Raw genomic sequence first — 72,089 nt, 5'->3', positions numbered from 1 at the left:
TCTGTTGGTCAACCAAGGGCTAAATCGGTCGACCAACTGGGTGTTTAGGTCACTGTTGGTCGACCGATCTTTTCCTTCGGTCGACTGATCTTTCACGTTTTCAGATTGCGCATGCTTCAGTGTTTCGAGCATAACTTTTAGTAGAAAACTCCGATTGACGAACCGTTTGAAGGGTTGTAAACTAAACTTGATAGGATTATTTTTGGTATATAATTAAACCCATTTGGATAATATTTGGTCATTCCATTATTGTGAGCTTTGAAGGGCTTGATTCTCCCTTCTGATTGTTGCGGGAATGAAGCTAGGTTCCTAAGTTCTTGTTAGAGTTTGTTGTGGATGAGAGTTGAGCCTGTGAATCCCTTTATTTTTAGTATAATTCTAGTTCTTTCTTATGCATGTAAAGGCTTGAGATATGCATTGGGGGTTCCATATGGCTTGAGTGCTTGTCACACGACCATGCTATTTATTTGCTAGTTGTTAAGCATGAGCATTTGCATTTGGCATGTGATTTACTAGTTGGGCGAGGCTTGGCGGGATGCTTTGCTTATGGGGGCTTTGTATCCTGTTCAGTCTACTACGCCACCCTTATGTGCTGCATTTGCATGAGTCTTGACGCCGATTTTGAGATACAGCTGTACGGTGTTGGGCTTTCCCGGACCGAGTAAGACGCCTCGGCGTGCCTAGTTTTTATTTAAGGACGCCTCAGCGTGCCTAGCTTTTTATTTTGGACGCTTATGCGTGCCAGAGAGTGTGGTCGCTCCCACTCGAGCGAGCTTTAGCTCGTAGTTCAGAGACAGTTTGCCTTCAAGGCAGTGGCAGGTTTGTATCAGGACTTGGGTGCCAGTGCATTCCTTATTTGGGGCCCAAGATCCAGTATGTGAGCATTGTTACTTTTCAGTTGATACTTGCTTCAGTTTATGAGCATACATGACATGTTATGCATGATTTTTAGTTTGTTATGTACTTAAGAGGCAAGTGTATTCTTAGTGCCTATTCTTGTGCCTTCCTTTCTTATGAGCTTGCTGAGTCATTTGGACTCACCTTGTTTCTCTTCATTCCAGGTAAAGGCAAGGACCTGGTCATGGGCGAGTCTAGCGGTTCCTGACTTATGGGTTAGACGGTGTACAAGGCCATGCAGACCTAGTAGTTGTTAGCCTGGGAGTTTCTTTTTGTTCATTTTGTCGTTTTCGGTCTATGGTTTTCTTCAGTTTATTTGGGTCTGTATGTATTGTATTTATTTTTGTGGTCGATGTGCCAGTGAAGTATGTTATGCATGCCTGGGCTATGTAAGCCTAGAGATCAGTTGTTGTATAGCAGATTGAGGTTTTGATATGCATGCCAGAATGTCAAGTTTCTTTTCTCAGTTTTCTTTTGATATTTATTAGCGGCATGCATGACAGGTCCTTTGAGATCAGGTTGCCTCTATTTCAGTAGGGCACCCGCTCTGGTTCTTTGGGGACCTAGGTGGGGGCCTTACATTGGGAGTTTTGCTTTCTCCTGAATTCTACTTTGTTTTTTTACTTTCATGCCGAAGTGAGTTTTGCTTTTTATTCTATTTTTTTCCTTTTTTTATAATATGAGAATGATCAGAAAAATTTAGAGAATAAAATCACTTTGGTAATTGATAAGTCATTTGATGCTATTCAACCTATTACTACTAATGAGGTATGAACCATCTTATTAAACTTTAATTTAATTATTATTTTGACTAAAGATAAATGTATCAATTCACATATTAATTTATATTTTGTTGCCCTTAGCTTTTAAGCAGTAGAGAAGCACTTATTAAATGGGCTAAGAAAGTTGGGAAATAAAATGGAATTGTTATTGTGATAAAAAGCTTTGAATGTGGTGGTCCTGGGAGAAAATCTAGAGTTCGTCTTACTTGTGAACGGAGTGAGAAGTATAAACCATCAAAAAAAAGAGAAGAAGCAATAAGAGAATTAAAACATAAGTTCACAAGTTCAAAAAAGTGTGGTTGTTCATTTAAGTTACTTGGCGTGAAATTTTTAAATGAGCAGTAGAAGTTGAACTTGTGGGTCATTTATATGCAGGATGACTTACAAAGAAAGAGAAAGAAATCTTGAAAACAATATCTAAAAATCTTTTGAAGCCCAAAAATATTTTGATGTCCCTAAATGCAGAGGATGAGAAAAACATAACTAATCAAAAGTATATATAATGCACACCAAAGATACAGACTTGTAGAGAAAGGTGATTGATCACAAATGTAACAGTTGATGAAGAAATTAGGGGGATGTAATTATGTGGAGTGGCGTAGAAGCAATTGATCAATAGATTGTATTATAGACTTATTTTGGTCTCATTCGATGGTTATATAGTTATTAAAAGTCTTCTCACATGTGTTAATAATGAATTATACATACAAAACTAATAGATACAAGTATTCACTGATTGAGATCGTTGGTGTGACATCGACTAAGATCACTTTTTCTGTTGCATTTTCATTCATAGATCATGAATATAAGGATAACTACACATGGGTAATGGAGAAATTAAAAAGTTTGATGACTCTTAATACATTTCTAGGAGTAGTTGTCAATGACAGAGAATTGGGATTTGATGAATGCAATACATTAAGTGTTTTCAACCACAACCACTTTGTTGTGTAGGTGGCATATATCAAAAATGTGCTCACCAACTGTAAGAAGTTAATTGATAGGAATAAGACATGGGAGAAGTTTATATTAAATTGGAACCTTGTTGTTTTTGCCTTGACTAAGAATGAGTATGAACGTCGTCTTCATGACTTAACAATTGGGTACCATGTATATGAGAATGTACTTGATTATGTGAGAAAGATATGGTTGAATGATTATAAGGAAAAATTTGTTACAGCATGGACAAATAGAATAATGCATTTTGGCAATGTTACTACTAACATGTAGTCTTTATGAAACTCAAATTCCATATATCCTTACTTGTTTTTATTGTAATATCTTCAATCAATCTAATATATCAACATGTTTTCATTCAAGGGCTGAGAGTGCGCATACGAAGCTGAAGTGACATCTTGGATCATCTCAAGGTGACTTTGAGTTATCATGGACAATTATCAATTCTCTCATTAAGTTGTAACATACAAAGAGAAAGGGGTTTTTTGAGAAAAACTTAACGTAGGTGAACATAACTTCAAGCTAGATATTTTTAAAGAATTGCGAGGTGTTATATCTAGAAGTACAGTGAATATGGTGTTAAAACAATCACAACTAGCTAAGAAAATTGGGGTAAATAAGGTAGCATGTGGATGTGTGATCAAAAGTACACATGGTTTGCCTTGTGCACATAAAATTGTAGAGTTCATGATGCAAGGACGAGCAATTCCTTTGTCAGTTGTGCATTCTCATTGGACAAAGTTACATTTAGTGCAAACTACTTCTGATGATGTGTCATCCCAACTCACCATTGATCCGAAGATGGAGAGCATATATAACAAGTTTTATTGAGAACCTGAAGCATGTTGATAAGTGTCTTTTATACACTTATTTTGGTTTATAAACTTAGCATTTATACATTCAATAAGCATGATTTCTACTTGATTTGGTTTTATATATGCTTATGTAGATGTGGAGCATGTGTTAAAGCGAATATGGAGCAAAAAGAATGATTTTGGCATATGATGGGAGTGAAATAAAGCTTAGAGGCATGGTCGGGTACCGAATTAAAAGAAAGCAAAAGAGTATCGAGAAAAAAATGGAAGATGATAAAGAAAGAAGCAAAAGAAGAAGGGTAGCGGGCTTATAGTGACATGCATACCGCTGTAAGACCGCTGTAAGATTTAGTTGCTGGAGCTCACGGTCCTACAGCGGAATGCATACCGCTGTAAGACCGCTTTAGGTTTTGCTTTCTGGAGCTCACGGGTCTGTAGCAACAAGCATACCGCGGTAGGACTGCGGTAAGGTTCAAAGCTTCGTTTTAAGCCCGTTTCAATCCAAATAAAAGAGAGATGGACTCCTTCAAGGTGTAGGACTTTGATAACCTAAAGAGAACTATATAAAGGCTCATTTAAGAAAGATTAAGTATTATTGGGAGGAAGGAGAAGACGGCAAGTCGAGGCAAAAAGAGGAGATTTTCTTGAAGATTTTCGGTTTTTGGTTTTATTTTTCTGTTCTTTCTTCTTTACAACATCATGAACTCTGTTTTTATTACTCTTTCGTTGTTTGAAACTATGTTAGGCTAAGTACTTTATGGCTAGGGTGATTGATGAAACCTAGTTCAATAATGGTTTAATTAAAAGTATTTGGGTTTTATTTTATTCTTGCCTTTTGAGTTGATCGTTTGTTATGCACTAATTCCATTTTAATGCTTGGCCGCCCTTAAAATGTGTTTGTGATTTATATTGCTTTTGAGAGATTCAATATAAATTAACACTTTATAATAAACGATATAAGGTTCAATAATAGGTAGAGATGCCGTTATGCCTTATGAAATCTTATTTTGATGATCATTGTGGATAAATGCATGCTTGTATATTTGCAGATTAATTAGAGATAATTAATCTCATATGTGAGCATAGATTTGATTGACCATCGAGAGAGGCTTTTGATTAACTTAGGATCATTGATTTTCATCTCAAAGCAAGATTATGAAACCCGATTACTGAAAGATTTAACCATTTATAGAACTACGATGGATTCATGAACCCTAGTGCATTAGATTTCTATATGTAAAACCTAAAGAGTTATTTTGTGTTTTCCTTTTGGTGAGTTAGTTTTAACTTATATAAAACTTCCATTGAGTATTATTTTGATTGTGTGTGACTTATTAAAGTTAATAGTGGTTAAAGTAGGGATTAAAAGCTAATTTTCGTGGGAACGATACTTGATTCATCATTATATTACTTGTTGAGATTTCGTTCACTTGCGGGAAAGAAAAAGGTGAACAAGTTTTTGGCGCCATTGCCGGGGATTGGTTATTTTGATTACTACTTTAATTAAGATTAGCTTTAATACTTGTGTTGCTTCCTTTAATTTTTGACCCTGAACTATTTCAGTTTTTGCTGTGTTAGGATTGAAATAGTGCATGCGGCATTCAGAACGTCTTGATCTTGTTGAGTTTGATCCGGAGATTGAACAAACCTTTCATCAAAGACGTCGTGAACAAAGAGCAAAAAGGGAACAACAACAAAGCATAATGGACGACAACGAAAATCAGCTTGTTCAAATAGAGCGTACTGTTGAGATTAATGAGAGAGATATCTTGATGGGGGATTTCATGATGCCTCCAGTTGTTGAGAACTGGTCAAGCATAGTCTATCCTCCATATGGGCACGATAACTTCCAGTTGAGGCCGGATGTGATAAATTTGTTCTATTGAAGGCGCTATTGAAGGCATTCGAAGGACGCTCAATCAGAAGCCTCACCTAGAGGAATTGTTTAAGGCATCTACTTTTGGCCAGTTTGTCTATGGAGTAGAAGGACTAAAATGGAGCATTCAGTTAGTCCACAGACTACTGTTAAGGCTGTTGAAGCAGACAGACAAGGAAGGATCCTTGTACTTCAGACTCAGAGGTTAGGATATAAAATTTAGGAAGGTGGAGTTTTCTCTAATAACAAGGTTGAAGTTTGGCAACAGCGAAGAGGAAAATCATATTAAACGGGCCTCCGAAATTGTTTGCCAAGTTTTTCCCCAAATGCAACCTAAAGATGGGGGTTCCAGGGTCTAGGTCACTTCAGGTGTTTCTACAGGATATTGTTAGCGGAAAGGTGAAATGTTCTGATGACGAATTCTTATCTATATGATATCTGATGATGATGTGAGAAATCAATTCCAAGTCTTTTCACACAAAGGTGGATATCAAATATTTTCACCTAGCCTCTCATTGGGATGAGTTGAACCGGTTCCTTTAGGCAAACGACTCCTTTATCACTACCACAGAGAGTGCCAGAAAAGATATATTGAATGGGTTCAATCAGCAACATGACAAAAAGAAGAAATATTCCATTTCAGGTTTCTCACTTACCTTACAGGTATAATTTTATATATATATGATTTTATATGTTAATATATAGAGATTTAACATCGATGTGGACTTACCGATACGAATGTGGATGTCGGTAATACCATATTGAGCTAATAACTAATATGTCTGTTATTAACCGATATGTCTACTATTAAACATTATGCTTAATATATATCAGTGGAGCATCGATATGGACTAACCAATGCGAATGTGGATATTAGTTATACCATATCAGTAATTAGATGATTCTTTTAACTGACATATCTTTTATTAGCCGATATGTCTAATTTAAAATATTATGCTTAATATATATCAGTGGAGCACCAACGTGGACTAACCGATACGAAAGTGGATATCGGTAATTGACCGATTGTTTTAACCAACATGTCTTTTATTAACTGATATGTATAATTTATATCGGTTTGCTTACTCAATTACAGATATTTTTGTTTGAGGTCATGCCATATTTGGTTTACCACCGAATTGTTCAAAGAATAGAAGAAGAAGGCTCTTTAGCTCCAAGAATAAAGAAATGGAGACTTTTTCATCCTCAGATCTCCCAAGAACAAATTACAGAGGAGGGCATTTTTAATAAGGATGTTATCCATATTATGCCAATAGAAGAGGAGTGGAGTGTAGAAGAATGGGGAGAAGGAGGATGTAGAGGAGAATATGGAAGAGATGAAGGATGGGGATGAGAGGAGGAAGGATTGGGAGGAGGATAGGAAGGATGTTTCGTTAGAAGTAATAAGTGTCATAGATCCTGTTAGGGAGGCATATAAAAGGAGACCTACGCACAAGGGGCAGAAAAGAAAAATGCTCATTGAATCAATATTGAAGCCCCCTACTAAAACTGAGGACAAAGGACCACGTACATACACCTCTAGGCTTCACACGCTGAGCCCCCTAGAAATAAGTGCTCCAACTGGTAAGATTTGGGAGGCTTTCCAAAATTTTCTCAAAAAGCCAAGTAGTAGGATAATAATTGTTGTAAAAACACGTTTTTCAATGAATAATGACTTTTTTGAGACCTTCACCACATTGGACAAGTGGCTCCAATATGAGGTAAGTAATTTTCTAATTGTATCAGTTTTGTTGCATAGTAATTCTCTAATTGGTATTTATATATTGGTATTCATATATCGGTGTATGACCGATATATGTAACCAATAGTTGTATTGGTAATTATATATCGGTTATGAAACCTTTATCGACATTCATATATCGGTTTATTATTGATATATGTAATTGATAGTTGTAAGATTTTATTGCATCAGTTTTCGATGTCGATTACGAGCATATATTTATAACCGATAGGTAGTTATGGCATTTTGTTTAAATCCTTGAAACACATGGACGCCTACGTGTACATGCTTAACAAAAGAATAAAGGAATCAGAGACATACAATAAGGAGTTATCATTGGTTGATACAACATTTGTTGTAAATTATACAACAATCAATATATCTCAAAATCTTTATGTGGAATTTACTATTTATTTTGGAAATTAATCCTTAATCAATTTGACTGCACACAACAAACCTTGAAATGTGATTGGGAATTGTATAAGGCAGGCAAATGGAAGATTTGGAATGACCACGATATCCCAATAGTACTTTTTTGGGCTGAGACAAGTTGCTCCAACCTATTTTTGAACGCAGATAACCTGCTCTCCCCTACAACATCGATAATAATCATTGGGTTCTGTTTAGGGTTGATATGGGCTCTCAACGTGTTCATGTTTACTCCTCTATCAAACCCATTAGTTATGAAAATAAGTTTCAATATATGGTAGACGTGATTCCAAAACTTCTAAATAAAATGCGGATACTTCGATTTGAAACCTAGATTTATTGTAAAGGATAAATGGGAATTAAAGGTTGAGGACGCTCCGCAGCAAACTAGGTAAGCAACATTTATTTTATTATTATTAGTTGGAGTTGTTTTGATTGTGATGCCTATTAATTTTTGTAACTTGCTTACAATTGACAGGGGTGGTGATTGTGGGATTTTTGTTCTGAAGTGGATAGAATTAATGGCCCACAAAAAACCAATTATAGAAATGACCCAATCAAAAGCTTCACAATTCAGAATTCGAATGGCTTGGGAGCTTTACGAGTTTGCAGTATTGGATGCAAATGATTTTGTAACCAAGATTGCAGACAAATCCAAGAAGAGAAAGACAAATTGAACAATAGTTTTGTAGTTCTTTGTAAATTTACGTTCTTTGCACATAATATGTTCACGTAGGCCTATGATTTACTTTGTACATAGTTGTAATTCTTCGTACATAATGTGTACACGTAAGCAGAATAGTTACAATGATAGTTGTCATTCTTTTTACATAGTTGTAATATAATTGTAAATTTACATTATTGTAATAAACATTTAAATTTACAATCATTTATACATGCATTTAGATTCTTGTAATATGATTGGAGCATGTATCAATATTAGATACACTGATATTGGTCATGTAACTGAAGTAGGTAAACCGATATCGATCGATGACCGATGAAACATAATCGATATCCTTTACATTCGTTTTCATCGGTTTACATACGTCGATTACATGACCATATATATGAACCGATATCCTAATACAAAGATAATTCGAGTTAAAAATATTGGTCGATGACCGATGCAACAGAACCGATACCATTTGCATTCATTTTCATCGATTTGCATACGTCGGTTACATGACCGATATATATGAATCGATATCCTAATACAAAGATACTTCGGGTTACCTACGTCAGTTACATAATTCGTTTTCATCTGTTTACATAACCTATATTGGTTTTGTAAGTATAAATTAAACTTATGTTCATTGTTATATTAGGTTCTTAAAATTGGTTGTGTTAGGACATGGATGTGTCGGTTAATATATATCGGTATACAAGGACCTAAACCGATACAACATTACCGATTGTTCAGATTCCATATACATTGTTGTTACCATCGGTTTACATACATCGTGATGATAATCGATATGTCCAAACCGATATCATTCCCCAAACAATTTCTTTGAATACTGCAATGATACACGTTCCATTGTTGTTACCATCTTTGAACATATATTTAAATATTTATTACAACATTGTCAAAAGCAGCAAAAATATGGGTTCAATACAAGAATTTATGTCAGACATGTTCCACTCTTGCACCTTTTCTATTGCCTTCTTTTTCTTCATCTAAAGTTATTGGATTTGAACAAGTTTGGCGATTGTGGCCAATTTGACCAGAATGACCACATTTTACCCTCATATTCTCTTCACCGGCTAAGGGAATTCGACATGTCTTGCGTTTTCCACATTTGCGTCTAGTTGTTGGAGGTAGTAATTTAATAGATTCACTTTCATCCGACATGATCCAATCGGCTTGATTACCCATCAGTATAATCGGATCGGCATAGGCACACAACAGAGCCTCTATTTGGTAGTATGCAGACAACAAAGTGTATGGGTCAATATTACGTAAATGTGCAGTAGCCAAGGCATGTCCACATGGCAATTTTTTGAAATCAAACACCCGACATATGCAAGTTTTCGCCTTCAAGTCTACTATGTCACCGAAGTTACCATCTTTGACATTGAATCTATACATATCAATCGGTTCTGGCTGCCAATATTGGGATAATGCCAATCTTTTGGCTATTTCTCCTTTCAACACAAGAGGTGAGATGTCCACCTATCTTACTAGCGTGACCTCATTTCTCATAAAATCATTGTTGAAACATATTCCTAATAAAATCCATCAAATATTGAATCGATAATTTATGTGCATCCGCCAAAGCTGTATTAAGGCATTTTACAATGTTTGTCATCATTATATCAAACCGCTTCTCATCCAAATAGGCACGTGCCCAACGACTAAAGCTGACCTCTCTAAGATAGGTCCCGACGGCTGGATCATATCGCTCGAGCTCAATAAATAATTCATGGAAGTCTGATTCTCAATAAGCCTTTGTTGCCTTGTAGAATAGAGTATGCACCTTTTCGTGTTTGAATTTAGCCTTAACGTTCTGGCCCATGTGGTATATATAATGTACGTGTAGTGCATTAGGGAACACCGTCAGTATCGCCTTACTAATCCTTTTATGCCTGTCAGACACAAATACCAAATCAGGTATCTTATGGCCAATTGTCGATCGCAATTTAGTGAAGAACCATTCCCATGAGGCATCATTCTCAGAATCTCTTACTCCCCATGCTATAGGATATACATTGTTGTTACTGTATTTGCATATGGAAACAAACAAACTACCAAGATAATTACCCTTGAGAAAGCAAGTGTCAACTGCAATTACAGGTCGCATTTGGCTACGAAATCCAACAAGGCATGCACTAACTGCCATAAATAGGTACTTGAATCTGCTCTCACTATCACTCTCGAATTCAACAATCATCCCAAGGTTTTTCAACTTCAACATGTACAGATAAGATGGCAGCAACTGGAATGATTCATCCGCACCCCCTGGATCATGTCCAAAGCCTTTTCCCACAATTGTCATGCCTTTGAATAACTTATGTTGACCCTAAATTCCATGCGAAGATCATTGATAATGTTCTTAGGCTTATGAATATGCTTCATATCCTCGTAATAGGGTTTTACATGAGAACCAATTACTCTGCTCTTCGTTTGGCAATGATCAGGCCGTATTATTGAAGAAGAACATTGTTGTTACCAAAAATACAACAATTAAAATTTCTGAAGTGGGGTCCACTCAAGCTCGGTGTCGGGTGAGGAAGTTGCTACAAGAGAAGTTACCTCAAGAGAGTTCGCCGTTAGGATACTCGCCGCAAGGATTTCACCACAAGCTCGGCTATAAGGTTTTTGCCAAAAGGTCTTTCGCCACAAGACTTTGCCATTAGCTCTTTCTCCATAAGGCTTCGCCACTAGCACTTTCACCATAAGGTTTTGCCTTCGCCGCAAGGTCTCGCCATAAGGATTTGGTCTCGCCACAAGGATTTGATCTAGCCGCAAGGATTTGGTCTCGTCGCAACGTCTCACCATAAGGATTTGGACTCACCGCAAGGATTTTGTCCTATTGATACTCAGGAAATGGGTTAAAAGGCTTGGGGGAATCTTCCTCCGCAAAGACCCTCTGATGCCTAAGTCAGTGCCAGATCAAAACAATTATTCACCTAAACAATAAAATGCAGTCAATAGGTCGAAAGTTTACCGAAATCGAAAAGTCCTATTCATTGTCTTGTAGCTAGATATTTATAGGGCACGACTCGAAAAGTCCTGTTCAAGGTTGGCTGGTGTTGACACATGGCGGTTTCTGAATGGGGCCAATTTTAACGAAAGAAGGGGGGTCGATTACCACCAATGGCGCCGCGAGGCCACTCACGACAGGCTGCCGCAAGGCTAGCCCTTGTTGAAAGTAAAGCAAGATCGCTACGGGGCAAGCAGCGTAGTTCAAAAATTTTGAACCTTACCCCGATTCCGACGATTGGATCAATGTCGAAATCAAATCATTCACATACAGATAAAATAAATCTAACCTTTAGATTATCGAGTCGTTCGCGGATTTGAGCCGTCCAAGCGTCCGGCCTCTAACTCGTGATATGCGGCACGGGTCCGTTGGCAAGGAGAGTGGAATAGGAGTGCTAGCTCCTTTTCATTTTCGCGGCTTGTGTATGGACGGAAAAAGAACACCCTCGTTTCGTATTGATGCCAAAAGAAACAGGGAAGAGTGAACGGCAATGCGTTTTTCAACTCTTGAAAAACGACACCAAAAACCCCTTAATTTTGGGCAACCCATAAAGGGATATTTATAAGGAAATATCCTAGGGTTTCTAAAACCCTAATGGATTGGGCTAGCCCATTAATTCTAATTTAATTAGAATCTTAAGTGGGCTTATTCTAGTCCAACTAGAAATATAATTAAATGGTTCAATCCTTTTATAGGTTAAATAAAATATTATAGCCCAAATCTAATTTGGTCCAAATATAATATTTAATATTTGGCCCAAATCTAATTTAGTCCAAATATAATATTTATTTTAATATTTGGCCCAAATCCAATTTCATCCAAATATAATATTTAATTTAATATTTGACCCAAATCTAATTTAGTCCAAATATTAACTTAATCCCAAATATATTTTATTTCCTATTTGCCACTCTAACAAATAGAAAATTATTAAATTAGAAACTCCTTCCTAATTTAATCAATTGTTATTTTAGGAAACTCTTTCCATTATGACGACCTCTCGCCATATCGACGTCATTATGTCTATTTATTCTTTTTCCGTGAGAACCTATGACGGCACAACTTCTTGCCGAAGTGTCCCACTTAACCATACGTCCACTCTCCTGGTTTAAGTTAGGGATCGTGTCTATTGCGTATGACTCATTAGGCTTCCGAATATGTTGGCAATGTGTCGGTACAAACACATAAGACAAGATTGGCCTTTAATAAGGTATCATACCTACCCAATTATTCAGAAGGATTCATAATCTGCGAATAACCTTTCACGAGCATGGTTACCGTGTAATTCGATCCTCTCGTCAATGTATCTTATGTGATCTCAAGTATGGCGATGTGTTGCTTGATAACGATCACATGAGTTTTCTTCGGTCTTCCGGATATCTTCACTTAATTAGAAAGTAAATCAATAACTCCTTATTGATCTCTTTCACCATGGCCATGGATTTAAAGTGAATATCCACCGAAGGCGCCTTAGATACATCATCCTCTATCAAGGGATAGACGAGTCCCATCTTGGTTATACACCCATCTCCATAAGCCTCACGATATACCCAACGATTGCCCACATGCAAATCTAGGCCCATCGAAACGATGTCAAAGCATACCAGTCTTCTTATAAGATGACTATGACAACCTCAGGTCCAAGGATTAGTTACACCCATCTCGTATGATAATACCATCAACATATAACCAAAATGGATTCTCATGGCTAGTCATGTCCAGTGACACGTTCTCCAACATTGGTCACCTATGTACTTGTCTAGGCATCCCCATGCCTATGGGTGTGAGACCTCCATTGCTATCACATAGCAAAAACATAGCACATACAAGTCTTACCGCAATTGTCAATGTCTATTGTTGACATTGCTACGACTTGGGACGTTTAATGATGTCTAGAAACTGTGATGCATCATCTCACATCTTTATAGATTAATCACAGTATACACTATATAGACTTCTATCTAATTTCATTCGGTTATTACAATAATAACAAGAAACTAATTAAATAACTTCTTGTGAATTTGAACAACTCCTTATTCAAATAATAAACATGATTACAATTGTCAGTGTACAACATGCCCAATCTGATTAGGTTTAGAGCACCTACACTAACACTTGTAACCAGCTTGCCACGAGGCTAGCACTCGAGGCCAACCCTGCCGTGAGGCTGGTTCTCGTGGCCAACACCTACTACCCGCAAGGCTGGATTTATCGCGAGGCAACTCACGGCTAGCCTTGCCGCGAGGCTGACCCTCGTGGCTAACTTTCTTCAAAAGGATTTTATTTTATCATTATTCTTTTTTTAAAAAAATCCCTCATTTTTCCTACCAATTTTTCATGGCACAACAATTGCCCCCCCCACTCTTCTATTTTGTCTTTAGACAAAATTGAAGAGTAAAATATCAATCAAGGAGCCGAATCTAGCTTGTGATCATAGCAATGGACTGAATCAAGGGATCCTGATGATCCTACGGACATCAGTGTCAGAACACCTGAAGATCTTATGTCGGCAGGGGTCATAGGCACCAAATTAGCTCTAGGCAACCAAGCCCTCAAGGATAGGTTCCGCTGTGGGATTCCTGCTGGGTGCCTGAGTTTTCCATGTGCTTAGGCGCTGAATCAGTCAAGGAGTCAGGTCTAGCTTGAGAGCATAGCACCTGACTCAATCAAGAGATCTTGGTGAGCCCACAAGCATAGGCTTCAGTGTCTCTAGTGATCCCGGGTCGGATCATAGTGCACTGGCTATTTTGTCCTTCATGTCCGTCTTTCGGGGTTGGTCTCCTTAGGGAATTTGGGTTTAGCCAATAGTCCGGCGCAAGATTCCTGCCTGACATCTGAGTTTGTCAGGAGATCTTGTCGCCAGATCAACCAAGGAGTTGGATCCAACCAAAAAGGCATAGCACCGAACTCAAACGATGGATTTGGGTGAGTCTACGGGCATAGGCATCGGATGTTCTGATGATCGCGAGCCAGCCCGTGGTCATCGACACCAGATTGCAATTAGGTGACTTAACTCCGATAAGCGAAATCATGGCAGAACTTTCATATGGTTGTTCCATTTCTCTTCACGCCTTCCTTGGGCTAGTATACCTCAGGGGATCTGGGTTTGGCCAGTGGTCTGGCGCGAGACTTCTTCCAGACAACTGAGTTTGCCAAGAGACCTAGGTGCCAGATCAACCAAGGAGTAGAGTCTAGCCAAAAAGACATAGCACCAAACTCAAACAAGCGATCTGGGTAAGTCTGCGGGCATAGGCATCAGATGTTTTGGTGATCCCAGGCCAGCTTGTGGTCATCGGAACTAGATTGCCACTAGGCGACTTGACCTTTGGGAGCGAGCTCATGTTAGAGCTATCCTGTGATCGCTTCACCTCTTTTTTGCCTTCTTAAGGCCAGCCTACCTTAGGAAATCTAGGTTTGGCCAATGGTCTAGCACGGGATTCCTACCAGACATCTGTGTTTGCTAGGAGACCTAAGTGCCAGATCAACCAAGGAGTCGAGTCTAGCCAAACTCAAATGAGGGATCTAGGTAAGTCTACGGGCATAGGCATCAGATGTTTTGGTGATCCCAAGCCAGCCCATGGTCATCGGCACTAGATTGTAACTAGGTGACTTAACTCCGACAGGTAGAATCATGACAGAACTTTCATATGGTTGTTCCATCTCTCTTCATGCCTTCCTTGGGCCAGTCTACCTCAGGGGATCTGGGTTTAGCCAGTAGTCTGGCGAGAGATTTCTTCCAGACATCCGAGTTTGCCGGGAGACCTAGGCGCCAGATCAACCAAGGAGTTGGGTTTAGCCAAAAAGGTATAGCACCGAACTCAAACAAGGGATCTGGGTGAGTCTGCGAGCATATGCATTAGATGTTCTGGTGATCCCGGGCCAACTCATGGTCATCAACACCAGATTGCCACTAGGCGACTTGACCTTCGGGAGCAAGCTCATGTTAGAGTTGTCATATGATCACTTCACCTCTTTTCTGCCTTCTTAAGGCCAACCTACCTTAGGGAATCTGGGTTTGGTCAGTGGTCCAGCGTGGGATTCTTACCAGACATCTGAGTTTTCCAGGAGACTTAGGCACCAAATTAACCAAAGAGTTGGGTCTAACCAAAAAAGCATAGCATCGAACTCAAACAAGGGATCTGGGTGAGTCTGGGGACACAGGCATCGGATGTTTTGGTGATCCCGGGCCAGCTCGTGGTCATCGGTACCAGATTGCCACTAGGTGACTTGACCTTCGAGAGCGGGTTGTGCTTCATCCACCGTACTTGCATCACATTCTATGACACATACAAATAATCTGGGCCCATGGAGATTTTACGTGGTTCGGCTTATAGTTTTGCCTACTCCACGGGAATACAGAGGGTATATTCTTTTATTTATTATGGGATATTATTATAATAGAAAATTAAAGATAATCCCAACCCCTAGCCAGATCGAGTAACACTTCTGATGATAGGCCCGACTCTTGTGTCTCGTGCTTCGTCCCCTGCCCTAGAGTTAATGACCGGTGAAGCTGGGAAGTACCTCTTGAGGTGCACGGTGTTCCAATTTTTTCCTATCGCCTTGCCTTGTAACATCTATAGTATGCACATGTTGGGGCCCAACATCTTCTGAATTCTGTGGGGTCCTTCACAATTCGGAATGGGTTTCTCTTCCTCTTTTATTACCTTCCGCTGTATCCAAAATTTTCATTTGGATGATAAACTGTTCTACTCTGTCAAATAATTCAGTTATGAAATTCGGCTCGAAAAAAGCCAGGGATCTTTTAAGCGGGGCGTATGTAGTTCCGTTAAGTAGGGCTGACGCCGCCAATCCGACTGGAAAAACCCTTACTTCCTGTGTCACGGCTTTGAATCGCTTGATATATTGCCTTAGGGGTTTATTCGACTTCTGCTGTAAGCTCATCAGATATATAACACTCTTCTTCTTTAGGAGATAGACAAAGAATGCATTCAAGAATTCTTTATTCAACTGTTCGAATGATCGTATATATCCTGCTGGTAATTTAGTGAACCACTGCTGAATCTGTCCTGCCAAGGAAAGCGGGAAAGCCCTGCCACCTAGTGACCTCATTCCAATCGTGTAACACGACCACTGCGACAAAGTGTTGTAGGTGCTTCTCTGGGTCCTCCCTTCCTGAGTATACCGATAGTTGCGGCAATTTGAACCTTGGTTGCACTGGTTGCCTTTGAAGTTCCTCAAATAGAGGAAACCCCTTCGGGGGAGCTTCTTTTGGCACCATTATTACCCGTTTCTGCTCTAGCACCTCTTCTATGAGGCGTTTGATGTCAGACGCCCTGAGTGTTTCTTGTTGTGCTTCATTTTTGCAAAGAGATTGGTCATAAGAAACACTTGAGTAGGTGTTTTCTGCTGTCTCTTTATACATAGGAGCTTTCCTTGCCCTCTTGTCACGTCTCTTTCTCTAGTCTGTTATTTCTTAGACTTGGTTATTCGGCCCTAGAGTTCTGATTCCTATCCCCTGCCATCTAGTCCTTGGAGGGTTATCTTGGGATCTCCGGTGTTCTCCCCCCGTAATAGTTTGTCCCATGTGGGGAATGTATATGTCTGGCATTAGTTTATGCAGCAAAATAGTGATTCCCTATAGTCTTCTCATATTCTCCTCACTATTCATCCTGAGCTCATCATTCTGGTGTTTTAGCTCCTTGAAATCCTTCTACAATTGTTCATAATCTGAGAGCAGGACTATGGATGGAGTTATCCCAATGGGTCTCGGAAGTATTGAAGTTACCACGAGGTTTCTATTCAGAATTGAAGACTGCCCAAAGAAGTGTTGTTCCTGACTAGTGGGCGCTGCATGTGGGACTTGTTTCCCTCGCCCTGTCTCATGTCTACTCAATCCAACGTGTACTTCTCCCTGTTCTGAACGCTCCATGCCTCCCAATCTGGCGATCTGGTCGCCTTCGAGTATAGGAAAGTTCCCTGAACGCACTTCGTTGTCAGGGTGATCTTCTGAAAATTTTGGTACTGTAGGGTGTACTTAATTGGGCCTTCTTGTGGCTCACGTCCTGGTACGAGCGCTTCTTTGGGTAGGGTTAGGTAGGTTTGCCGAACCGGTTGATCTTGTCCCTCTCGGCATCTTGTGTTAAGATTAGCTTTTTGTTGCGTTTCCCACAGACAATGCCAAATTGTTGTTGCCAAAAATACAACAATTAAAATTTGTGAAGTGGGGTCCACTTGAGTTCGATGTTGGGTGAGGTTAGGTTGCCGCAAGAGAATTTGCCTCAAGAGAGTTCGCCATTAGGATGCCCGTAGCAAGGATTTCGTTGCTAAGATGCTCACCATAAGGATTTCGTCACAAGCTTATTTGCCACAAGGTTTTCACCACAAGGCTTCGCCACTAGTACTTTCGCCACAAGGTTTTTACCACAAGGTTTTACCTTCGCCACTAGGTCTCATCGTAAGGATTTGGTCTTGTTGATGCTCAAAAAATGATTAGAAGGCTCGCGAGAATTTTCCCCTACGAAGACCCTCCGATGCATAAGTCAATGTCGGATCAAAACAACTATTCACCCAAAATAATAAAATGCAGTCAATAGGTCGAAAGTTTACCGAAATCGAAAAGTCTTGTTCATTGTCTTATAGCTGGGTATTTATAGGGTATGACTCGAAAAGTCTTGTTCAAGGTTGGTTGGTGTTGACAAATGGCAATTTTTAAACGAGGCCAATTTTAACGAAATAAGGAGGGTCAATTACCACGAATGGCGTCACGAGGCCGCTGGCAGCAAGCTACCGCGAGGCTGGCCTTCACAGCCAGCCTGCCGTGAGGTTGGCACTCATGGCAGGCTTCCGCAAGGCTGGCCTTTGTGGCCAGCATTGTCGTAAGGGCTAGCTGCAAAGGCCTCGCAGTAGCCTATCGCGAGATTGGTTCTCACGGCCAGCACCTGCTGGTTGCGAGGCTAGCCCTCGTGACTAACTTTCTTCAAAAGGATTTTATTTTATTATTATCATTTAAAAAAAACCCCCCCCTCATTTTTCCTACAAATTTTTCATGGCACAACAAACATTAATGAATATTTACATATTTTCTAACTACCCAACCAAGAGAAGTGCCAAGCATTATTACACTTCATGTACAATATTTTCGTAGTTGACTTTATCACCTTGTATTCATAATTCTGTTTCAATACCAACAAACTCATCCTTTGATGCAATTCAGTTTTTGACGCAAAAAATTGGTTTAACTCAACTTCTGACACCTCGGATGATGTTTCCGAACTAACCCTTGATAATCTTGAATATGGGAGAAATGTAAGATGTTCAGCACCATCACCAACTTCTACATCGATATAGACCAATTTTTTAGCATCAATACTAGGGAAAACTTCTTCAGACCCTGCTATTGCATCATCATAATTAAAAACATCTTCAAACCCTTGTTTATCATCATCCCAATTAACATCTTTAACACCATGTCCAGCATCATCACAATTGACATCTTCAAAACCATTTCCATTCACATGATCATCACAATTAACATCTTCGTGCAGACCAGCCGTAGTCATGTTCCTTCTGGCCTCATTGTCCGACCATATTGGACTATCGCTGCCCAACTGTATCATCGAAGAATAACTGCATCCTTGATTCTCTACAACCTCTTCATTATTTATAACACCAAAATTTGACTGTGTACTTAGTTGTAATTTGTCCACAAAATCAACACACAATGAGCTTCTGAATTCTATCCGAGAGTATTCGACTATAAAGCACTCAACATCTATATCACTTTGAATCTCTATTGGAGGTGTAGATAGATCTAGCATCTTAAACTTGTACTTCAGCACAACCGACTTCTCAGCAAAACTAAAATTGAACCTTCTATATACGGAACTTACCAATTGCTCGAATATGCAATCTAGCTCCACACGTATTATACAATAACATTTATCGGTCACGTACTTATATTCGTCTTTATCAACATTATATTCCTACTGACCTCCATACATCACATATACAAATATAGGTCTATGAGTTGCCATTCCTGTAAATTAGAAAAAAAAACATATCGGTTCTGTAAGTAAAAAAAGTTATCGGTTGTTTAAGGTTATATTGGTTTCATAATATCGTTCGCACAAGTGTTTGTCTGTTACTATATATCAGTTTACATAAAATTAAAACCGATACAAGTATACCGATATAGCATTTGTTATAAGATGTATGTTAATTACTATATATCGGTTTACATTAAATTAAAATCAATACACGTATACCGATATAAGATGTCGGTACATACATCCATATCCTTATATATCTTTTCACAACCGATATGTGAACTGAACCAACATAAAACATTTTTGGGGATGCTTTTGGTTTGAACCTATATCGGTTGACATATATCGATATCTAACCGGTATATCAACCGATATATGTTCAAACCAGTAAAATGCATACCTTTCACTCAACCAAGCTTTAGAATATAGAACCAGAGCGACGTTCATTTGCATACTCATTACATAGTCATTCAAAAAATCATATCGAAGAAGGTAAAAGATTTTGAAATCACTCAAAGGGAATACCAATCGTCTTTGGCTAAAGGTTTTCAAAGATAAGAAAACGAAGACATGCCTGAATGGTTAATGAAGGTGACGACTGATAAATAAACAACAATTCTAGATGCAGAGAATAGAGGACGAGCGAGAGAGATGTTGTGGTCGACGGGCGATTGGGGGGATGTGCGTGCGAGAGGAAGACGAAAGGATCCTAGAACCAATTTAAAGTGAAGGTATTTTTATCTATTTAACTCTCAAAAGTCATAATTTTACAAAGAATTTTTAAAAGTCCTATTTTTGCAAAGTTTTTTAGTGAGAGTCTTTTTTTGGCAAATATCTTCAGCGGAAGTCCTATTTTTGCAATTTTCCCTGGCCAATCTTGGAAATGTCCAGTGTTTCTTCATTCCCTGCACCGCACCGCACCGGACCGAGCAGATGGTTGTGGCGTCCATTTGTTCCAGAACTTTTCACAAATCCCTCTCCTTCAGCTCCAGCTTCGCTCGGAAGCTCTCTCCCTCTGCTTCTCGCCTCCAGGTTCGTTCAATCATGGCTGACTCTGCGTTCAAGAAGGTTCAGATTCAGAGAGACGACACTGTGAGTTTCTACGCTCCCCCAAACCCCTTTCTATTGGGGTTCCGTTTTTCCTCGATTTGTGTTTTTCTTGACGTGCATTCATGACATGATTTGTGTAAGTTTGTCTTCTCAGAGTATGAGTGTGAAAACTCAATCTGGTGAGTATTCAAGCTAAATTTTACTGAAATTCTTAGTTGTGATACAAATTAAGAAGAGATAACACAGATATTTCGTATTTTCGGTGTGATTGTTATTAAACAATGTGAAAAGATATATGGTTGGAAACATGGGTAAAAAGGGACAGAATTTGGAGGAATTGAAATCAGAGTTAATTATGTTTTCGGTTGAGTCAAATAATTTAAAGAAAATTAATAGATCAATGTCCTGAATTTTCATCTCTGTATTTGATTGCCCATGAAAGAAGGCATAAGTAATTTTATTTCTCTTTCATTTTCTTATTCTTTGACAATTCCCCAATTTCAAACATGGAAATAAATAATTTCATTTTCCTTTCTCTAGAAACAGTCCCGTTTCAGATATAGCATCGGTAGGCTGGTAGTTAAGGGAGGATGTTAATTTCAGTTTTTGGGTAATAAAGCCGCATTTTTGAAAGATCCAGTAAGTCCTGTGGACAAGGTTTCTCAAACTTTTGTCTCTCTCGTTTTCTTTTTATGTCAAGTTCAGTTTGTTGTTTGGATGTCTGGATTCAATTGTGTTGAAAAATGATTTAAGATGAAATTATTTTTATGACAAGTTTATGGTTCTGAACGAGCATGAACTTATTTCATGTGTCAATCATGTGATGGCATATTTGAGTGGGTTCTAATCCCTTATGGTGAAACTTGAATATTAATTTTTTGTTCATATTGTTTATACTTCCATGGTTTAAAATAAATTAAACCAGGCATTTGATGCATACGTGGTTGGAAAAGAAGATGCTCTTGGGATTGTTGTGCTTCAGGAGTGGTGGGGTGTTGACTTTGAGATTAAGAATCATGCTCTGAAAATTTCTCAATTTGATCCTGGCTATAAAGCTCTCATCCCAGAGTAAGATAGCTTTGCTTGTTTCATATGCTTAACTTTCTGTGTCTGTAACATGGAACTTTGAGGATGCTTTATTGTTGCTTAATGATTTTCACTCACCATTTCAGTTTATATCGGGGAAAAATTGGTCTAGATGTTGCCAAAGCACAACATTTGATGGATGGTCTTGATTGGCAAGGTGCTGTTAAGGATATTCGTGCTTCAGTAAACTGGCTCAAAGAAAATGGTTCAAAAAAGGTACATTATTCTCATTCCTCCATGGCAAAGTGCAAATAACCCAGTCCTTATGAAATGGTTTTTGTGGTGAAAATGCCATAGATCCTTTAATGTGAGAGTGGTGTTTAGACCTCTCAGGTAGCCACTATTTAATTCTATTATTAGTTCCCAGCCTTTATGTATTCCTTATTATATTACTTAATATGTTAGTTATTATATTATTTTAAGATTGATGATAAAATCAAGGCCTGACCTTAACATTTAGCTGGGCAAGAGACTGTGCTCCACATGTTTCATGCACCAGTGATTTTCTAGTTAAAAAATGCAGGAACTGCAGGGGTATAAATGCATTGCTCTTATTATTTCAGTTAAAGAGTTACTTTAGCTCTGTTGATAATTCACCTTCTTGTTGGTTTAACAAAATATACTGGCACCATCAAGTTTAAGTAAAAGCTAGTGTATGGTAGTAGGCCTGGATGGCATTTGTGTTATCCATAAATGATCATGCTAATTTAGATAATACCTTTTCATATAGTCCTTTTTCTAAGTCTCTGTTTATTAGGTAATGGATACATAGCCCTTTTTAAAGCTTTGTTTATAGGTTTTTAATTTAATAGAAGACATGTTGCTCTTCTCTCAATTTGATTAATTTTGCAAGTATAACTTTTTTTATTACTTTTTTTGTGTGTGTTCTCTTATTGGGACATTTGTATTGGATGAGCTTTTTTGGGAACTTGTTTCTCATTAAAATCTTTTCAAAAGGTAATTCAACCACATGTTTTTAGTGATTCCAAAATGCATTATGTAAAGAGGAACATACTCATTTTGAATTTTGTTTCTGAATTGTTGATATTTGTTCTTGAATGACCTCCCTTTGCAACCATCTGTGGATATTTGTGGTTTGAATCTCATCTTGTTTATAGCTAATCTATTTTTTGTTTTTGGATGGTGGAAATAACCTCTTTACAAAAAGCAACTGGGTTGTGTACAAATACAACTTTCCCCCGACCCTTACAAAGCAAAGAACTTCTAGCATTGACTAGATATTCGAATTTGAATAATAAATCTCCCCCACGCTTTTTAGTCTGAATTCCTTTAGTGGTTTCCATGTGATATAACATTTAAAGAAAGGGGTTCCTATTATTTCTTTGGTAATTAACTTTTTATTAAAAAGAATGTTTTTATAAAACATACACCACCATTACATCCATGAGTAGATGAAACTTATATTGAATGCTTAATTTTGTATTATTGGCACTACTAAGGGATTTTTTTGTTTCACAATATTCAATAGGCACCAATCTGTCAGATCCCTAATTTGACAATTGTGAATTCTCTACTTTCAAGAGGAATTGAGATGAGGGAAAGGAGAATGAGGGAGAGAATTCATAAATGAGAGGGAAGAGAAAAGAGAGGGAAACTGATTTCCAATTCATTCATCATGTGGACTTAGGTGTAGATCAGTGCTATTTATACTGATCTATGTCCCAATTCGGGCGCCAAAAGCGGTTAGCCCTTTGTCCACTTGGCCTTACAACTTGACACATGCATGCTGGAACATTTCTCCAGCTATGCCAAGAATCATAGCTTATTTAATAAGGCCAAACAGCCCGTTACACAAGGCTAACAGCCTGCTAACGTAACAATCCCCTTCCCTTAAAGCATTTCTTGTCCTCAAGAAATGTGTAGCAAACCGGCTGAACTGGGAAATTGCTATAGAAAATCTGGAAAATACTCCCACGTATTATTGTCCTCGTGGAATGAGGACCAGTTAACTAGAACTTGGGCGAGAGGGACTCCATGTCTACGAATCACCCTCTTGTCTATGATAGCAGTAGGGACTGCCTCTCCCATCTCGCTTCTGCCCATAGGGGGAAGTGTAGGTAGGGATCTCTGTGCTCCAATGGCCTTCTTGAGAAGGAAAACGTGGAACATGGAGTGAATTTGTGTCTCTTTTGACAGTTGCAACCTGTAGGCCACTGCACATATCTTCTCCACTATAGTGAAGGGCCCATAGTATTTAGGGCTCAGTTTAGATATGGGTTGGTGGCTCAAGGACTTGAGATGTTGTTGACTTAGCTTCAAATAGACATCCTCCCCAACTGAAAATTCTCTCTCACTTCTCTTCCTATCTGCCAATTGCTTCATCCTATTTCGGGTTTTAGCCAATTTCGATTTAACCATCTTGATTGTGTCTTCTCTTTGTTGCAAATAGGCTCTCATAGCAGCCACTATAGACTGTCCCCCCAATGGTTGGTAACAACCTTGGCCTATATCCATAGAGAGCCTCAAAGGGGGAAATTTTGATCGAGTTGTGGAAACTTGAATTATACCACCACTGAGCTACTTCTAGCTTCTAGCCACTTGTGTCACCCTCTTGGTTGTAAAAAGCTGAAGCACCTCAAGTAGGCTTCCAAACATTGATTTACTCTTTCTGACTGACCATTAGTTTCAGGGTGCTATGCAGCAGACATGAGCAACTTAGTACCTAGGAATTTCATCAGTTCTCTCCAAAAGAGGCTGGTGAATATCTTGTCCTTGTCTGAGACTATAGGCTAAGAAATTCCATGCATTTTTACCACGTTATCCATGACTGTTCTAGCCACTTTTTGTGATGTGAATGGGTCAGATAGGCTAATGAAATGACTGAACTTGGAGAATTGGTCAACCACTACCATTATGCAGTCCTTCCCATCTGTCCTTAGAAGTCCTATAAAATCCATGGTTAAATGGGCCCATGCTTGGTTTGGAATGGCTAATGGTTGTAGTAAACCCGGATGAGCCACTGTTTCATGTTTGCATCTCCTACATACATCACATCTCAACACATAATCCCACACATACTTTTTAAGCTGAGGCCAAAAGAATACCTGCTGCACCTTGCGGTAAGTATTTTGAATGCCTGAATGACCTCCTATAGGAGACTCATGTAGTGTTTGTAATATTCTTCTTTTCAACTCCTCACTATCTCCAATCACTAGCCTACCCTTGTACCTTATCACCCCATTGTTAAATGAGTAATCCAGCTTGCTATTGGCATCTAAGCTCAGCTGTTCCAACAACCCCTTGGTCCACTGTCCTTGTTGGTAACTGTTTGTAACCTCTTGGAGCCAATCTGGTACTACTGCTAAGATGGCTTCATTCATCCCTTCCTCTTGGCAGCAAGACAAGGCGTCAGCTGCTGCATTTTCTTTTCCTTTCCTGAATTGTATTACATAATCCATTCCCATGAGTTTGGTCATACCCTTTTTCTGTAATTGAGTATGTAATCTCTATTGCTGTAGGAACTTCAAGCTTTCATAATCCGTTTTGATAATTAACCTCCCTCCTAGGTAGTGTCGCCACTTTTCTACTATCATAAGGACCACCATCAATTCCTTCTCATAGATTTTGAGGCCTTGGTGTATGGGGGTTAGGGATTGGCTCAGGAAAGCTAGTGGTCTGCCCTCTTGTGAAAGGATTGCCGCTGGACTGTCCGATTCGGGCCCAATCTCGGCCCTTTCTCTTAGCCCAATCTTGTCCTTCTCTCTTAGCCCATCTCTTTGCCCATCCCTCATGGCCCCATCTTGGTCCTGTGCCAGCTTACGGCAACATCATTGCAGCTTCTATTAGGTATCCGCGTGCCCGCCTCAGATCCCATCCTCATTAATGGTGGATCTCATCCACATTAATGAGGGTTTCGTCGCCACCATGCCGCCACCTAGGAACCTCCACTGGCACCAGATACTCAGTCCCATCACTTGCAAATGCATGATGCATGCATGCAGGAGGACATCTCCTCCCCTTATATCAACCAGTTCTTTTTAAAGCCAAGGTATATTCTGCCTTCTGATCTACTGATACACTGTCGTTGCTTTACTCTCTTACTCGAGTGTCAGAGTGCTTGCAGGTGCCAGCCGCCCCCTCAGACAGAACCGTCGCCGGAGCCTGCGCCCTGTCGTTGTGACCCCGTCTTCGATCGCTCCCTTTGTTTAGGAAGGAACATTTGGCACCCACCATGGGGCTCGGTAAAACTTACCTACCCCATAATTTCATTAGAGCCTTTCAAGCTGTTAGAGTTATGCCCCACAAGCCAATTATATTTACATGTAATTGATCATATTTTTCATTGTGACTCTTTAACTTTAATCAATTATTATTGCAAGGCATTTATGTTTTTATTTGTCATTGATGGTTGTCATTATTTATTGTAATCCATTCTTGACAAAGTCCATAGATCAAATAGGCTCATGGAATTTGGTTGTGCATTGAGATGACAATCATGAAACATATTCCTTATAAGCCTTGATCTTAAATGTTCCTAGTCATAGAGTTATTAGGATTGGACACTAATAACTCGGATAGACTAGCACATATGATGCATGCTCAATTAGGAGAATGTCTCGTTTCATGGACATTGGTGTGGGGACACTAGTGCATATATGTGGCTGCTTATTATAAGAATAAGTACACTGAACTGACCCGCTACATAATTTCTAATGGTTATTTTAATGTCGAATTGGAATTTCTGTGTTGCAACAGTGCAGATTGATCCTTAGACTTGAGACATCATGGTAGTCTTATATTTGACTGGTTACGCTTTGGTTCTTTTTGGATTCCAATGGAGTCATTAACAAATTATCACTGGGCGTAACCTTATCACATATGAAGGCTTGTGGATGTCGAAATAGAATTCATCACTTATCGATAAGATGAAAAGATGTCCTGTGTATTCCAATGATTTTATGACTGAGTAAATCCTTGGCCAAGGTGAGGTGGAAATCAAAAGGTGTTTTGATTTCACCTATCAAGTCATAAATCTGGAATGGATACATAGTTATTGAATGATTAGGGTTTCGTCATAAAACCATATCCTAAATTCAATTTGGACATAGATTGATGAAAGGATTTTACTGCACGATATTTGCAATTGAAAAGATCCGTGTTTTTCCATCGTTGTCTAGGTATTCATGGCATGTTGCTAGACGTTAACCATGATATGTAGGGTTTTAGAATTAATTTGATTAATTTTAAAACTATTAATTAAAGAGTTTAATTAAGAAGCCCATAAGATGTGCTAATTAAGAAGCCCATAAGTTTAATTAAAGAGTTTAATTAATCTAATGAGTTGAGCTTTCATATAGCCGAATAAAGTTGGCCTACATCTAGTCTAATGGTGGACCTAAGGGGTCATACACTTAGGTCGAGCCCATTCCATAATTTAAAAGAGAGATATGGCCCAATATGATTATGGGCTAGACCTAAATCGTTTAGGGTTTTTCAAAGGCATAATTAGGGTTTTTTTTTTTTTTTTAACTCTATAAATATGCCACTTATGAAGTTGAAAAGGACAAGAAAAAAAAATCGGATCTCTCTTGGAGGCGCCTAGGGTTTGCTAGTACTACTCGAGGCGTCGTGGAAAAGGGTCGATCGTGTGGACCGACTTGGAGGAGTTTGCGCTTGCAACTCTACAGATCAAAGAAGGCAGAATCGAAGCTACACGGTTGGCCGGTTCCTAACAGAGCCAACCCCCATCACCTTACCATGGTGCGAACCAGAAGCGCCCCCGCCCACGAGCCAAACGATGCCGATCGTCTCCCACAAAATCCAGCTATCATAGAAGTCCTCCTCTAGACTATCAAACAACTTTAAAACCAAGTTACTGAGTTGACTTGAAACCAGCAGCGCGATCAACCTAACGAGCGGGTTGACTGCGACGCAGAAGGTAGTCGTCACCAACACATCAAGCCACCCACACCCCTACTCCCTCACCTCGTGTGTCCTTGTATTCCCACAGTCACCCTTTCTCAGAATTCATCATGGTCGTCGCTTACGGCTTTCGCCTTCCCAACACTTTGGAGCCTTATGACGACACCACCAACCCTCAGAACCATCTCACCATATTTAGCGTCACCATGCTGCTAAGTGGAAGCTTAGACCCAATCACGTGCAGATCCTTCCATAGCTCCCTGAGAAAGTCGATCATGTTATTGTTCCTCCCTATCTAGCCATGAAATTCTCGGTGTCAGACACCAAGGTCGGGGTCGTTCACGTCGATTAGAAAAAGGCTCGATAATGCTACCATGACAGCCTTAGGGCTCGGGACCCCAAGCTCAGCAAGGGCAATAAAGGAAACAGAACCCCTGGGAGCAACAGTTAAGCAGCCAAGCCCCGCACCCTAGCGTGCATGTGACAGAGCTAGATCGGCAAAGAAAGCCACCAGATAACCATCCCCAACCCATAGAAGAACTCCACCCTGAAGACTTGGCAAACCTACCTCACTAGATCGCTAATGGCATCGGCAACGGAGCTCACCACTTGGTCGAACCCACAAGGAAACCTCTGCCTAGACCATAGAACGCGGCCGATGCCCAGTCATACTATAGCTAAGCAACCATTTTTTCAGGAATTCGTTATTAAAATACGCTTCACTTAATCAAAGACAATTGCTTTCACTTATTAATTATTATGTCTTTTCACGGGTACAAACCCAGGTTCTTTTTTATAGCAGTCCCCGAGATCCCTGTCTTCCAACCACCTTGGTATCACCTCAACTTGCCTTGCATTGAACAGGCGCAGCAGACCCTGTGCCACCCTGGTCTCACTTGGCCCACTCAATGCAAGACCAGGTTGTCTGCAATCCTGGCTCACCTAGCACTCACGCCAACAAAGACGAACGTTCAAACGATCCACTGGCAAAATCAACAAAGTAATGAGGTTTTCCAAAATTTCATATTTTACTAAAAATTCAAATACAAATATTGACAGTCACTTCAGGCCTCGAGCCACGCCTTGTATCAAATAGGCGCACAGGACCTCGAGCCAGACTCGGTTCTCCTTTAAACCGTGCTCGGGACCATGATCGACATGGTCAGTTCGCCTCGCGCAGACCTCTGGCACAACCCTGTCATTGCTCTAGGCGCCTCAAGCCTGTCTCAGCTTTATCGAGCCACGCCTTGTATTAGACAGGCGCATAGGACCTCGAGCCAGATTCGATCCTCATTTAAACCGTGCTCGGGACCAAGACCGACATGGTCAGTCCACCCCGCGCGGACCTCAGGCACAATCTCGTCATTGCTCTAGGCGCCTCGAGCCTGCCTCAGCCTTATCGAGCCACGCCTTGTATCAGATAGGCGCACAGGACCTCGAGACAGACTCGATTTTCCTTTAAACCGTGCTCGGGACCCAGACCGACATGGTCAGTCCACCTCGCGCGAACCTCAGGCACAACCCCATCATTGCTCTAGGCGCCTCGAGCTGCCTCAGCCCTATCGAGCGACACCTTGTGTCAAACAAGCTCACAGGACCTCAAGCTAGACTCGTTCTTCCTTTAAACTGTGCTCGGGACCCAGACCGACATGGTCAATCTGCCCCGCGCGAACCTTAAGCACAACCCCATCATTGTTCTAGGCGCCTCGAGTCTGCGTCAGCCCTATCGAGCCACGCCTTGTGTCAGACAGGCGCACAGGACCTCAAGTCAGACTCTATCCTCCTTTAAATCGTGCTCGGGACCCAGACCGACATGGTCAGTCCGCCCCACGTGGACCTCGGGCACAACCTGTCATTACTCTAGGTGCCTCGAGCCTGTCTCGGCCTTATTGAGCCATACCTTGTATGAGACAGGCGCACAGGACCTCGAGCTAGACTCGGTCCTCCTTTAAACCGTGCTTGGGACCCAGATCGACACGGTTAGTTCGCCCTGCGCGGACCTCTGGCACAGCCCCGTCATTGCTTTAGGTGCCTCGAACCTGCCTCGGCCCTATCAAGCCACACCTTGTATCAGACAAGCGCACAGGACCTCAAGCCAGACTCAGTCCTCCTTTAAACCATTTTTGGGACCCAGACCGACATGGTCTGTTCGACTCGCGCGGACCTCGGGCACAGCCCCATCATTGCTCTAGGCACCTCGAGTCGCCTCGGCCCTATCGAGCCATGCCTTGTATCAGACAGGCGCACAGGACCTCGAGCTAGCCCAAAGTCGTTTCTTGTAGCAAACGGGCACACCAGACCTTGAGTCTACCTCGATCCGATCCCAAATTCGTGCCTTGTAGCAAACAGGCACGCCGAACCTCGAGTCTAAGCCGATCCGATTCCGAAGTACCTTATATTAGACATGGCCATAAAGGTTAGGAGATGCTATCACCAAAAAGAGCATGCAAGACACTATAGAAAACAAGGTACTTCGAAGAACTTACATTTCATTACGAAACTTACATCTGATTACAAGCTTTATATCTGTACAAATTTTATGTTACACTCGTCTATCATGCTACAACCGCTACAAGGCATAAACGCCTAAAAGCACACCCGAAGTAAAAGCAAGGCCAAGCAGCAGTCGCTGCAGGACGCACTCCCCTTATAATCGTCGATAACAACTTCCCCCACGAGCCACTTGGCAAAGGCTGAAACTCTTTTGTACCGCCTGACATCCTGTCCCCAAAGGGGATGGATTCCGCCAACCCGGTAGCCGCTCTTGAAGAAAGTCCAAAAAGACCTAGCACCCATGTGATGTCAAGATCTCCCACTTTCAACCTTGGAGCAATCAAACGACCCCCCTATGTCTAGCCTAGTGATGTTGGCATCAAAGATTAAGGTACTCAAAGACACTGAAGCACGATGCTTCCGCCAGAGGCAAACTCCAAGAAAGCCACATCACCCATTCTAGACACGACATGTCTCACCCATTCTGGTACTGCTCTCACCCAAACACGCTTAACCTCAGTCCTCTTGGTCCTTGCTGCGCCAATTTCAGCCCTATCCGCGACATCGTCAGCAGAAACGCCCCTCTCAGATAAAAAACCCCCACTACAAGCCATCGACCCTATTTCCCTAGTCCCTCGAAACCAAGGCCCAAACGAACGTCGATAGCATGAAAAGGAACCAAGGGTTTTCCCTCCCTTTTTATAGGCGTAATCGCCTAAAGGTCAGAAGACCCTCACCATCTCTTAAAAATTAAATACCGTCAAGCTCCGAAAAATCGTGCCAGCAGTACGGCCATACCCCCGCCTCGAAAATCGAAAGGCCACTCCCACCATGACCAATCAACTCCTTCCACATGCTAAATAGAACAACCAGACGACGAAACGTTTCGCAAAAGTAGCACGCCTAAGCGTCGCCGAATTTATAACCTCAAATCCCGTGTCGCGCATGTGATCCCTCCGAACCTCTACAATACCCCCGAGTCTGCACTCTAAACACTTTCCCCGAACCCTAAAACCGGACACCAACCCTAGCACTTAACTCAGGAACCACCGCGCCAACATTTAATGGCCCTAGCCCAGCTAGGAAAAAGCGTGTCACACTATAATCAGAACAAAGGCGTCTTAAGAAGAAGAAAAACGACTAAACCTTTCATTTCGATTAGCAAGTCAAAAGGCAAAAAAAATAGCGGGCCGCGATATCACAAGCCTAAAACCAGGCTACTAAGAAAGCACTAGAAAAACCTACGCTACTACAAAGGAAGAAAACAATAAATTCAGCCCAACTCAGCCCGAGGCTCGGCGTCATCAACAACACCTTCTGCAATTCGGCTCACCTCGATTCTAGGAAATCCCCTAAAAGTCCCAAAAATGGCGTGCCCCTCTTCGGTTGGATCAACAAGTTGGCCGCCTTCGACCCTCATATAGGGCTTGCAAGGCTGCAGGTCTAGGTCTGGGAATAAAGTCTAGATGTGGAGTAAGGCTTCCTCATAGGCCTCCAAATAATTGTCCACGGCCTCCAACATCTGAGCACTGCCGACTTCCGCCTTCAGTCGGGCTGCTTTGAGCGCTGCTTTCAGACTGGCAACCTCTTCCCTTGAATCGTGAAGTTCCGCCCTGGCATCCTCCTGCTGGCGGTCGAATCAATTAATGACCTCATGACAACGAACCAACGACGCCTCCGCCTCTTCCAACTGCTGCCTCAAGCCGGCCGTCACCCTAGCTTTCCGTTGCCTCCTGAACGCATCTTATCTCCTCTCGATGCGACCGCTTGAGAGCAGTCATCTCTGTTCGGAACTCGAACTCCAGTGCAGGGCATTCTGCCAAAACCCCCAAAGCCTGATCCTCCACCTGGCGGTACGGCTCCCATCGGTTCCCTGAAGCAGGAGGGTCAGACACGCCCACAGAAGGTGCACCAGCAGATGGCTCAACCCCTCCTGTATCCCTCAGGCGTTTCCCAATCGATGACCGCCCCTCATCGATAGCAAGACTGTCAGAATGCAACACCGAAACGGCACCAGGAGCAGTTGGAAGAATCGGCGCAATGGCGGAAGATATAGCAGCCGGGAGAGCAACATCTCCCTCGCCGGCGCCGCTAGAGACTTCTCTCTTTCCCTCAAAGATAGCCTTCAACATTTCTCTACTAGGACGAGAAGCCATTGAGCCCAAAGAAACGGTTAAAGAGAAAGACTTAGAAAACAACGCACCTTTGATGCAAGGAGGAAGAAGAAGTAACGATGGAAAACCTAGAAGAGAGGGGACGCACCCTTTATACTGTTCCCATACGTTGCATCCAGAAGAAAGAAAAACGCCATCAAGCGCTTAGCAAACGCTAGGGACATGCCACATGTCACGCACTCAATCTCCCGAAGGAAATCATGAGCCACTGCTCATACCTACGGCACTGCATACCCCGAAGTCCCTGGCATAACGCTCTATACCCCGAAGTTCCATGCGTCGTATATCAGAATATCGGGGGGACTTTCCCTGCCGCCAGATCCAATTCCGATCTTGCGAGGATTGGGAGGCTAACCATAGCCAGAAGCACCACCCCCAGTAAGGTATTCAATCCTCGACAAGGGTAGCCCGATATCTTCCTCTGCCTTTCGAGTTTGGGTAGCAGAAACCGAACGCGAGCTCGGCCATGCCCCGAACACGTCCCAACAGCAACACAAAATTTCGTCGGTACGCGTTCAAGATAAGCCAGCCGGCCACCACACCCAGATATCGCCTCGAGCCCTCCCGGGCATGACGCCTCGAATCTCGAAACCATGCGTGTCACGCATCAACACACGAAGAAAATTACTTTACCATAGAGGCCAAGATGACTTCAGATGCCTTTAGAACCAGCGTCTGTTTAAACAAGACCATGCTTCAGCTCGGCCGTCCACCTCGACCAGGTCCTAACCACAATCCAACTCTCCAAAACTAGCGTATGCAGCAAATTACCCAAGTCTCCCTTCTCCAGCTTGAACGCTCGCTTCTCGAGCATCCGACCTTGGGGGCTGTGGATCGTCCGGTCCGGGCCCAATCTCAGTCTTCTCTCTCGGCCCATCCCTCATGGCCCGATCTCGGCCCCATCCTGGTCCTGCGCTAGCCTTCCACAACATCATTGTAGCCTCTACTGTGTATCCGCACGCCCGCCTCAGATCCTATTCTCATTAATGGTGGATCCCATCCATATTAATGAGGGTCCCGTCGCCACCATGCCGCCACCTGGGAACCTCCACCGGCGCCGGATACTCAGTCCTATCACTTGCAAACGCACGTCGCATGTATGCAGGAGGACATCTCCTCTCCCTAATATCAACTAGCTCTTTTTAGAGTCAAGGTATATTCTTCCCTCTGATACACTACCGTTGCTTTACTCTCTTATTCACTCGAGCATCGAAGTGCTTGTAGGTGCCAGCCGCTCCCCGGACAGACCCGTCGCTGGAGCCCACGCCCTGCCGTTGCGACCCCGTCTTCCACCGCTCCCTTTGGTCAGGAAGGAAGAACCCCTATCCCATAGTTGCTAGCATCAGTTTCCAACGTGAATGGTTTGCTAAAGTCAAGCAAACCTAACACTTGTACTTCACTTAGTTCTTTCTTCAACCACTCAAAGGCCTCCTCAGCCTTAGGGTTCCACTTAAAGCCATATTTCTTCAATAATTCCGTTACGGGCTTGCTAATCAATCCGTAGTTTTGCACAAATCTCCGATAGTAACTGGTGAGCCCTAGTAACCCTCTTAGTGCTTGGATGCTGGTGGGTTTAGGCCATGCTACTATAGCCTCAATCTTCTTGGGATCTATGCCCACTCCAGCCCTTGAAATTACATGTCCCAGATATTTAACATGTTTTTGTGCAAAAGCTCACTTTGATTGCTTGATATACAATTGGTTGAATCTCAAGATCTCAAATGTAGCCCTAAGGTGGTTTAGGTGTTGATCAAAGGAAGGACTATATACTAGGATGTTGTCAAAGAAGACCAACAGAAATTTTCTGAGGTAGGGTTCAAAAATTTGGTTCATAAGAGCTTGGAATGTGGCCGGGGCATTGGTTAGGCCGAAAAGCATAATTGTGAATTCAAAATGGCCATTGTGAGTCTTGAAGGTAGTTTTGGATATGCCTTTTGGATCCATCATAATTTGATGGTATCCTAACCTTAGGTCCAATTTTGAGAATATAGAAGCGTTTTGAGCTCATCTAATAGGTTCTCAATGATTGGGATTGAAAATTTATCTTTAACAATAATAGCATTGAGTTGTCTATAATCAATACAAAAACGTTGTGTACCATCTTTGTTCTTAACCAATAGGATGGGTGAAGTAAATGGGCTGTGGCTAGGTCTATGACAGATTGGTCCAACATTTTCTTCACAAGTTTTTCAATCTCGGTTTTGAGTTTGGGTGGGTATTTGTAGGACCTAATGTTTACTGGTTCAACATTAGGTTGAAGGGGTACTGTGTGGTCCAAGGATCATTTGGGGGGTAGAGACTTAGGTTCTACGAAGAGGTCTTGGTATTCAACCAATAATGCATCAAGGAGGGCCAATTTGTGTACCTGCCAAATGGCTTTAGATGGTTGGCTTTGTTCGTGATTTTATGTAACCCATGAATAAGATGCAAGTATACGCAGTCAAAACAAGTAAAATGATGAGTAAAGATGTTCCTACAGAGATTGGTAACTAAATCTCTTAATTAATAAAATTAGTCACAATTAACTATATTTGAACAATTGATCACTCAAAGAAGTTTAACCCTAAATTGTGCACTAAAAAGAAACAAATTAAAGAACTAATAATCACTTAAAAATTAAAATTCAATTGATTAAGACCTACGGTTTTCTAAATTCACTTAGCAAATCCACTTTATCAAATTATTTCAATCTTTGGTTGATTAAGTTACAAACTATGTCAATCAAGCTCTCTAATTTATTTATTAGCCTATGTCTAGGTCTAACAAGTTTATTCAACTAATCTAACTCACTATATGTCCATGTGAATTAGAATTAGAGAACACATTAAGCGTAGGTACTCATAATATGAAAATATTCATCACAAATATAATCAGATTGCACATGTAATCAAGTGAATGTGTTCCCTAATTAACGCATGTTATTTTGTCCAAGAGTCTATTTTTTATTTATCTATGTCTAGCATCATAAGAAATCTCAAATCATGTAATTGGTGATCAAACAATTACAAGCATTAACTTTAGAGCAAAATAAACATAGTTGAAGTAACAATCACAACCAAAAATTGAGTAAACTAATAAAGTTTCAATCAGTATTCGAAAATTCGGCCTAGGCACCCGCCTAGGCGTTAGGTGGCCGCTAGCCGCGGCGATTAAGGGCTGCTCGACACCCCTAGTCGCCGGGCCCAATTAATCGGGCCACGACGGCGCCTAGGTTACCCAGGCAGCGCCTAACCACCTGGGTCGCGCGTGGCCTAGGCCGCCTAGGTCGTGCGCGTTTTGAGCTGACCTATTTCCCCCTTCCCTTTCTCTCTCTAGTCGTTCATCGCGGGTCGTCTGTCTCTCTCTCTCACTGCCAATCTCGTCTCTTGGTTGTTCACCGCCGCCATTGATCTCATCTGTTGGTTGTTCTCTCTTGTCGCCGCCGATCTCATCTATTGGCTGTCATCTCTCGTCACTGATCTCATCTTCCTCCAGTATGTATCCATCTTCCTCCACCTCCGGAAAAAAAAAGTAAAAAGCATTGCTCCTTGGTCCTTGTTGTTTGTTGCTCCTTGCGGCATGCTGTAGCTGCTCGCTGCTCATTGCTGCAAGTAGCAGCAACTTGCTGCTTGTTGCAGCAGCAAGCTTGCGTTGCTTCTTGCTGCAGTAGCAAGCTTGCTGTTGATCTAGGTCCCGCCTAGGTGCCCTAGGCGCTAGGCGCCAGCTTGCTGTCCGACTAGCGCCTAACACGTTTTTGAACACTGGTTTCAATGCATAGGATCCTTTAGAAACTCTACACAATTATTTAGCCACTCATAATGAATAATATATTCTCAAAATCAACCAAGGGTTGCTGCATGATTGAAATCCTAATCAATCAAAGAAAAACAGAACAAAAACTCAAAAGAAGGAAGGAAAGAAGCCCCTGCCCAGATCTGGGTCGGACAGATCTGGTTGTTGCTTGCCCGCTTCAGCGGTGCTTCTTCAATTTCTTTATTCCCCTTTTTGTTCTTCAATTTTTTCTTTCTGCTGTGCAGCCTCTCAATTTCTTCCTCTGTCCGCCGCTTTCAATTCCAAGCCCTTTATTCCCTTGTTTCATTTTTATAATATTTAATATATAGGTGCACTGTTCCCTAGTCCTCTTCCAATATGACTTCAACTCCAATTGCACTTCTTTGCTTCTCCCAATTGCCTTCAATTGCTGCTGTCAATTTATTAATTATTAATTCTCTTATTGTATTATAATATTAATTATAAAATTAACATTATAAATTAATTTATAATATCTTCTTTAAAGACCAATTTTTTTGAATTCATCTCCTTTGCTTAATTCCTACAAAAAGATATTCAAATTATGTAAAATCCATATAACACACATTTGAAGTAGGAAAAATAGCACAAGGTTAAGATAAAAATATGTATACAATTAAGTCCTATTAGGCTTCCATGTTTAGGACCCTCTTCACTTTGTTTCTCCATCTGCTCAGTAGCTTCGATTGAAAACAATTGAACTACTTGGGACACCACCTTTCTGAATAGCTACTGCAATTTCTTCCCCTTGATCAACTTGCACGATCCTAGTTCCATATTTCCTAGCAACACCATTCTCATTCCTTCCTTCTCTAGGGTTATCTCTATTTTATTGAAATCAAAACTGATTAGACTTACTCCCCTCATCCAATCGACCCCGAGTACAATATGGCATCCTCCCAACTTCAGTAACCTCAAATCAGCTTGGTATTCTTGTCCTTGCATTTCCCAGCAAAATCCCAAGCATGTGGATTTGCTGATCACTTTACTTCCATTAGCTACTGTCACGAACAGGGGTTGTGTGTTGGCCAATGGCTACTTCATCCTCTTGGTTGTTCCCTCATCAATGAAACTGTGGGTACTCCCATTGTCTATTAAGACCATAAGAGTGATGTCTTGCACTTTTCCTTCCACTTTGATAATCTTGCTACTGGCCATTCCTTTGATTGCGTGCAAGGAAATAGCCCCTTTCCCTTCTTCTTCCTCTTCTTCTGTGCAAGATGGCTATGACTTTCCGCATTTGCCCTGCTAAGGAAACATCTATTTGGGAAAGACAAAAGCAGGTTAGTACGATCAAGTGTAGATAAATGCTCCCGAATCGCTAACTAGAGGATAAACATATGGGCTGGGATATCTACCCACAAAAGATCAAACTAGCCTAAACCAAGGGACCCAAGGGCGCTGAACCTGGAGATCTTGGAATGTTGCCTTGACAAAAAAGGCCCCATTGAAGGCCGAGAGCCAACACGGCTCATCTCGGTGCTCAAATCGAGGAAGGCTAGGGAGGTGGCTACGTATTAGATCGAAATTCGGGGAAAAAGAAGTCTGCGGCCAGATCCAAGAGCCATCCTTAATAATATCCGCTACCTTAGCTAAAATTGAAATGCCTAATTGCCGAGGCAATTGGCGAGAGAAACAATCAATGAGCACACTTAATAGATGCCACTGATCTTGCCAAAGAAACGTATTACAACCGTCTCCAATCCTCCATCCAAACCGGGTCCTCATAACACCCCTTAGCGAGAGCAACTTTCTCTAGTACCATAGGCTGCGATAGGGTGCTGTAAGAAGCCAAAAACACGCCCCTCTAACCCAATATGTACGCACCCATTTAACCCATAGGGAATCCCTATCGCCTAAGAGCAACCGTCAAATTAACTTGGTGTGCAAGGCTTGGTTCCAAATATATAGGGGCTTCAGACCTAGGCCCCCCTGCTCTTTGGGGCAGCAAATCTCTTGCCACGCCACCTTTGCTTTATTAGAATTTGCCTCATTACCACTCCATAAGAAATTTCTGATTAACTGCTCCATCTCTTGGATCACGCACTTGGGCAGGATTAGAAACTATTGAATGGCAGTTCAATATATAAGATGCATATTCTTTAGTGACTTCTGTTTGATGAAATATTTCATGCTTACCTTGCCAATTTACATCTGCTAAAATTGAACTTTTCTACCTGACACCATGGATAGCTCACTCTGTCAGTTTAAATAAGTTCTGGTTATTTTGTTTTAACTAGGTTGGTGTAACTGGATTCTGCATGGGTGGTGCTCTATCTATTGCTAGTTCTGTCTTGGTCCCTGAGGTTGATGCTGTTGTAGCATTCTATGGAGTTCCTTCCTCACAGCTTGCAGATCCATCAAATGCCAAGGCACCTGTTCAGGCTCATTTTGGCGAACTTGATAGCTTTGTTGGCTTCTCAGATGTGACGGTATTGCTTAATTAATTCTGACTTTCAGTATTGTTGCATGAAGTTCTCAGTTTATTACTTCATGTTTTCCTGTTGTCTGTGTTTTTGATTTCTTCTTTTTTATTTTATATTTATTCTTAAATTTTCCCATGAAACAACAAGATATCAAGCCTTAATCCCATATGGCTACTTTTGAGTTCTCCCATGAATTATAACTTTTTTTGATGGGCAAGTGTGACTACCATAATTCAACAAATCCTGCTTTGGTCTTTGTTTCTTTTAGATTAAATTTATAAAGATGATGTTAGGTTATAGTGCTTATGTATAGACACAATAAAATGGAATTAGAGTAACTCAAAACAGAGTCCTCATGGTGATCTATTGAATAATGGACAGAAGAGATTAGAACACCTTCAGCATTTGATTTGATTGGGTTAATATTAACTATATTGATAAAAAAAAGTACTAAATGTCAATGAAGAAAATAAGAATCAACACAGTCCAAGTCCAGCAGTGTGGAGTCATCTATAGCCTGCTAATTAGAATTCTGAATGGGTTTGACTAGAGTCTTGAAGTCTCTTATTGAAAAATTTGGGATAAATTAGTTTGCCCGAAAAATATGTTAAGAATTATTTATTCTTTATTCTTTGATTGACAAGATAGTGACCTCCTAGTATTGTTTCTATCCCAAGTAATTATGATGTCAAACTTTAAGTTTGTTAACAGTATGGGTCTAAAAAGCTATCAACAAATCCTGCTCCAAGTGCTGCCTCCTTCCCTTGAAGAGGTATAAGGAAACAAACAGTGCTGAAACTAAATTCAGTAAATGGAATGGGTGAGGTGCAGCATCAAACAGTAAAAATTGGATAGACATGAAGGAGAATAAGAGAAGAGGAGGAACAAATGAAAAATAAAGGAGATAGAGAGAGAAGAGGAATAGGGCAAGGGAGAAGAGGAAGGAGAAAGAAGTGAGAATCTACACGAACACAAGGGGGGATGGAGAGACTAATAGAGGATTAAGGTATTGTTCACAGAAAATTATTCTTAAAAACTTGACATACAAATACAAGCAAATATCAAAATGGAACAGCTACAGATGCAGAACTCATGATGTCCAAAATGACAAACATCATGGAGAGGTTTGAACTTAAGTCATCATAAGTTTCTAATATCTGTTTCATCTTAGATTACCCCTTAAATGGTTAAGCTACAAGGGAAATGAATCCTGTGATGTATATCAATCTTCTCCTCAGACAAAATCTACAGAACTCATTGGGACCTTCCAGAACCTGATCTGGATGAGTTTTGCTTATTTGGTCATGGGTCTTCAAAAATTTTTAGAAATTCTTTGCTTCCTTAAATTAGTAAAGTCCCAATTCCCAATTATGTGAATATTTTAAACCTCAAATATGTAATCAGATTATCCACCTAGTTTTGCTTAGAGAGTTAAAGGATTTGACTTGGTAATTCTACATCTAAGTAGAGAACCAAAATATAGATTCACCAGTCAGTCTAAAACTTGACCAATCTTTTATTGAAAATAAATGACAGATCAGGATATATACGGAACCCTTACAGAGTGCGAGAACCATGGACCCATCCAGCTTGGTTAATGCAAAGCAATCACTAAACGAACATGATTACAAGCGTTACGTACCAAATTGAAACTCTTTGTCAATCTACTACTGGACCTAACTAAAGCTCATCTCCTGCAATGCATCATCACCATGATTGAGTTTCGTCACTTAAAGATTCGTCTCACCATCTCTGGTGCATGAACGATTACAATAGCTTACACAGCTCTCATAATATTCAGAACGTAACTCTGTAAAATGATTGAGGACAACCAAGGTACTAAAATAGGCATAGGGGAAGAGGTCCAATCAACCTTTTCCTTCTTATCCTTCAAAGGGCCTTATTAGTACAGTTCTTGTAATATGTCAAATAGGGAACACATTGAACTGGAAGTACCTTCAAATATAGGATAGCTCATGACCAAAGGCCCAAAAGAAGCCACCATAGTGTATGAATTATTCTGTCCTTAATCTAGATGCCTGTGATCAGCCTGCAAACAGCATAAATATTTTTTAGAACTCTAAATTCTGCACTTTTCTCTGAAGACTTGTAATGACATGTATTTTCAATTCCTAATATTTAGAAGTGAATTTTTTTATGAACTGTGGCCTTGGGAAATAAAAAATTCAAAGTCACAGGGTAAGGTTTCAAAGCAGGGGAACATAGGTTTTGAAATAGGTGAAACATGCAAGGTTTTGGATAGTGATTTTGAAACTGGGTTGGACAGAATGCTGGGAGGGGCAGATTTTGAAACCAGGCCATTTAGTTTTGTAACATAGCTTCCTAAATGGTTGGTTTTGAAATGAGGTCTACCGAAATTGAACAGTAAGTCTTGCAATTTTTGACCTAACTGCGAGCGAAGGCTCGATTTTGAAGTTTGCTTATGAGATTTTAGACATAGTTTTACTATGATATTACCCACATTTTGGTGGTATTAAATGAAAAGATTTGATCGTTTGACATGTCAAATTATTTTTTAAAGTGGGCATTTTATGTTTTGAGAGTCAAAATTAAGCATGTGATGAAAACTTGATGCATAAGGAATCAAGGTAACCAAACAAGGGTTAAGTACTAACCCTACTAAGACCTCAGGCACGCATAACTCTAGGACAATGAATCTACATACATCTGCATGTATGTTTTTGTTTTGTGCTAAGAAACAAGACAAAAATGTGGGGACCAATTGCTTTGGGGACAAGGGATGAAGGGGTTGTAAAAGAGCGCTGAAAAGGGGGAGATGGGGCTGCAAAAGTTCTGGTCTTGGCTATACACATGAAATGAGGAAGTGAAACTTACCAAGTTAATGAAGATTACACAAAGTAAAATCCTTATATCTGTGCACTTTTGTCCTACAAGAATGATTAAATCATTAGACTTCATAATTTTAGTCCCAAACCAAGGTTTATACTCATATTAACAAAACACCAAGTTATTTTCACTTACTAGGGTTAAAACTTAATTTTGCTGAAAACCTAAGAGTTATGCATGACCATGAGGTCTCACTAGGGTTAAAATTTAATGTTGGTTAGTTTGATGCCTCATGCTTAAAAGTTTCATCACTTGCTTAATTTTGCTCTCAAGTATAGAATTCCCACTTCAAATAATAATTTGACCTACCAAATGATCAATCTTTCACTCTAATACCATCACAATGTGGGTAATGTGATAGTAAAACTATATTTAAAATCTCATAATGGAACTCCCAAAATTGAGACTTAGGTTTCAACAGACTTGGTTTTGAAGCCAGCTTCGTTGATTTGGAAACCAACCCTTCAGGAAGCTAGGTTTCAAAAATAAATAGTCTGGTTTCAAAATGTGCCCTTAGAGATTCATTCTATTCAACACAGTTACGAAACCACTCTTCCTGGATTTCAAAACTTTGTACTATTTCCACCTATTTTGGAATCTGTTCCCCTATTTCGAACATCAAGTTGTGACGTCGAATTTTTTATTTCTCAAGGACACATTTCATAAAAAAATCACTTTTAAATATCCAGAAATAGAAATTAAAAATATGGGTAGTTACAGCATAGTACAATGCTAAAGACATTGATATAATGGTCTATAATTCATGCAGCTAACCCCACCTAGTGGGATTAGGCTTGTGATTATTGTTATTTGGTTGGTTTTGATATATTGAGATATATGGATGCATTACCGCTAAATCCTTTCGTAGACAGAAATCCAAGTCTGGTGCTCTGACTGCATAGTGTTAACTATGACTAATCATTGCTTCCTGAAATGCAGAACGAAAAGGACATAGTTCCTATATTCAGACATTTGTCTTGAGAAAGATTTCTAGATCTCTGTGGACTATATTACCCCTGAAAGTTTTGATTAATTAATTCAATTACATTCGTCATTACGAAGTAACTTGCTCATCCTATAAAGCCCAAGTTGCGCTGCTTGGTGTCAGGCTGCAGCTACTGTTATGCAACAATGGAGCAATTTATTTTGACGTAAAAATTCTCAGTTGCATGTATCCTATCCTCACTATATACAGATTGGAGCCTTTTCACAGAGAAGTGCACGTTATTTGGCAAGTTTTTATGATGTTGAATGTAGCTGCCGTAAGTGCAAAGATTTGGACTCAATTCTAACTGTACATTTATGTCTTGCATAGAACTGAATCATTAATGAGCAACCTCTTTGCTTGTAAAATGACTGAATGAGGAACTGGGACGTGTTAGGCTTCTCATCCACATCAAAATTTTTTAGGCATGCAAAGCAGAAAATGTGCTAAAAGTAAAGGCACGTTGTTGTTACTGTATACTATAGCAAATTAGGGCCTGTTCTACACCTTATTTTTATGTACTATCTTTCCTTTTTATCGTTGTAATTCCCTTGAGAATGTGCCTTTGCATTTAGTTTTTGCGACTATATATATATGTATATCTGACAACACACCTTGAGTAAATGTCATTGGACTTCAAGCAATGTGTGCTTCATGTGTGGGATCTTGATATTGATATGATGATAAAAAAGTATTTTCAACTTGTGGGATTGGGATTATTCTGTTGAAAAGAGAGGTGTTTATGAAGGTTAAGGGTGGTTATGTTTGTCTTGCAATATGGGGTGTTATTATGTGGTAAGAATTATTGGTTTTCAGGCTGCTAAAGGATTGGAAGAAAAGCTGAAAGCATCGGGAGTTCCATACGAGGTACACGTTTATCCGGGCAATGGGCACGCTTTCATGAACAGGTCACCGGAGGGTGTGCAGAGGAGGAAAAGCATGGGGATGGCTGGCGAAGATGAAGTGTCGGCTGAGCTCGCCTGGTCTCGCTTCCGGTCCTGGATGAGCTGCTACCTATCGTCCTCCTAAATACCGCGTGCTAATTTCTGTTATGCTTAATGCTTCTAATCTAGACGTGACATAATAAAATCTGGCCTCTAATCTAATCTTAGTGGGTGATTAGAGGCTTTGAGCTGTGCTGTTCTTGCTTTGCATGGACCATGAGTGAGTGAGTGTGTATATGATGGAACTTTTGAGAAATCTCTTTCGGATTCTGAGAATATATATATATATATATATGTCTTTGAATCTACTAGAGTCTTGTCAACCCGTGTATTGCTTTTGGTAAAATTCCTTTGTAAGTCGCCTGTAGGTGCCCCCGTTATCGTTGTGGATTGTATGGCTATAAATTAAAGATTTAAATGCTTAGTTAGGCACTATGTTTTGTTTATGGTCACTCATAAATAAGAGGTTTGTGTGGGGGTGGGGTTGGTGGCTCAACAGTGTGTACATGCACGTCGCGTGTGCCGACTTATGGTGTGTAAAAATTGAAGTGCACTTTACACTATATCAACAGTTAATAATTGTAAAGATATAATACAATTCACATTATGTCATCTAAAAAATGGTTTTTATTTTATAATAATAATAATAATAATAATAATAATAATAGGAATAAAAAATAAATAATTGAAATCTAAAAGTCGTAAATCTGCTGTGATAAATAGTTATTAACTTATTAATAATTTGTTAAAAATGAAAATATTAATACTTTTGATGTTTGAGAAAATGTAATGAGCATCTCTCTAAAATTTATTAAAAGTTATTAAAAGTTTTGTAGTTGAGTCTTATAAAAGTTATTGAAATGTTATAAGTGAGCCGGTTAAAAGATAGTGTAAAATTTATAATTGAACATTAATTGAAAAACTATAGTTTAGAGAATAGTACTTGTCTTTCTAAACAAACACTTCTTAGCGTATTTAAGAAAATTCTTGGTGATGAGTTAAGATAGTAAAATAGGTCGGGTTGTGTTGAATCATTACAAATTCTGTGCTGTCAATTTTAATTCTCCTGTATATGATTTTTACATTTCAAGCATTTGGCATTTACATTTATACCATTGTTTTCCAACTATAAAAATAGTAGAAAATAATTCTTGTATAAAATTCTTTTAAACTGAAAATTTTTAAAACAGCAAATTCATTCACATATTACATTTTCAGTTTTATTCGGTCGAGCTTTTGGAAATGAGACCAATCTTTCGTCTTTTTTTTTATCATGAGAGCATTTTTCATTTACTGCATTGATCAAAAGCTCAATTAATGAAAAAGAAGAAGAAGAAAAGGAATAAAGAAGTATTCTTCTCCATGTTTGTATTGTATCTCATTCTTGCTTAATTAGGCAAGAATAATATTATTTGAGCTTTTAGTAATGTGGTGATTGATTGTCTGGCGCACTTATAATATGTCGAGATTATTATTATTATTAGGGAAAAGATGGTGATTTTTTATTTGATCTTCTCTTGATGACTTCTCTTCAGTTAATTAGTTAATTAGCTACTAAACAAGTTAAATTGGGTATCTTTTATTAGAGATAGTCAGTCATATTCTAGTTCATATTAATATATATATATATATATATATAATCCATCAAGTGTGTGTGTGTGTGTATGTTGATGGTTTCGATGGGTGGGAGAGATGTATGTGAGGTGCCTATAACTGCTTAAATGGGGCATGCATGTTCGATCAACATAGGATTGGCTCATCAAACGTCCTGTGTTTTGTGTCTGTCTTAATTAGGTTTTGATCACCTACTACTACTACTACTACTACTATTACTATTATTAGGGTAGGGTGATGTGATGTAATGTGATGATATGAGTCAGTGCGCGAGTGTATGGTGATGTGGCAATCCTAATTAGTATTTGTGGGGGTTGCTTTAACTTTGTTAGTTCATAATAATTTGAAAAACATTAACGTCACTAAGCTAGTATTATGTATCTCAATCAATATTCTAATAGAAATTGTTATACATTCATAAACTAAAATAAAAAAAAATTCAATAACCACCTAATAATAATTAATGCAAGCTAAAGGACTCCAATTTCCTAATTTCTTTTTCTTTTTTTTTGTTTTCAGAAAATTAAAGTAGATTCTATGAATAAAACTGATTGAATCATTAAAATAGAAATTATTAATTTCAACAAATACAAATTGCATGTACTTAACAATAAGTTGAAAAAAAAATCTTAAAAAATTTATGCTAAGTCAAGACTTAAAAACTTGAAACCAACTTCTGCCACGTCAATGAGTCAAGACTTCATTATTAAAATTAGTTAAAAGGTTAATTTAGTCCTTATATTATATGTCATTGTCTAATTTATACTACTTAATTCTGTTTTTTAATCATCATTTGAGTACCTAAGCTTTTAAAATTGTATCAACTTAGTACTTATGACAAGGATCAAATTGGTTCCTTTTTAACTTTAAAGGGAAATCACCTCTAGATTTAACTTTAATTTTAACCTTTGTAATATAAATTTGGCATGTTTTTCCTTGGGTACAAAAGGTGAAATCCCTCACTTTAAAGGGTTCTCCACACACGTGGGAGGGGTTAATTACGGTACACGGCAGCGCACCAGGTAGAAGACACAGTGCATGGTGCCCACAAGGAGCCACCCCCACAGGAGGGTGAAACTCTCACACTGCGGTTGCCATGACTCGAACCTGCATCCTTGGGTGCAACCTGAGAACCAACCGTGCTACACCTGTAGGGGCAATTGGCATGTTTTTCCTGAAGCAGTGGAAGGTTGGTTCTCTCATTGCTTAGAATAAAATATTTCTGTTAACACTCTTAAAAACTAGGGTCCAAGAGAATTGGTTGAGTTAATATATTAATGATGTTTTGATGATGATATTGATGATAAATTATTAATGTAAAATTTTAATTAATTATGTATCAAATAATTAACTTGGATCGGCTGCATCATTCAAGAGAATTCATTTCTACTCGAGTAGGAGCTTTATAAGTATTCGAGTGAATGCAATGCGAAAGATAATTTTAATTATATTTCAAACCACCACTCGAGTGAATTTATGTTAGGTATTGAGTAAAAAATATCTAGACTTACTTAAATTGAGTATGTAAGGTCCCCACCCAAGGAACCAGAACGAGTGCCTTACCAAAATAGAGACAGGCTGAATCTGGATGAACCAGTCATGGATGCAACTGATGAATACCAGAAAAACCTGATAAAGGAAACTTACTATTCTGGCATGAATATCAAAACCTCAACCTGCTATACAACAACTAATCTCTAGGCTTACATAGCCCACGCATGCATAACATACATTATTGACACACCGACCATAAAGTAAAACATAATCCATACAGACCCAAATGAACTGAATCATAATGCAATTTGGAAGAGACAAAATGCATAAAAAGGAACTCCCAGGCTGACAACTGTTAGGTCTGCATGGCCCCTGTACACCGCCTAACCAAGAAGTTGGGAACCACTAGACTCGCTCATAACTGGGTCCTTGCCTATATTTGGAATGAAAAGAAAACAAGGTGAGTCCAAATGACTCAGCAAGCTCATAAAAGAAAGGAAGGATTGATAGAGTAGGTGTTAAGAGTAAACATGTATCTCAAGTGCATAACAAATTGAAACTCATGCATAACATACCATATAATCTTATAAACTGATACATGTACCAATTATATAAGTAACAATGCACACATACATGATCTTGGGCCCAAATAAGAAATGCACTAGCATCCAAGTCCTTATAACAAACTTACTATTGCCCTGAAGGCAGACTGTACCTGTACTATGAGTCGAAACTCACTCGGGTGGGAGCTACGTACCACACCCGCTAGCACGCATAAGCGTCCAAGATAAAAAAACTGGGCATGCCGGGGTGCCCCTAAAAAACTCGATTTTGAAAACCAGACACTATACAACTATATCTCAAAACTGGCACCATGACTCATGCAGAAGTAACAAATAAGGGGTGGCGTAATAGACCAGATATGATACAAAGCCCCCATAAGCCAAGTATCCCGCCAAGCCTTGTCCAATTAGTAAAACGCACGCTAAATACAAATGCTCGTGCTTAATAACTAAGAAATAAATATCTGACAAGCACTCAAGTCTGATATGCCACCATAATATATGAACCTGACCCTGCATACATAACATGCATTTGAAATACACGAAGGTGTTTAACTAGTTGGAATAGGGAAAGTAATGTTATAAAACATACACCATCCCCTATGGACACTAGCTAGCATCCCACCTAATTCGTTCATTAGCTCTTTTTTTTTGGCCTAGCATTGGGTCCCAATGGAATTATCCCTAGCTTCATTCCCCAAAGAAAGTAGAAGTGGACAAACTCCCCAAACTATAATAAAAACCAAGAGCTAACCCTCCATTTCTACTGCCAACATCAGATATATATATATATATATAAAGGCATGCACACATAACTTATTCCAATTTTACGAACTGCTAGCACATTTGCTAACCGAAATCTCCATCATTTATTAGGTCATGAAGATGCTAACCCAAAACGGATGAATCATTGCAGAACTTTTCGGCCAACAGACTACCTATACATATATATAAATGCGTATAACCCACGAATTTTATAGCTCATGACCACAACAATTGGAAATGATCCAACCATAATTCATACCCAAACTTGATGAAAAATCAGAGAAGAGCAAAGATGACAGGAGAGCTTGCCTGAAGTAACATTTTTTCTTCTTCTTCTTCTTCTTCTTCTTTTCTTCTTCTTCTTCATCATTGTGTTTCTTCCTCTCGACCGAACTCTCTGAAAAATCCTCTCTTCCCCTATATCTCGATTTTATATGCATGGATGGAGCAAAGGATAGTGGAGGAACAATACGTGGCAACATCTAATGAAGGCTTTCGACCACCAACTCCAAGTGGGTTTATCATAAAGTGGCATCAGAGCTTGTTCCAAAAACACATTTTCGTTGGATTAAGAAGATATCCCTATGCCTAGGCCTATCTCTGGATATGAGAGGCTTTAATGAGAATTGGAAGATTCTGGATAGATTCAACACACTTTTGAATTTTGGGCATAAGTCTCTCGTCCAATCTCCGATTGAGGTGATTCAAGATGCTATGGAAAGAAAAGATAAAGATTTACAACTTTTATGTTTTAAAATTGTTGAGATTCGGGCTTCATTAAGGTCAAAATTGGGCTTCAATAAAAAAATTAATTTTTGGAACGAGAGTCAGCCAAATGCAATAGGAGGATATCCAGATGTAAGAACAAAATTAAACCTATCTGGATGCTACAGGAGACACCATCTGAATGTGGAGAACAAAACTCATCCGATGCTTCAACCCTCATCCGAATGACACATGTCTCATTCGAATATCTAAGCTACAATTCTCCCATACATTCAGATACAACACCACACTTAGCTTAATCACTTAATTTTCACACTTAAAACATTATCCAACACAACCATACACCAACCATTAATTATATATCAACCCAATAAGATTAAATTAGTACCAAGGCATACGAAAATCATACCTGAGACCCAACAACAGGTCGTTATAGAGTATCCAAACAAAGTTTGTAAAACTCAATCAAGTATCAACTTGTTAATCTGAAATGACTTTGTGAGAATTATCCAATCGAGTGTTCACATCAAACAAAGACAACACTTATATAACTATTCAAAAATAGTGAATAGAATCACACTCTTAACTTGATTTAATCCTAGACAAACAAATCATTTCACATTGAAAGATTTCAAACAAGTTTTTAATTCAAAACATTAAGCACATCATCAAAACATCATGATTTACTTATCTAAATTCAAAACATGAACATACTTAGGCATCAAAATACTTTAATCAATCACACAATCATTTTTATCGCGAAGTCACATCCTTAATACACAAAATAATCTCTCAAAATTTTCAATACGCACATTATCTTAATAAAAATCAATTAAGAAGACAGTCATTTATGTAACACCCCAAATTTTCAGGCATGTTATAATTTAGGATTTTATGATTTTTTTTCCACACCACAACCACTGATATACATATAATTCCCAAAAATCATAATTTCACCTTCTCAACCTATCAAACCCAATAATCATATAGTTAAGACAAGTATTAAAATTTCAAATGCGGAAGCTAGATCAAACTTGATATGGTTCACGCCCGTAATGCTTTATTTATAATATAAAAAGCTGTTCGAGATGTTTACAAAACGTACTACATGGATACCATCTCTTGCAAACAACAATCGAACGTCTCAACATAACCAAAACATGCTAAGGTTTACATAGGTTCGCACATAGTCAAAACATGCTAAACATACTACATGCGGCAAAAAAAACCTATTCTTTAGTTATCTCCTTTCCCTTAGAGCTGCTTGTCTAACTTAGAACGTTTGAATATTTCAGGGACACGGTCTAATTAGAAGATGAATATTCTAGTGAGAACTCTGAAAACAGTTTATATAAATGCATGAATAGACTCACGCATAGCGCCTCTCGGGAGGTCCTTAACCATGCTGCCCTAGCCCGACCTCATAGAACTCATGCAGGCACCACATCTGTTGTCCCTTAGGCTCATAGTCTTCCCCACGAGAACTTTCTCAATGGCGCACGTACAGCGCCTCTCGGGGGATATCCAGACTTTTTCCCTTGGCCAACAAGTAGGTACAATAGTATGGCCACACGGATTTTATAAATGCAAAAGTTGAAAACCAACGGCATATATTTTTTAAGGAAACATATTTCACATATGCAACATGATTTCACGTAAAAGAACAATAGGAGTTTGCGTATAAGAACGTTACACAAAACATGTTTTATGCAGTAAGAACTTTACACAAAAATAAGAATTTGAGTACTGGAGTCTCACCTTAAACTTAATTTAGGATTCCTTTTAATTTTGTACTCGATCTCGATTTTCATGCTAGGCGCACTATTGTAATGCCTAGAGAGCCCAGGGTCAAGTCCAAGAAGGGACTCTAGAGAAGTTAGTATATATATATCGAGGATAGTAAGGAATAAAACAACACCAGTTGGATATCTCTTGGGTTGAATGTAGATAAAGAACTCCCAAGTTAAATGTGATTGAATTAGGGTAGGTTAAGGATGGGTGACCCCTGGTAAGTTAATATGGTCCTTCCTATTGCTCGATGCGAGATGTTATAGAAGTTTTTCCAAAAATGAGGGAGAACAGGCCTTGTCAAAGTTTTTGGGTCTTGGTTGGAGTTTGTGCCAAATAGTTAAAAAAAATGATGAGGTAAGTTTGGTTTCTTGTTATATTCTTGTAGAGGAGAAAAAGAGGGACCTGTAGGTTCAAACGAGGTTCAAATCAGAGCTAAAACAAGGGAGATATGGTCGAAAAATCGAAGGGTCGTGAAAAGTAATGACGGTTAGTGCAACACACGTGCCGACAAGGGGCTGTGCGTGGGACCGCTTCTTCTGACATGTGAGGGTGTGTGATAGCTCCTTTTGTCTTGAAATTTTTACAGTTTTGATCCTATTTTAATTCTCTACAATCCTATGTAAAAATATTTGGGTTTTGGTTTATAAAAATACATATTTTCTGCAGAAAACCTAACACGACGAGCGTAACTAAAGTTATTTCCCATTTGGGTTTTATAATTTAAGGTCCAATGAATGTTTGCAAGGGAGATATTTGCTAATAGTTAATTCTTCTCTAGTGCATATATATTTCGTAAAGCAAATATGTGTGGTTCATATGTACTAACTAACAATATTTAAAATATTTTTTCCTAGAAAAGTTGCTTAAAAAGTTTTCTATTTTATTTTAACTTGGCAAACATTAAAAAAGTTGTTCTATTTTAGTTGAATCAATTTTTTATTCACTCACAATTCAAATGGATGGACAACACCATTATTTCATGCACGCGTTCAGAATACTCAAGCTCAAAGGAATAACAGAAGACGCAAGCAAGCAGTCATCAACAGCAAGCTTGCTTGACAATTAATTATTAACTTCTAACATGCATCATCACATTAACAAATTAAGAAGAAATTGCAAAAACAGTGCAGAGCAACTTTCTTGGAAAGTTAAATAAGAAACATCCATCCTTCAGGTAGGTAGCTTACAAGACCAAGTAACAACATTTGAATGGAATACATACATACATACATACATACATACATACATACATATAATAATTAACAAATAAATAAATAGAATAGTTTCTTCAAAGACCATTTATTTTACAAATTCAATTTCACTGCATGCTTCACGCACGAGCATTCTTCTTCCCCATGTAAGGCTTTGTTTGTTGTGTGGCTGTGTGTCACACTCACACACACCAGGAGGAGGAGCCTTACCAAAGTGTTTCACTGCGTGCTTCACGAACATTCTTCAAGAGCCTCGAAAGAGTACCACCTGTCTCTCTCTGTCTCTCACATTATTACCGCATGAAGGGGAAAAGAAAAAATATTGATTAGATAGATCTCCCAGACCATGGAAAAAAATAAACATGCTTAATCCACTAATTCTATGTAAAATTATTCCCCACCCAAATTGTAGTAGGGTAGCAAGCCGCCGAATAAGAGATTAATCCTTCCTCCTACCAACTCTCTCAAGTGGACCTAAACAGTTAGCCAACAAACAATAATTATAGAATGCCCATAAAACATTAACCCCATCCCATCACTTTTACAGGAAGACTAGACTACCAAAAAGAAATAGTAGATAGAACAAAGCATATGTATGTGTGTGAGACCAACCAACCAACCATAAAATTTTGGAAAAATTTCATCACTGATTGTTATGTTTATGTCACAAATAAGTGAGTGAGACCAACAACCATGTGTGAGAGGAAATAGAGAGAAAGAAATAAACAAGGATACAATTCAATTCCAAAACTAAGTACCATATGAAATGAAATATATTATTAAATAAAACAAAATGTACTTAAACCATCCGAGACATGCATTCGTTCCATCTCTCTGCCATGGCTGCATGCAATCTTAAGCTGCTATACCACCATGCAAAATCTCAACAGTAGCCCTTGCCAAGCTTTTGAATTGCAGAATACATTTTCTGCCTCGACCTAACAACATAAATTATACCCCACACCCATATCCTTGAGTTGAGATCCTCCAATGTCAACATTGGCAAAACTTCTTCATCCACATCGTCATCGTGTATCTCAAAAACATGAGCGTACCGGCTCAGCCCCAGTCCAATCAACCAGTTCCTCCTCACCACATTATCACTACCAAAATTCCTATCTCCACTAGTAGCCCACTTCCGATCCCGCGAATCGTCCCTGCTCAATGAAACCCTAGCCCTAGCCGTTCTCCGATGCCCATGCCAGAAATCGAGCGCAACATTGTCAATAGATTGAATCGGACTCTGTTTCTTCATCAGACTGACTCTCTGTATTCTGACGAATCATACAAAAAAAAAAGAACATAAAATGAAGGATTATAGTGGGAAAAAAGGGAGCAAGCTTACCTAGGTTCGACATTGTTGCCAGCGGCAAGAGATTCCTTCCACCTTTTTTTGAGATCTGGATCTTGTCCCAGTGACGAGTAGTGGTGGCGAGTTGTGGTTGTCGGCGAGGAGGAAGAAAGGTGGGCCGGTGGTGGCGGGTTGTGGCTGTCGGTGAGGAGGAAGAAAAGCAGGTTAAGTTAGACTTCGAGAGAAAGCAATGGAGGCTTCGATTTCTTCAGACTGGGCTATGTGCAAAATTTGGTGCTCGTCTCTCATCGCTCAATTTCAATTTATTGCGATATTTTAATTATCAAAATATCGCGATAAATTGGTTTTGGTAAGGCTGTCGATAAAGCCGTCTGGCTAATTAGCAAAACTCAAATTTATTTGCAAGTAAGTTCCCCTCCCCCTCCTCTCTCTCTCTCTCTAACGGTTGAAAATCCTCTCGATCCCAATTTGTTTAAATTGACGCAAACAATAATGAGCTTCAACTCCACTCGCTCTGCCAATTTTGGGTTCCAGATCGAAGCTACCCTTCGAGTAACGGCAACAATAAGAAGAAGATGAAGACTACTAAGAAAACCCTAGGCATGGCTTGGGGGTTCCAATTCACGTTCTTCCTCCCGCTCCTCCTTTCACAATTCATCGTTCTTCGATTTCGGCACGTCTCTCTCTCTCTCTCTCTGTACTTTGATTGCTTTTGTTGATGGTTTTCGCATGCTGGTATGGCCAAATTAGTCACATATCCGAGTACAGACGGAATAAGTAGGATCAAATTTAGGAAAATAAATAAATAATTTCTGTTGCAAATTTACGAATAGGTCAAAAGTGTCCCACTGTATTTGCTGGTTTTTTGGTTTTGAAAGTTGAATTCTGGTTCCAGATGCAAGCGAAGCTTCAATTCGCTCTATTCAAACCCTTCGAGTAACAGCAACAATAAGAAGAAGAACTCAGAAAACCCTAGGCATGGCTTGGGGTCCCAAATCTCATTCCTCCTCCCGCTCCTCCTTTCGCAATTCGCCTTTCTCCGATTTCGACAGGTCCTTTGTGTGTGTGTGTGTACTTTGATTGCTTTTGTTGATGGTTCGCATGTTGGAATAGCCAAATTAGGTAAACATCGAGTACCGACTGGAATAACTGGAAAAATTTTAGGAAAATAAATAAATAATTGAATTAGGAAATAAATAGTTTCGGTTGTAAATTTATGAGTATTTCAAAAGTTTCCCATTGTATTTGAAAGTATTTTGGTTTTGAAAGTTGAATTCTAGAACTTACCAATGCCAAAATAGAAGAGCGTAATATGTGTAAACCATGTAAAATTGTATATTTTTACTTGAGATGAAGAAGATTTTACTTTGAATAGTGTGCTGTCTCAAGGATTTTGCATTCTGGTTGCAACAAGCTCCATGGTTGTGACCAATTTCACTTCGTCATCTTAGTTATTACCATGACCCTTGAACAAAAATATTTGATTACGGGCTTTATGTCTTTTTGTTCTTGTTCTTGTTCTTTTTTTTTTTTTCTATCTTTATTTTTGAAACGAAAAGGTGAAAATTTTAAAAATATTGATTTCATTCACTTTTCACTTCCAACATTGATTTACGTAATTATGCAAATGTTTGGACTAGCACCATCCTTTTACTTTATAAGTTTTTGTGGCATGCTAATTTTGTTATGCGTTCTGTTCTGTTATTTTCTTGAACCTGGCAAAATTGATGGAATGAGCATTTTGGACTGAGGTAATGTTGCACTTTTTTTCATTTTTGGTTCCCTATTTTTTACATATATGTAATTTGCTTTTTGGTTCTGTAGGATGGGATTTCAATTATGACCTCTTTTTTTATACTGTATTATGCAATTACGAAGGTTTTTCGCTAGTTGAGGTATGTAATTCACTTTTTTTCCATGGGTTTGATTTGTGCACCTTTTTTTTTTGTGGGAAGGTAATGCAGGGACCTTGTTAATCTTGTACCTTGGAGCTTAATTACATTAGAGCTTAATTACATTAGAGATTGCATTTCTTCAAGACCTTAATCTCTTAGTATCACCTCTTTCATTTATTAAAATTTAATTTTTTTTGTTGGTTTTATGTTTGTATATTGAATGTTATGTTATGGAATTTGTTTTCTCCACATATATGCATGCTTATTTTCTATCTATCTATGGTTTGATAATCATGGTTTTTGACACTCTTGCTCAGTTGCTCTTCCTCGTTCCCTACATTTCATCTTCGTCTTTCTCATCATTATCTTCTTGCTACTCGATCCACATAAAAAATGGTCACTGCTTAACAAAGTTTGAACATAAGTCGGTCGAAACTTATGGAATAAGAAATATTTTTCATCCTCTTTTTTGTTTGCTTTTTGATCCTTAATTCTCTTGAAAGTAGTTGACCTTTGTACATTACTTGACCATTCCTGGTGGATTATAGTTACAAAATTGACACTATAAATTTTTTGGTATTCCATAACCACATAGGAATTTATAATGTACATTTTCTGCATCTAGTTTTCAATCCAAACCCATCCCCAAGTTGACCATGAAAACCTTTACATTACCCTTGTGTTGCATGGGTACATCCCTTCGTGTTTGGGTTGTGTATAAAAACGTTTTAGATAAAATAACATAGTGTTGCTAATATTGGGCACTTACATCAACTGTGGCCCAGTTTTAGTTGACCATAGTTATCCATAATGCTTGCTAAATTTTCCACTATCTTCAATCGACTCTGGCTTCATCTTCGGTAGACTGAAGTCTTCTAGTAGCCTATTTCCTAGTGTTTTACATGGTTCCTTCCACTTTAATTTATTAACTTTGCCAAAGTTTATGTCAATTGCAAAAAATGCAATTTCACTTCTATTACAATATTCTCTATAACACCATGTAATCTAGGGTATTACACTTCCATCTCCCAAACCCACATCATTGCAACACCTTAGATTTGCCTAATACATGCTAAGTTAAGAAAAAAGTTGAAAAAGCTAAAACCATTATGATTACCCTGCTCGCTCCACTAACTCACTCTCTCCTAGCCATTTTATATTTCTTCTTTTACAGGTTGTATTAACACTAAAAAAAAATGATTTCTTAAATGACCAAATTGGCATCTAAATGGTCTCTTACACATCCTCAAACACTCGGTAAAGTTTTCCACCTAAATCACCCATGCATTGTGCGCGCTAATTTCTTTTGTCCCCTGCTTTGATCACCCAAATCTCAATAGAAATTCATACCAGCTATCATTTTTGAACTTTTACATTATCAGTTATTAACATGCTAAAAATTCGTATAAAGATCCATTCAAAGATTGAGCAAGCCTTGAGGATTTTTTGTCTTTGAGAGGGGCCTAAATATGGCGTAATATTCAATTTGCTAAATCCAAACCAAAATACACAAATCTTGGTATATCTAGATCTCCTTATTTTAGACTACAAACATACTGGCAATTTGCATTGTAATTCATTAGGGTATAAAAAATTAGCTTATGAAACACTAAAAAACTATCAACTAGCTTAGAGAATGGATCTCACAGTATGTCCACTATCATAAGCTTAATCAGTGCCCACTCTATATAGTCTATTTTCTACAATTGACCTTATCGTACAATTTTACTTGGTTGTCAGCTCCTCTTAGGCTTATTCGATCCTAAACTCTACTTTCCGCTAAATAGACAATTGTATTTGCATTCTATTTTGACGATTGACCTTATAATAAAATTCTAGTTTGATGTCAGCTCCTTTTGGCTTTAGTCAATCATAAACTCAACTTCTCACATGGCTGTTAGCTCATGTTGGTTTTACCTCATCTCTACTAGTTCATACAGACATTTCATAATATTATGCAAGGCTGTAACGACCTGCTCCCACTTACGGGCGCCACCGGTAAATAATCGATCGGATTACTCACCCGACAACCACAACTGAAGGGTTGGACTATGTTTCAACAGGAAACGCCCTAGGTGGGAACTAGGCTTCGTCCTTCCCTTCTCTCCACTCAGGAATCGGTCCCAACTCAACTAAGAAAATCAAGCGGATCAAGACCCGAAACCCGAGTGAGCTTCACCTCTCTTCAGCTCACCCCATAACAAGCCAGAGGTGACCCAGGCACAAAGCTAGCATACAAACACTTCGCTGAGTATTGGGGATTTATGAGAACATACCTTGCTGGTCTTGACTCGGTCTGAAACTCGGCTTTACCGACTATGCCACATTCAACAAGAGATCTCACAATCATCTATCACACTATGATGATTACACAATTAAATACATTTAAGCTCAATAACACAGACATTTACTCACAAGGGTATACATACACCACACCCCCTGGCTACATACAAGCAATATTAAAAATACATAACTCGGGCAACACAGCTAGTTGCCACAACGGCCTCCCGGCGCCATCCCTGCTTGCATCCGGATTTGCATCATCTACACATGAGGTAAAACCTCATGAGTCATAAAGACTCAGTAAGGGTGCAATGCATGTAAATATGAATATAATCATGTTTATGTATGCCAATGCATGCAAATGAGGCTAGGCTCACACATCCTCACAACCCACTAAGGTTTGAGGCATCAACCTATTAGCCCCTACCACACTAGTCCTCCATATGGCCATAGGTCCACTAGATCTTGCATCACACAAGATATAACCACTACATGCCAATGCAACATAAAAAACATTATCAAACACATTTACCAACTTGCAAGGCCACCTCCACATGGGGCCATCCCTTACCTGGCTCGAAGCCTCATCTCTGCTTCGGCACGAACTCCAGCCCGAACTCCGAGCTCTTCTAGGATCACCGTCTACCCGGTCGAACCTAGACACAACCACACAAAATCCCAACTCCATTAACATCCGACATTCAATCAATGCCCTCAACTACGCCGCACATCACCAAAATCATCCATTAATAAAATTTCAAATAACCCCAACGCAGGGTTTAATCCAACTAATACTACACAACACATTATCTCACATAATGAAAATAATTAAATTAATTTACCTCAATTAATTCTGGAGAAGACATCGGGAAAATGCTCATCCGGCGTTGCCTCCTTGGCCGCCATCTTGCCCCCAAAATTTCCATTTTCGAGTTTTCGACACGCTCATTGGGCCCCAAAATAATTTCCAGACTCTTCCCCTATTTTTCTGGAATTTTCTGGGATTTTCTCCTATTTTTTTCCCATTTTTCCAGATTTTCCTTTATTTTTATTTTTTTTATTTTTTTTTTCTTTCTTCTTCACTGTTCATCATCTCCTCCATTTCTCCTCTCTGTGGCTGCTTCTTCCCCGTGCACATACAGGGCCGCGCCAGCTGCTGCGCACGACCGCCCACCAGCCACTGCCGCTGGCCTTCGCTGCCATCACCTCCGGCCAAGGGCCGGTCGCCTCTCACCGCCGCATCACTCGCTGCTAGCGTCCTTCTCCCCTACGCGTTGCAGCCATGGCCGATCGACGAAGCTTCTGGCCGCTTAGCCGTGGCCGCTCGCTGGTTCTCCGGTCGCCTTCGCCCCCTATTGCTCGGCCATCGCTGCCTCCAACCCTGCCTCGAGCTCCTGCAATAGCGGCCATGGCCACGGTTTCTTTAAGCCGCCACTGCTCGGATCACTGGAACGGCCAGCCCAGGCCGACCACCATCTCTCCCGACCTCTCTCTCTCACAATCTCTCTATCTCCTCTCTCTCTCGGCTTTCTCTTCCCTCTCTCTGATTTCAAAATTTCAGAGAAAATGAGGGGGGGGGGAAACTGCTGCAAGCTTGGACTGCAAGCTTGCACGCCTATATATATATATCAATATATAATTTACATATAACACCACTACTTTCATCAATTGCACTAGAGATCCTCTTAATTTCATTTAGGAATTTTAATAATGCCATTAGGGCCCTCCAAGCCTAATTTAATTATCCTTAAGCCACACCAAAACTTGATTTCTTTAAACATTAATAACTGACTTTACTCGACAAAGCTGATTTTGTCCCTGCGCCTGCCCGGGATCTTTATTCGACCCGAAAACACTTAAGGGTTGCCTTACTTAGAAAACCAAACCACCCCTAGGGTCTCCTCAGCTTCCAGGAGGTCCCTTCCGATTATTCGATATTGGCACCCACTCGGGCTTATACAAAATTAATTCCGAAAATTATTCCCGGTCGGATTGCTTCCAGCGCCATTATCTTCATCCCGAGACGCTCATCAATCTCTTGCCCTCTTCCCTGGACATCCAAGTGCCGAGACACTCACAGCCGCCAATTCGGCAAATTTCGTTAATTAATTTCTCAATATTGACCTTTGGGCTTCTCGGACCACCTGAGGTCCTTTCAAAATAATCGAAAATTATTTATTTTCAATACCATGTAATACCGGGTATTACATTCCACCCTCCTTAAAGAATTTCGTCCTCGAAATTCACTTTACCATACTTTCCTACCCAAGACGATCACATTCTCAGGCTACTCTCTGAATCTCCTGCACGAGAATCTCGTAGCCAAACCATTTCTCAACTTTCACCTCGGGTCATTCTCACCTCAAGGTTTCACTTAGGCATTTGGTCATCTGCCTCTCGAGGACATTCACCAACCGAATACCGCTTTAGCCTCTCGCCAAATCGTACCACTGGTTGCTGGTCGTGCTTACTGCAACGATATCCATCTCCGGATGGATTTTCTCTGCCTCGAAGCATCACTTTGCAAGTTTACTTCCCATTTCCCCTTTTTCGCATCAACCGAAACAACTCTCACTAACATTGCATCACTGATCAGTCTACCACGATTTTACGCCGATCACACACGGCAACGTTTCCCATTGCCAAACACACATGGCCACGATTTTACGCTGGTCCAACCAGCAACGTTTTAGCACTAATCATCAGCCACAATGTTTCCTTTAGTGACCACAAGACACTCAGACACCCATTTATCATGGCACACCGCCATTAATCTCACACATACATAGCGTGAGTTGATCCTCATGGCAATCTCTCACTACCGATCAAGTTATCACGCTAGCACTACATGGGAAGCACCCATTTGGCCCACCCTGCCAATTTTGACCATTTCATACATGGTCTTCTACTTTGACCAGCCGAACCTCATTTATCGATATGATTACGCAAAATCGATATACCTAACACCATGTCAGGTAATTACACATTTTAACCATACGTGCATTACTCGAGTCCAACTTGAGCTTGATGATGCACGCACTATTACCATCTCACCTCGAGCTTAACCATGCTCGGGCCACAACCTTCTCCCAACCAGGAGTTTCTTGCGCAAGCACATAGACTTCTCTGGCCTTCCTTTCTAGTCGATATTGCACGCTAGTAAGGGTCTCATACCCATACCAAAGAACTCTTCACTCAGCAACTCCTCTTCAATTTCTTACCCCATTTTAGATTTCACAATCTTGCCCCATGCTAGGCCGTACCTTGGCTTTTAACCCTACCGTGAGTCAAGGATCCTACCATTTCGCTTAAGGTCACGGAACCATTAATCGACCCTCGTCATCACCCATGGTGCGTGGCACAAGTGATTGGCTTATTATCATTTGCACAACCCCTTATTACATCGCACCTGTAGGATGACTCGTGCCTTTGGTCTGCACCATAACAAGCTAACATGGTTACACCCTTACTCTTGTAGCGGTCTTCTAACCAAATTTACTCGCCCAGCTTCAATTTCATTGGGACCTTTCAAATCTCCCCATTTCTTGATAGAGCCTCATACTCTTGTGGCACGAAACTTTCAGCCATTCAAAATCAGGTTCATTCTCAATCCGCATTAAACACCCGATTTAAACCATGCATAATGGTTACCTTCGACCTACCTGACAACATCTTTTCCTTGATAGCGATGATGACACCATCATGCCATCTCAAAAGACTCGCTGCTCCATGAATCTCACTGGCCAACGCAACCGACACGACCCCACTCTTAGGCCGCCTTCCTCATATCACTTTGCTATGCTTATGGCAACTAGCTAATTCCCTAAGAGACTCTGGCTTCTCCCAAGTTTTTTTTTTTTTATAACCTTTGCTACAACCAGCTCACATCACTTAGTGAGCGATCACCTTAGCCTTAACGCCATCATCATTAGCTAAGACGATCTCTTGCCATCGCTTAGTGCCACATCCAACAGCTACCGCGACTTCAACTCCACCAATGCCACTGACCAACTACTCTCACGATACAACACGACCATGGCTAGCCACCGCTCGCCGCTGCTGCTATCACCAATTGGCGCCTTTGGTCACCATCAGCTACCTTCAACTAGTCACCAATCGGCTCCACTAGCTGATTTCCTTTCACAATCGTTAACCTTTAGCCACGAGGTTAAATCTCATTAATTGCCCAAACTCCAAGGCATCCCTCTAGCTGTATTACTCACAGCTTCCAGGTGATTTCATCACTTCTAGACGATTCCTGGGAACCAATCTCGTCCCCCAAGTCTTTCTTTCGAACTCTCGTCACCCACGGGCTACATCTTAAATTTGTCTTCAACTTTCATTTGACCAACTCAATTAGCTCTAGCCGGGTCGCCCGGCTCATAACTTACACAACCTTCCTCCAGGCACTACACTTGCAAACATCAACTACCGCTTCGATATAAACTCCATCCATTGGAAATCACCCCTGTCCCACCTGTGGAACTCACACTTCCACACGATGCCGTAGGACTCACCTTCCTACTTAGGTACTTGCCATCACGATGGCTTTCTCCAGGTGATCCATTCTGATAGAGTTTTAGCGCCTTATGAAGTTTATCTCGTGCTGTTGCCCTATGTTTAGCCTCTCTTGGGAGAACATCTCAAGTTCTACCCTGACCACATTCCAGCATTACCCTCTATAACTCCCGCTACGGAGTAGCACTCCTTCAAACGGCATAATTTCTGCTCTGACCAACCATCTTTATCACATTGGATCTCCTTTCTCAAAATTTGCCTGGTCCCGCCATCAGGGCCCGCCGAACCTTTATTTACACGGTCAATCAACAAGGCTTTTCATCACAGTCTTCGAGCCTCACGTTCATATTATTGCCATCAAGTGCTACCACCTGGCAACTGATCCTGTGTCATCAATCGGAAATCCATCCAGTGCTACATAAGGATACTTCCTCATTTTTGCATCGACACATCAGGATTAATACTAGACCGTGCAATTGCAAGCCTTCACGAATTTCAAACCATGCCTCGGCCACACGTTCAGCCTGCCACAACTCCCTTCACAAGATTAGGGATCCCTTTACTCGAAGCCTTCACACGCTTTAATATCCCCATCTCATGGTTGGTTTCTAACTCGTAAGTCTCACCCTCCACGGCACTTACGTAACATCCTAGAGCCATTTACCGACTCCACCAATTGACCCATCTTCTTGCATCACCGCAAGGTCACAGGGTCCATCATCTCAATTTATTCGATCAACTTCGATCAAATTCAACAACAACTGCGTTAGCATCCTTTAATAAGGAGCATCGCCACACGTCTTGTTTTCACACCACAAGATATCACTCAATCTATTCACAAACCTTCATGCTGCCAAGACAACAAAAGGCACTACGATGATTTTTTTTTTTTTCAACCCTCACGGAAATTTAGGTCTGGCCCAGACATAACCTACAGCATACCCCAGGTCTTCACGTCTAATTGTCTCCACCACAGACAGGTTACTCCACATAGAGGGATGCAGTCCCTCCCGTGAACTAACCGTCTATATCCAGTGGTCCTTAGCATTAGACCCGTCAACCGTAGGCATCAACTGTAGCGTTATTCCCACGCTAGACCCGTTTCTTTTCCCCGGGTTTCTTTCTCAAACATCTCGAAGTGCTACAACACCTAAACATTCGCTAAATCGCCTTGACACTACTTTAACGAGATAAAGGGCTTAAACCCCACTTGGGTGCAACACCCTAACAACTCTTATTACTAGCAGTTGGGTTCACAAATCTTTAGCCCCTGACCATCTGCATAATCACTGTGTTGCCCTGTGCTTTAGGCGAGCCAACACCTGGTCATCATTACCATGTCACCCCCATACACTGGCCCAACACTGGTTCCCCATCGTGTTGCCCTGTGCTTCGGAGAGCCAACACCTAATCATCATTACCGTGTTGCTCCAATACACTGGCCCAACAACAGTTTCCAATAGCATGGCTCAGGCCCATCACTGATTTGCTTCGCACCGTAGCTTCGCCCTACCAAGCTTCCTACTCGGCAACTAAACCATCATAATGTTTTTGCGTTCCACGATTTCTCCCTATGACTACTCTAGATGTCCTATCCTTTGCAGGAGACTATCAATCTCACCTGACTAACTCTCTTAAGGTGCTGCTCTAGGTTTTCGGCATCTGATCGTCACCTGCAGTTCACTAAATTGCTCAGGCCCATGGGCCACTTGCCCTCAACGTGAGCTAACTCATTAGTCCTCTGCCACACGGTCCATAGCATCAGATCCGTCACATCGAGCCTTGCACCCGTAGCATCAAAGCTACTGAAAGCCTTCCCGAACTACGATGGTTCCGCCACCATCTTACCAAAGCCAACTTACTTGGTTATCCTTGCCTTGATAACCTCAAGCTCATACCACAAGCCTTACTCCTTAGGACTCTACATCTCTTACCGCTTAAGAGACTCTTAAACCATTTCACATCTTGAGGCCTCATGATCTTACCCCACAAGATCATACCTCAAGCTCTGGCACCTATAACCATAGAGCACCTACCATTACCCTCCAGGTAAATCGAGAGCTCTCGTCTCTCCTTGCACACCCACAGTGCATTTAGTCACGACGCCCAGCTTGGCTTTCCAGCAGGCCTCTCTCAGGCTCCCATGACTTGGAATTTAAATTCGGGGCCTCCACATTACTCGCCATGCCCCTGCCCACTTGGCATCCGAAGTTGGCATTTCCATTGCGCGCATAGCCTATGGATGTCCTGTTGCCACAAACTCATCGCCCTCGGGCCACACACCGCTCATACCCTTCATTGGGTGACCTTCGCGTCTCCCATCAAGGGTCCCGAGACCTTAAGCGTCATCACGACCCCAAACCTCATAATGGGGGTCTATTCACCTCTCGTCTCCCGACCTTAGGTGTCCCACCAGACCCCAAGCGTCATAACGAGAGTTTTGATTGGCCCCTCATCCATCAATCACATGAACGGTCACTTGGCCCTACATAACTAGGACTTCTAACCCAATGGCTCTCACACGCATGTCCAACTTCTCAATCCCAGATTTGGATTCCCTGAATTCCAGTTCGAGTTACTTGGGATTTCCTTCTCATTCAAACACCCTCTAGTGTCCACTTGCCACACGCCTATCATTCCCAAGGATAAACCTCGTCTCATCATGAAACCAACTAGGGTCCACTCATACCCTAGGCACATCCCCTCTGGGATTATCATAACAATACGATCACATCACATGATGTCAAATCTTTTCCTTGAGCCTCGAGCTAGCACCCACTTTAGTTCATTTTATCTCAATCGCACACGCCTTCCTGCACCACTTCCAAGGGACAACTCTGTTCCCTCGAACATGTTCAGTAAATCTCTAACATAGGGACGCTCCACTAATCCCCTCTCGGACTAGTCACGCTTCGGCTTTGTGTCCCCACACGAGCTTCAACACTTCAATCTCAAGGAGTTCTCATCCCTAGAACACTTAATATTACCCAAAATTCCCAAATTCGGGTTCCTTGACATCGACACCCACACTTGGGTTTTCGGTTCTTCTTTGCTCAACCCTTATACCTCTCACAGGTACGTCTTCTCAATCCAGGGTATTTTCTCATCCCAAGATCAGGAATATCCAAACATACCATTGCAGACCTCAATAACTTGACCCAATCCCTTAGGGTCCTCGGTCCACATGTCCAACTTTCAAGGTTATCGGACCAACCTTACATTGAAATCTCAAAATTTCAAATCAATTGTTCTCGACCCCAACTCAGCAGTTACAACATTTCGACTTGCATTCACATCATGCCAGACATCCTCTATTCCAAAACTCTGGTAATTTCTCACATTAATCACTTAACCGACCCTATTTAACACTTAAGCACGCTAGCCTTCCCCACTCATATAGCTAGCCATGCTCTGATACCAATTGTAACGACCCGCTCCCACTTACGGGCGCCACCGGTAAATAATCGATCGGATTACTCACCCGACAACAACAACTAAAGGGTTGGACTATGTTTCAACAGGAAACGCCCTAGGTGGGAACTAGGCTTCGTCCTTCCCTTCTCTCCACTCAGGAATCGGTCCCAACTCAACTAAGAAAATCCAGCGGATCAAGACCCAAAACCCGAGTGAGCTTCACCTCTCTTCAGCTCACCCCATAGCAAGCCAGAGGTGACCCAGGCACAAAGCTAGCATACAAACACTTCGCTGAGTATTGGGGATTTATGAGAACATACCTTGCTGGTCTTGACTCGGTCCGAAACTCGGCTTTACCGACTATGCCACATTCAACAAGCGATCTCACAATCATCTATCACACTATGATGATTACACAATTAAATACATTTAAGCTCAATAACACAGACATTTACTCACAAGGGTATACATACACCACACCCCTTGGCTACATACAAGCAATATTAAAAATACATAACTCGGGCAACACAGCTAGTTGCCACAACGGCCTCCCGGCGCCATCCCTGCTTGCATCCGGATTTGTATCATCTACACATGAGGTAAAACCTCATGAGTCATAAAGACTCAGTAAGGGTGCAATGCATGTAAATATGAATATAATCATGTTTATGTATGCCAATGCATGCAAATGAGGCTAGGCTCACACATCCTTACAACCCACTAAGGTTTGAGGCATCAACCTATCAGCCCCTACCACACTAGTCCTCCATATGGCCATAGGTCCACTAGGTCTTGCATCACACAAGATATAACCACTACATGCCAATGCAACATAAAAACATTATCAAACACATTTACCAACTTGCAAGGCCACCTCCACATGGGGCCATCCCTTACCTGGCTCGAAGCCTTATCTTTGCTTCGGCACGAACTCCAGCCCAAACTCCGAGCTCTTCTAGGATCACCGTCTACCCGGCCGAACCTAGACACAACCACACAAAAACCCAACTCCATTAACATCCGACATTCAATCAATGCCCTCAACTACGCCACACATCACCAAAATCATCCATTAATAAAATTTCAAATAACCCCAACACAGGGTTTAATCCAACTAATACTACACAACACATTATCTCACATAATGAAAATAATTAAATTAATTTACCTCAATTAATCCTGGAGAAGACATCGGGAAAATGCTCATCCGGCGTTGCCTCCTTGGCCGCCATCTTGCCTCCAAAATTTCCATTTTCGAGTTTTCGACACGCTCATTGGGCCCCAAAATAATTTCCAGACTCTTCCCCTATTTTTCTGGGATTTTTTCCTATTTTTTCCCATTTTTCCAGATTTTCCTTTATTTTTATTTTTATTTTTCTTTTATTTTTTTTTTCTTTCTTCTTCACTGTTCATCATCTCTTCCATTTCTCCTCTCTGTGGCTGCTTCTTCCCCGTGCACATACAGGGCCGCGCCAGCTGCTGCGCACGATCGCCCACCAGCCATCGCCGCTAGCCTTCGCTGCCATCACCTCTGGCCAAGGGCCGGCTGCTTCTGACCGCCGCATCACTCGCTGCCAGCTTCCTTCTCCCCTACGCGTTACAGCCATGGCCGATCGACGAAGCTTCTGGCCGCCTAGCCACGGCTGCCCGCTGGTTCTCCGGTCGCCTTCGCCCCCCTATTGCTCGGCCATCGCTGCCTCCAACCCTGCCTCGAGCTCCCGCAATAGCGGCCATGGCCGCGGTTTCTTTAAGCCGCCACTACTTGGATCGCTGGAACGGCCAGCCCAGGCCGACCACCATCTCTCCCGACCTCTTTCTCTCACAATCTCTCTATCTCCTCTCTCTCTCGGCTCTCTCTTCCCTCTCTCTGATTTCAAAATTTCAGAGAAAATGAGGGGGGGGGGAGAAAACTGCTGCAAGCTTGGACTGCAAGCTTGCACGCCTATATATATATATCAATATATAATTTACATATAACACCACTATTTTCATCAATTGCACTAGAGATCCTCTTAATTTCATTTAGGAATTTTAATAATGTCATTAGGGCCCTCCCAGCCTAATTTAATTATCCTTAAGTCACACCAAAACTTGATTTCTTTAAACATTAATAACTGACTTTACTCGACAAAGCTGATTTTGTCCCTGCGCCTGCCCGGGATCTTTATTCGACCCGAAAACACTTAAGGGTTGCCTTACTTAGAAAACCAAACCACCCCTAGGGTCCCCCCAGCTTCCAGGAGGTCCCCTCTGTTTATTCAGTATTGGCACCCACTCGGGCTTATACAAAATTAATTCCGAAAATTATTCCCAGTCGGACTGCTTCCAGCGCCATTATCTTCATCCTGAGACGCTCATCAATCTCTTGCCCTCTTCCTTGGACATCCAAGTCCCGAGGCACTCACAGCCGCCAATTCGGCAAATTTCGTTAATTAATTTCTCGATATTGACCTTTGGGCTTCCCGGACCACCCGAGGTCCTTTCAAAATAATCGAAAATTATTTATTTTCAATACCATGTAATACCGGGTGACATTAGCCAAGCCTACACACTCTGTTGACAGTTCATCAAAACAATCTACATTTTCCTTCAAGCTGTTGGCAATTTTACTTTCCCATCTGTAGTTTCCTTGCAACTATTTAAATATTGGGTTAGCGGTAAGGTTTGAACTTAAGATCTTTGCCCGCTTTGATACCTTGTTGATTTGTTAACAGCTATCTGATCTAAAAGTTTAACTTGTAACTTTATCTTTTATATTATTATTTTTACTCAAAACAAAATCCCCACCCAAAAATGCCGTGTTTGTTTGGGTAGTTGCTTTTGGCTTCCTTCTCATAACAAATAATTTGAAAGCGAGGATACTGATAGTCTTAAGTGTAATACCCCATGTTCGTATAAAGTTGCCACATAATTTCGATGACTTTAGAATACCGAAAAATGGGTTTGATAGCAGTTATACGTACCGAATCGACTGCAGGGAATACCTCGGAGTGAAATTATCTAAGGAACATTATCTAGTCTCGACGAGCGTATCAAGATAGGATTTATGGTATCGAAAGAAATCGAATTCGGAAAGATTTTCGGTACAGCTAAAATACAGCTGCAATTTATGTTGTAAAACCGAATCGTTGTAGGAGACTCCCGAAAAATCAACGGAATCCTAGGGGGGCTCCGATTTTTCGTAATGAGAAACTCTTAAGTGGTTTTGGGATGAAACGACAGCCGGAAAGGACAGTGGGGTGAATCGTTCTTTTTGGCTAAGTTTTGAGTTATTAATTTTGGATTTTCGGTATTGTAATGCAAATTAATTTGAGGTTTGAGGGCATGGTTGCAATAAAAAATTTTGTCAAGTGATATTAAGATGAATTATGGGGATTAAAAGTGTAATTTTCCTTTTGTTGGTGTATTATATAATAGCTATATAGATATATATACATGTGTGTGCGCGTGAGAGTGGCCAACGGTTAGTTTCTGTGAAGCTTTAAATGGCCGAGATTTTGGCCGCAAAATGGGGAGATTGTGGTAGTATTTGAAGATTTGAGAGATTTGGCAATTAAATGTGACGTTCAAAATATACAGATATATATATATATATACATCCGTGCGCGTGTGTGCGAGCTTTTGTGAAGCTTCATTTTGCTGTAAGTTAAATTATTCAATTGCTGGCGAAGAATTTTCTACAAGATTCAGCATCTGAGATTTGCGAAAATATCAGCAAGATTTGAGGAAAATGGCAGTAAGATTATGATAAGATTGAGTCTGTGTGTGATATATAATTTATATATATATGCATATATATACGTTCGTCCATGGTTGCCTATAAATAGGCGAAGAAGTTGGCCGATTGAGGGAAGCAAGCAAGTAGGAGATCGGAAGAGAGAGAGAGAGAGAGAGAGAGAGAAGCTCGTGAGAGCTGGGCTAAAGTCGGCCATAGCAGCCATGGAAAATCCGCGAACAGGGGGCCACGGCTGCGGCCATGCTCGACCAGCAGCAGCTAAGTCAAAGGTTGACGGGGGCATGGGCGACGGTTGGCGAGGCTGAGGAGGCCGGTGCAACGGCGTGGGTGGCCAAAAGCCTCGGCAGTGGCTGGTTTGATCGGCCATGGCCGATGCGCAGCCAGCAAGTGCGAGCGCGGCAGCAGTCGCGACGGAGGAGGCCGCGATGGTGGTTGGCGCGGAGGCGACCGGGAGGCCGAGGCGGCCGACGACGGAGGCGTTGGCAGCAGCGGCGACCGCGGGTGGTGCTGGTTCGGCCATGGAGGAAAGAAGAGAAAGGAAGAAAAAGAAGAAGAAGAAGAAGAAAGGAGAGGAAGAAGAAGAGAAGAGAAGGAAGATGAAGAAGAAGAAAGGAAGAAAAAAAAAAAAAAGATGGAGTTGCAGGTCGCGTAGGAGGGAGGAGGAAGAAGAAGAAAGGGAGAAAAAAAAAAGAAAAGAAAAGAAAAGAAAAAGAAAGAAAAGAAAAGGAAAAATAAATGGGAAAATGTCAAAAAAATCCCAGAAAAATCGCAAAAGATAGGAAATTATATTTTCGTAATATCCCGGAGATTTTGGAGAGAAAAACGGTTCGGGCACGCATTTTAAGGATAGGGCACGCATACTGAGGAAGTCAGAGATGCTAAGCTAAGGTAAGTAAAATTCCCTAGAAAATTCCAAAATTTCTAGAATATTATTTTATGAATTTTTGTAGTAAAATATTTGAGAAAATATTTTAGAAATATTTTGTAGCGCCCCGCTCCCACTTACGGGTGTTTCTCATGAACAATTACCTGAATTGTCCACCTGCCCGGTCTGTGATGAAGGGCGGACTATGTTTCAAAAAGAAACGCCCTAGGTGGGAACTAGGCTCATCCTTCCCTTCCCTTAAACCCCAGGATTTACTAGCAGAATTGGGCTTTAAACCACACCGCGTTTGGTTAAAAAGAAATCTCGCAAAGACGCCCAATCATTATTTTCTTATTTGAATTTAATTCTTTCCGACCAAGAATTTTACCGGGCTCCAAAAATCACCATTTAAACCAATCCATTGATGGATCACCAAATTTGGAGGAAAAACTCATCATTTTCAAATTTCCAAAATTTCAGCATTTTCTCCAAAAATGCCTGAAAAATCCATTTATTTTGAAAATTCCTCTGGGGCCCAAAATCAATTTAGAAATTCCTTTTAATTTCCCAAAATTCCAATTTTTTTAAAAAAATTTGGTCGGCGGGGCCCGCTGGCACGCCCTACGCGGGGCCCCGCTGGCTGCTGGACGCTAGTCGCGCGGGCTGGCCACACATGCCGTGCTCGGCCGCAACCGCGCGCGCGCGCACGCCGGCGCCCGCGGCCGCTGCCGCCCGCCCCCGCGCGCGGCCACTGCCGACCGCGCGCGCGGGGCTGCTGCTTGCTGCCCCTTTCACTTCTTTTTTTTTTTTTTTTTTTTCTTTGGGCTTTTAAAACCCATAATTTCCAGAAAAATAAACACCCTCAATTTGCCTCAAATCCTTCACTTATCTCCTTCCAAAGCCTCATTTCATAAATAAAATCTCTCTTATTTTTATTTATTACAACATACTTCAACATCTCAAAAAAAAAAAATAAAACTTCACCAAAGCTTAGGCTTCAACATGCCATAGGCCATAATCCAATACCTAATTTCTAAATGGAAACATACATTCCCAAAATATAAAATACACACATGCTCTTGGGCTTTAACAAGCCATCACCATACAAATGAAATTACATCTCATAAATTAAACATAACAAGATAGGCTTCCATAAGCCATAACATGCACTTGAATCTTCTTTCCATTCTTCCACATGCCATTCCACCATTTCCTTTACTTTACCATGCTTTCACAACCTACATGTGAGGGTAAAAACCTCATGAGCTATTAAGCTCAATAAGGGTGCAATGCCAAATAAATATGAACATAACAAGTTATATGATGCTAAATGCATGCAAGTGTGGCTAGGTTTCTTTGCCCTCACAACCCTCCAAGGTTAGAGGCATCAACCCACCATTTCAACCATGTTCTCAAACTAACCTATGGCCATAAGTCTCATGAACACAAAGAACATGCCAAATGCAACATATACATTTATGAAACATATTTAAAACCCATTGCAAGGCCACCCTCCCATGGGGCCATCCCTTACCTCTTCTTGAATATTAAATCTCCATTTCAAGAGAGCTTCCATCTTCATTTTCTCCCATTTGATTTCTTCTCTTCTTCTTCACTTTTTCTTCCATGGGAGACTTTCTTATCTCCCTTTCTTTCTTTCCTTCTTCATTTCTTTCTCCAAATGGCCAAAGGAAACCAAGACTTCCCTTCTTGCCATTTTATACTAGTTCCCTCATATTTCAAGAATGCATCCTAGCCATTAGATTTATTTGGTGAGAATAAATCCTCACCCTCCAAACTAACACAATCCATGGCATTAAGTCTTACTTAAAATCCACCATTGGATCTTTTCTCACTTTACAAGACAACATCTTAGCCATCCAAAGGAAGCACAATCCATGTGCTTTGCTAGGTTTTAATCCTAGCCTTTGATTTAATTTGGAGATTAAATCTCCACCTTCCAATCATTTCTCTTTAAAATCTCTCCACCCATTTGGCAATCCATGCCAACTTCCAAGATTTAATGGCAACCCTTGGATCACTTTCCCATTTCAAGAATTAATCTCATCCCTTGAAATATCATTTCTTTCCCATTTAAATTAATGGGACTATTTTCATAACCATCACACTTGAATGACATAAATAAATTTCTTTCTCATTTAATTTAATGGGACAATTTTCCACCATCACATGAGAGACCACTTTGAAAGACATAAATGCTTTCTTTCTCATTTAAATAAATCTCATAATTTCCAAAGCATTAATGGGAGACCATTTTCCCATTTTCCTTTTTGATTTATTTAACTCTCATATTTTCCAAGACATTAATGGTGACCATTTACCATTTTCTTTTGGATTTTCTTTAATCCACATAATCATGCCTCTCATTAAATGCTTGAAAGACCCTTTTAGCATTTCTTTTTGCATTTAATTTAATCTCTCATTTAACTTGGACCACAAAATGCCATGTGTCATCCAAGACACAACCTTGGCTTCCAAGTTCTAATCTCCTCCATCCATGTGGCATCACCACATTTATTCTCTAATATAGGGAAAAATTAATTACTTTACCACATAATTGAATATCCACCATTTTCCTAATATTCCATAATTAAATTCCTTTATGGAATTAAATTCCAAAATTCCCAAATACCCCTTGTGAATTTATTAATCCCATATTTCTCCACATAAACACCAAATTGGGATTTTATTCACTTACATACCTAATTCCACATAGGAATTATTTCCAATTTACCAAAATACCCTTTATATTGGATTTCACTATCTAAATTACCAAATTACCCCTCTCATAGGGCACCCTCAATCTCAAGGATCCAACACCTTCTCAAGGGAATTTTTAGAATTTTCTCACTTTCTTTCTCATTCTTTTAACACCTGTAACACCGGGTGTTACATATTTAGTTTGGATTTATTGAGGAAAATTAGGAAGAAATAGAAAGAAAATGATAGAAAATGCCATAAATTATGGAA

General features: G+C 40.4%; 2 protein-coding genes across 2 annotated transcripts; one reads left to right on the top strand and one right to left on the bottom strand.

Moving 5' to 3' along the window:
* The first annotated feature begins 20,097 nt into the window (after window positions 1-20,097).
* On the top strand, window positions 20,098-43,219 carry LOC127801902 (uncharacterized). The gene is made up of 5 exons (XM_052337414.1): window positions 20,098-20,305; window positions 21,189-21,331; window positions 21,436-21,565; window positions 37,929-38,120; window positions 42,784-43,219. Exons 1-5 carry the CDS (start codon window positions 20,147-20,149, stop codon window positions 42,994-42,996), a joined length of 837 nt encoding a protein of 278 aa, XP_052193374.1. The 5' UTR covers window positions 20,098-20,146; the 3' UTR covers window positions 42,997-43,219.
* Window positions 43,220-51,958: 8,739 nt separating this feature from the next.
* Window positions 51,959-52,330, bottom strand: LOC127802177 (uncharacterized). Its single transcript, XM_052337883.1, has one exon. The coding sequence runs from the start codon at window positions 52,328-52,330 to the stop codon at window positions 51,959-51,961; it is 372 nt and encodes a 123-aa protein (XP_052193843.1).
* Window positions 52,331-72,089: the final 19,759 nt, after the last annotated feature.

The sequence above is a fragment of the Diospyros lotus genome, chromosome 5, assembly GCF_014633365.1.
Source record: "Diospyros lotus cultivar Yz01 chromosome 5, ASM1463336v1, whole genome shotgun sequence".
Classification (NCBI taxonomy): Eukaryota; Viridiplantae; Streptophyta; class Magnoliopsida; order Ericales; family Ebenaceae; genus Diospyros; species Diospyros lotus.
The sequence above is the reverse complement of the archived record's forward strand: the minus strand, read 5'-3'. Positions and strand labels throughout refer to the sequence as shown.

Coding starts and splice junctions, on each gene's coding strand:
- LOC127801902 (XM_052337414.1), top strand. CDS start 20,147: ATGGTTGTGGCGTCCATTTGTTCCAGAACTTTTCACAAATCCCTCTCC. Junction 20,306..21,188: donor AGATTCAGAGAGACGACACT/GTGAGTTTCTAC, acceptor AAATTAAACCAG/GCATTTGATGCATACGTGGT. Junction 21,332..21,435: donor TATAAAGCTCTCATCCCAGA/GTAAGATAGCTT, acceptor TCACCATTTCAG/TTTATATCGGGGAAAAATTG.
- LOC127802177 (XM_052337883.1), bottom strand. CDS start 52,330: ATGAAGAAACAGAGTCCGATTCAATCTATTGACAATGTTGCGCTCGAT.